The 72,089-nt window shown below is 37.2% G+C and overlaps 1 long non-coding RNA gene across 1 annotated transcript; it reads left to right on the top strand.

The window, feature by feature from the left end:
• The first annotated feature begins 27,940 nt into the window (after positions 1 to 27,940).
• LOC116440088 lies at positions 27,941 to 45,097 on the top strand. Its single transcript, XR_004238394.1, has 4 exons — positions 27,941 to 28,029; positions 28,619 to 28,702; positions 32,569 to 32,695; positions 43,943 to 45,097. It is a non-coding gene; the product is annotated as an uncharacterized LOC116440088 (long non-coding RNA).
• The last annotated feature ends 26,992 nt before the right edge of the window (positions 45,098 to 72,089 follow it).

The raw sequence follows: 72,089 nt of genomic DNA, 5'->3' as shown, positions 1-72,089 counted from the left end.
AACAGTGCTTCTATTTTTGCTTGATACTGATATTACTATTTACATTGCTATGAAGCACTTTCTATATGATTAGTCAAAATCTTCTATTCTTCAGTAATGCATTCTGCCACAGAAGTTCTAGTTTGTCATTTTATAATGCCATACAACTCTACAAAATCTACATCTTAAAAATAGATATGTTTTATATCTAAACATGCAACTATATCTAAACGTGCTACTGTGTGAAAATAGTGCTGTTCTTTCTTAATGTGTCTAGTCACATCTTTTACTGTCATATTTTTCTTAAGCACCTAAGCTTGTTTCCTCTTTAGATACAAGTTTGTCAGTAATTCAAATGTCCTTTCTGACATACTTTTTTCAATCCTACAACTCCTTAACCTTTCTCAATTCATGGGATGGAATTCTACTTGCCCTGACTTAAGAAAAGGGATTTAGTTCCAGAGTCAGACACCTAAATGCAGATGTTTCCGGGTAGTGGGGTTTCCTAGTTCAGTCCCCGGAAAGCTGTACCTCAATTTGATTTATCATGGAGATCTTTCTAAAGCCTTTTAAATACTCTGTGGTAACCAAAGTATTTACATGGTAGACATGATTAGAAACCCAGGTATGTAATACAGTGATATGAAAACTGATGCTCTTCTGCTGCTCCCTTCTGGGCCCTTACTACAAGAAAAACTCTCTGAAGCAAGTCCAGAGAAGGGCAACAGAGTTGGTGAAGGGTCTGGAGCACAAGTGTTATGAGCAGTAGCTGAGGGATCTGGGTTTGTTTGGCCTGGAGAAAAGGAGGCTCAGGGCAGCCTTTACTTCTCTCTATAATTGCCTAAAAGGAGGCTGTAGCCAGGTGGGGGTTGCCCTTTTGTCCCAGGCAACCACCGACAGGACAAGAGGACGCAGCCTCAAGCTGTGCCAGGAGAGCTTCAGGTGGGACATGAGGAGAAATTTCTTCACAGAAAGAGTTGTCAAGCACTGGAACTGGCTGCCTAGTGAAGTGGTCAAATAAACATCCCTCAAGGTATTTTAAACACATGTGGATGTGGCTCTCTATGTCGCCTATGCGGGGACATAGTTAAGTGGTGAACTTGGCAGTTCTGGGTTAATAGTACGACTCAATGATCTTTTCCAGCCTTAAAAAAAATCTATGATTCTATGCCAGAAAGGATTTGCAAGAGCATATCAAATAGTACTCACGTTTAGGTGACTGAGATTGGCTCCTGTTTGACTTAAGCATTGGAGTCATAAAGCAGTTCAGCTGAATGAAACAAGATATCTGGTACAAGGAACTAAAAGCTCTTTAAGTCCTGCTGATGGTATTGACCAGCTCTCCACTGACTGCAGTGGATGCTTAAGATTCCTAGGGCACATAATGATGACTGTGAATAGACACAGGCAAATTGAATCTCACCTGTGCTGTTTGTTTCTTTTTTCTTCTGATATTTTTTTTATAACCTTTTCCACCCTTGGCAAATAATCTTTTAATTCTATTTCCCCTCACATTAATTTATCATAAACCTAAATACTGATCTTCTTTTCTCTTAATCTGCTTTTGTTTCCTCCTATTTTTCTGTTGTTCATATCTTTCCCAAAAAAATGACTATAGCTGTGATCCTTTTGCTTGAAGTTCAAAATTTTCAGTGTAGATACGAAGTGGCATCTTTGCCTCACTTTATAGTCAGTGGAGGAAGGCAGGGATTTTTAAAAAGGGGTTCATGGATTTGCTTTAGGTAGTAACTCTAAGATGATAACAATTAGGCAACCAAGTGCCTATTTTATTCCACTGAAAATTTATATTTAGGAAAACTATTTGAACATGAAAGTGCAAGTTGACTAAGTTCTGGAAAGTTAAGGATTTTCCCTGTTTTATCAATATTATTTACTGCTTAAACCACAGATGAGCTATCTATTTCTAATTTAATGCTAATTATCTAATAACACATTCACTCATATTTGACTTTTATACGTACAGCCACAATGCTTAACTTACTAACCTCATGTGTATTTTAAAACATTTAATAATAAAAATTAATAAAAAAAGGACCCCTTGCATGCAGTTTATGTGTATTTGTCTGTTTGTTTTGGCATACTGAAAAATAGAAGAGCCCAGGGAAAGCTCACTCATCCTTTGCAAACTTGCCACTTAGCTGCCAATATTTGATCTCCAATCTTACATCTTGTTTATTTTGTTTGTAGTGAATTATCATTATGGCATTGTGCCTTTTGAACAGATTTCATTGATATAAAAATGTGCTCTGATCTGGCCAAGTGAAAAATATGTAATGTCTTCCAGCAATGTTTCCTGTGAGAGTCCTGTTAGGACCCCTTTTAAAAATAATTAGATGGACTTAACTCCAAACCAAAGAATATTCAGCAGTGTAGCCATCATCAGTCCAAAATAGCTTGCAAGTTAATAAGAATGAAAACCAATTCTTGAACAGCTTTTGATTGTGATACAAGCAACTCATGTACAAGACCAGACTTGTGATTTGCTTACTGGACTACAGATGGGCACATATCTTGTGGCAAGTCCCAGCTAATGGGACAGTGTAGAAACATAGTTAACAGTGTAGAAAACATAGAAAGTCATTAAAATTGTGTGCAGAAGAAAGAAATTATAAGAATACATTAAACTGACATTTTTCTAAACAATTAGAAAGGTGTATCAATAATTCCTCTTCACCTCTATGTAACATATAATTGAGAATTCAACAGGCAATTTGGAAAAAAAATACCCCAAATCCACTTTAGTTTATTTGAATGTAGATTGCAATTTGTAATGATGTGTTACTCTGTTTCCATAATACACAGTAAGTATATGTCAAGGAACATATTAATTTAGTTTTCAAAAGAACATACTAATTTAGTTTTAAGTTCAATGTAGTAATTCACTATTCTTTCAGGTTCTAATACTTTAAAAAGACTTTTTCAGAGACTTGAGTTTGACCCAAACTGAGCACAATTCAGGCTGATGGCACATGAAAATACAACCAGTGAACTCTAGTGTTGCATAATCTGGAAGCATCCCTCAAAATAAGGGAAGGAAATGTCTCTTTCTCGCTTTTCCTCTTAGTTACCTCATGTTCCAGACTTTTTCATCTCCTTGGTGATGCATAATGGTGTGGGGAAGTTATGGCATGGGGTGAAAAGACCGTTGCTCCAATCCCAAAAGAGGATGATGATACTGTCCATACCATAAGGAAGGTGTCAGTTCAGTCCAATCCTAAGCACTTTGGAGAGAGCATGCATCTAATTGCCACAGCGTGGTTACAGACAGCTGTAATTATTATAGAGATAAATTAAAAAAAAAAAAGGAAAGACAAAAAACCCCAGAAAATAAAAACAAAAGATCCCCATTCTTAAGAAAAAACCCCACATTTATTTAGAATTTGTCTTCACCTATATGTAATTTGTGATTAGACATCACTGATTTACAGATAAATTATGTATTTATAGGATAGCAGGAAGGTCTGATTCTAGTAGCTTAATGTAAAATAAATTGCATTAATTTAAATTCCTTCTCTAGGGTTTTGGACAATATCAGACTGTCAGCAATTAGATATTGTATGGGGATCAAATAATTTCATATTTACTACCTGTGAGTTGGGCGTGTGTGTATGTGTATTTTTTTGAACCATCTGGCACCAGCTGAGCACAGGATGACCATTTCAGCCAGGCAGTAAAGGGGCTGAGCCAGGTACATGAACCCCTAGGGCACTAACGTCTTAATTAATGACCAGGGTGATGGGCAACAGTGCACCCTCAGCAAATTTGCTGATGATATGAAACTGAGAGGAGTGCTTCATATACCAGATGGCTGTGCTGCCATTCAGAAGGACCTCAAAAGGCTGGAGAAATGGGCTGACAGGAATCTGCTGAAGTTCAGCAAAAGGAAAATAACCAGTCTCACTTCTGGGGAGGAGTAACCCCAGGCATCGGTACATGCTGGGGGCTCACTCTCTGGAAAGCAGCTCTACGGAAACACAAAACCCAGCAGTGTGTGCCCTTGTGGCAAAGAAGGCCAGCTGCCTCATGGGCTGGAAAAGTATCATCTGAAGGCTGGAAGAAGAGACTCCCTCTTCTCAGCCCTGGTGAGGCACATCTGGAGTGCTGGGTCTGGGTCTGGGCTTTGAACTACAAGAGAGGCATGGACATGCCATAGCCTCTCCAGCAAAGTGCCATGAAGATAATTAAGGAACTGGAGAATCTCTCCCTGATAGCTGGGACTGTTCAGCTTGGAGCAGAGATGGTTTAGAGGGATTTTATACACGTATTTAAATACCTGAAGGAGGAGTAAAGACGATGGAGCCAGGATTTTCTCAGTGGTGCTCAGTAACAGGATGAGGGCTGACGTGGACAAACTGTAATTTAGGAAATTCCATCGAAACATAAGGGAAAGCTTTTTTTTACTTTGAGAGTGATCAAAGACTAAAACAGAATTCTCAGCAAAGCTGTAGTCTTCATCCTTGGAAATATTCTAAACCAAACTGAGCATAGCCCTGAGCAACATGCCTGAGCAGGGATCTTGGACTAGATGATCTCCAGAGGTGCCTTCCAAACTCAGCTATTTTTTGATTCTGTGATCATACTGATGTTAAATTTTAATTATAAAACTTATATATCTCATTATTATTGTCCTAAACAAAAGAGAAAGAAATACAGAAAGCAACATGCATTGCATTTCTTTATCTGAAATACAAGGGTTTTATTCTGAAATTTTGATGTGAAAATTTCCAGTTAGTGCAAAGGAAACTTCATTTGGGAGATTTCTTAGATAATTACCGTAACAAAAATCATTGTAACGAATCTAGTTGGGATAGATTATTTTTTCTTCAGGGTGACCTATATGGTGCTGTGTTTGGGGGTGCTTTTTTGTGATAAAACAATGGTGGTATCACTTCAGTGTTATAGTTTTGCTAATTAAGCTGTCTTTATCTCAATCCACAAGTTTTTCTTGGCTTTGCCTTCCAATTCCCACCCCCACCCTGCTGGGGGAAAGTGAAAGAGCAACTGTATGGGGACTTCTCTGCTGGCTGGGTCAACTCACCACTGCAGTCATTTAGACCATTTAGATCAAATACAGATATGAGCTCACATAGTAATCAAACAACAACTGAGGCTAAAAACAACTACTGTAAACATGTTAGTATTTGAAATTCTGTTATGTTAAGCAAAGACAGAAATACCATAGAGAATTCATGACACATGGAGTTGTATTTTGTATCTGCTAAAGCGAGATTAGTGATATAAATGACTCTCAATCATCAAGATTATTTAGATATCATTCACAAAATTGCAGCAGTTCCAGACTTGTGCTGTTTGAATATCTTATGATAGTATTCTATTTAATTGACTGTACACAGCCTAAAAGTGGAAGTTTTGCAAAATTCCTTTTTATTTCACTTTACTTTGGCATCTGAGGGACCACAGAGACATGAGCAAAAGGGCAGTGAACAAGACTTGAGGAAAATTGCAGGAGGCAATCTTACTTCTGCTGTCATCTGAGTTTCACTGGTAATGCCTGACATTCATGGGGGAAACGAATTCATTAAATAGGTGCGGAACTTACAGCAGCATTTAGCACAAGCAGTCTACTTGTTACATAGGACTGATTTAGGTTTTTTGATTCTTCTATGTGCTCACTCCTTGCATCCCCCTAAATCACTTTTTCCCTAAATGGATGTGCAGCTCCAGTATCTGATCATTTGCTGTTCTTCACCTGGTGCCCGAAGTCAAAGGAGTGACTTGTACTTTCAGTTGTGGACAACTACAAGTGAGAAGCAATGCCTCCATCAGTTTAGGACAAAGGTGGCTTTGCAAAATGTGTTTCAGATCAAGCATCCCAGTGCAACATTTTCTCAGTTAGAAATTAATATCAGCTTAATAAAGCAGAGTATCTATTTGGTTTTAAAAGTCACGATATGAATATCTGAATATAAGAGTATTCATTAATGTGAAGTACATTGCTACTGTATACAGGCCAGATACCAGTACAAAATATCCTGATTTATTGAAAGGCTGGACCTGATTGCCTCTTTCTAGGCAGTTCTAGGAATGAAGACAAAGGTCTCATTTTTAGAAATGACAGAACTTTTCTAACCAGATGCAGCTGGAGCAGCACTGATTTCCCAGAGGCTACTTAGCATCCCATAGTTGATATTCAAGGCACACTTTTGAAAATTTTGACTGGAGGATACTAACCCCATTTGTCCCTGTTTTTATATTTGGAAATATCAGTGAGCAACATGTACCTAGCCTGGTGGGCAGGTATAGAGATGCTTCTTTATTCATACTGGTACTGTTTGCTAATCCAAAAGCAAAAGATATGTGTACATCAGCTCCTGCACACCACTCTGAAAATACTAAGTATCTACTACCCTGAACACTAGTTTTTGTTCAGCTCAGGATTTATCAAGCATTAGGTACATTGCTTAGAATGAGCTTTTGGAGATTAATTTTCCCATTAAAATTAATTTAATATAAACACTTAGCAGCATTTGGGCAAATTCATTGCTTTTTCTAAATCTTCTCCCTAACTGGCTTGAATACATGAGACAATTTAAGAAAAGCTATTGCATGGGAGAGCAAATCCACCCATAGGAATTCAATTCTTTTTAGTCACCTGTATGTTCACAAGAAATTTTTAGTTACTTATGCAGCTCTTACTGGTAAATTTGAAAAACTCAGGACTAAAGAGATTTTTCTTGGCAAATGGTTAAGTTTTATATTTCACCCTTATAGTTACTCCTACTGTGCTTCCCTCAGTGGTAATGCTAAAATAGTTCTGAACTAGTAAAATAAACCTTTAAAAAGTTTCAAGCAGATTTTCTTGATTTAAAAATGATGATTTATGATTATGCGAACTAGGTTTAATATGCATTAGGAATTCAAATGCTGTTGCAATAATTTTTTAGTAAAAGCTGCTTTTTAGAACTACCTTTGCACATTTTCTTCACAAGCAATAATTCTTCATCTATAGAGTAATTTATTTCTTCTGGTTTTAATATGTTACAGATGAATGGTTGTATGTCTTTCCTGTTAGAGCATTACAAGACAGGCCACTTTTGCATTAGGCTGGTACTACAACAGATACCTGTGGTGCTCTTCATGGTTCATGTGGTACTAATTTAAATGGGAAGTTGCACATATTTCATTGAAACACTTGGTAAAGCCAGCTTTCACAGAAGGGTGCAAATGATGGACTGTTCTCTGTGTGCAGCTGAACTGCTCTAAATGTGTCAGTGAGGGTTATGGATCATTTCATTCACCCATCAGCTCTGGTCCGCTGTGTGTACAAATCACAGTATAGTGTCATCCAACAGAACATTCCTGACAATACTAGAACATTTATAGTACTGCCATTTTTAATAGGAGTTCTGCAACCCTGTTTAAATAGTATTACTTCTTTAACTCTTTAAACTCTGAATTTAAAGTAATTTTTGGTTTCCTTCTCTGTTAGCTGCTGTGACCCTAGTTTGGATTTTTTTGCTCATTTTTCTTGACTTCATGGCTAGTGGGAAAGGAAATAAGAGACACTCAAGGTTAAAGGTAAGTTACATCTAGGAGCTACATACACGAAGCTTTCCGTCTCCATAAAAGGTATGTTATTTTCTGGGCTTTTTTCTGTTTTTTTCCTTAGAAGTGATCTTTGGATAATTCAATATCCCCTGAGCATACAGTGCCTTTAAATATCAAACAGTCCACCTTCATTCTCTGTCAGGAATTGATTGAATTGATGATAAATGTTACGTGATTAATGAACCTTTTGTCTTTCCATTGTCAGGATGAAAAACATTTTTGGTAGTTGCACTACAGTATTTTCCCATTACCTAAACTTTGCATCTGAGAAAAGAAAAAAATTCTTGAATTTGTCAGTGTCAGTGGCTTCTTCTCATGGATATAAGAAACTGCACCAAGAAACCTAGTACAATTACAATCCTTATAAAAGCAAAGGCATGTATGTTTAGGGAGTAGTCAACTATTTAAGTGCTTCATTTTTTTCTCTTACTTCTCCTGTGTTAGAACTGATCCCTTCTGTTCCTAACCAAGGGTTGTGAGTATTCATCTTCTCCTGATGAACTTACCTAGGTGCAAGGGAGATTTTTCACAGTGGTGCATTTAAGGTGGCTTATTCAACGTACTGAAGTTTTAAACTCTTGCTAAACCAAAGCCAACCATTACTGGACATTGCCACGCTCCTAACTCAGACTGTCAGGTTTCTCCATGGACTATAGGAAGACTCATTGTCTATGCTGGGGACTAAAATTAGGTGTTTGAACCTACACAATATGAAAATTGCCTGTCTGGCCAATTATGGATTTAGAAACCTATATTTAAGATATAGGGTTTGAGAAGCTTTAGTTCAAATTTTGGCAGTTGGTATCATGCCAAATCAGTTTACTATACTGTAGCCCTCCAGAGTGGCTAGTGTTTGGTCAATTACACTTTATATACCTAATTTCTGAGTTTATACAACACACTGTTATTCTCCATATCTCCTAGATACACAGGGATTGCTCTGAGAGCAGCATTCTTCAGTCAAACAAGGCAGAAAACAGCATTATTTTTTTAACTGTACAACATAGAATTCTTTCTGAATGTGACTAAGCCTGCAAATCTGTTCTGGCTGATGTTAACAATACCAGAAAAATTTCTACCACTAACCATTTTCTTTACTTGAAAGTAAGATCCTGGCTCATCACTGGCGAACACTGTACATGTAAGGATATTAACCACTGAATATGGGTTACTTATTCCCTTCTAGCTGTGGTAGAAAGTACTCCCCCATGGACAACACAGCACATGTCAACAATGTTTTATTTTACTGTTTCAAACAAAATCCCATGCTCATGCTCTCTACACACATTACCAATGCACCCACAAATAGGATCATGATGTCTCATGTATTTTTTTGTTATTAATTTAAATGTATCATTGTTAAAATGGCTCTTAGCCTTTTCACAGAAACTGGATCTTTTCAGTGCTTTTAGGTACCAGATTAGAGGTAGTCTGGGGAGGCCACTCTCCAAAGCCACATAGTGACATCTTCCTTCTACCTTTTCTTCCCTTCCTATTGACAAGATGCAATGGCAGCTCAAGAGGTTAAAGAAATAGGAAGACGAATATCTACCAGTGTAATTTTTCCTGTTGCAAGAACTACTTACTTTAATTCTCATATTTCATGTCAGGGTAAGGGCCAAGTTCTGCAAGGTTGGAACAAAATTCCATTTTAAAATTAGAGATAATTATCATGCAGTTTATTTGACTTGGGAGTATGATATAATTACTCTTTGCACGCTCTTACTCCAGCAATAGCTTTTGCTTCTAAGCTTTTGATTTTTCTGCAAATTTAAACACATATTTGCTGAACATATTTGAAAAAAAATCACACTGTAAAAAAAAGAAAGTTATTAAGTTCACTGTGACATAGTTTTGAATTTAGTTTTCCTCTTAGGTATATGATAGAAAGTTCTCTCTTTTACCATTGACTTCATTGAGAGGAATGTGAATTACTATTTCTGCTTATGTAAATTAATGAAACTCCATACTGGTATCTGTAAGCCTGTCAGTATAAAATAAGTCAAGGATTTGATCATATTTGTGTCTTTTGCCCTGTGAGATTATTACTGCTTTTTTTTTTGTCTTTGTTGGCAACATCTCTCCTCTCAGAGCTAGAGGGCAAGGGCCCATTCTTGTCTTTTGCAGATATGCATGCTGTGTTACAGAGACACTCCAGCTTCTCCTTAAATAAACCCTAACAACACAATTTATCCCCCCTGTAAATGAAAAGAAAAGCCATTATACTTTCCAATTTCTGAAATTAAAGTTGACAGACAATGGTGATATGCTCTGAATATATGATTGAAATTATTTGCAAGATTAAAACACATAAATTACTCCATTTCACACCATGTGTAAATAATGTTTCTTTCTGCCCCTTCATACAAGACTGTATGTTTAGGAACAGTCACTTTTTCTTTAAAAAAAATCTATTTTTTAAAAATGAGACATGATTTCCTGCCAGGGAAGCTGACAGAGGAAAAAAAATGGTGATGGAGAAGATTCTTTTCATCTGCTTCTGAATGATCACTGTGTGATGCTGCTTCCTAAATTCCCTAGCTAAAAGCCAGCCTCACTACAGAAAAATTACTCATATCCATTTCCCAAATTGAGTAATGGCAAGCAGAGATTCTTGGAATATGTCTGCGCTTCACAATGAAAGGCTGTGTTGGACGTACTCTGGCGTGCTCGGAGCAAGCTGCCGTGTCTGTATAGTGAGGATACAAGCATGTGACGCAGAAGCCATAAAACCACATTAAAGTAGCATAGCCGTGACAGACAGGACTAATAAGCCCATATGCAGTACCTCCTGCTCCAAAGATAACCCACTCCCAAATTGCTTGGGTACTGCAGTGTGGGACTTCACACACAGACAGTCTTGTCAAATGCCACACAGGAATTCTATTCTCTTCCCTGGTTTCTGCAAGGGGAGGCTTATGGCTTCATCTTTAGTCTTTAGATCAGTATAGCTGGGTATTTGAAAGGCTGTACAGAGATGGGGCAAATCAAGAAAAGCATGAAAGAAAATTTTTCTGAAGGGGGAAGTTCAGCACGGCTCGCTGTTGCTACTGCTTCTAAATTGCAATCTTTCCCATGGAGAGTTCTTATTTAGGAGGCTTGAAAACTGATGATAACTCCGATTTTTTTCAAAAGGTTTTGTTTGTTTTTATGTTTTTCTACCGAGTGTCTACCCATGTACTGTGCACCAAGCAATTGACCTACACAAACCTGTAGAGAAACATGCTTGCCAGTGACACATGGTTGTAAGGAGTTCGACATTACCTTGAATATGTTGTGATGATTGTTTGACAAAGCATTAGTAATTCAGGTTGTGTTTGACAAAAACAATAATGATGAAAAATGTGATTCAAACTTTAAGAACTGGGCCACATTTCACAAATACTGATTGCTTAATCACCACTTACCTATTGACCAATATGACTCTAACAATGAACATTTGTTTTCAAGGAAACATGGCAAGTTCCAAACTGATTAACAAAACATTAAATGAGTTCTCACTTTCCCATTCCTGTGTTCATTTTTGAGCCCCAGTACATCGTATTCCTACATCTCACACAGTTATGCAATGTGCAGGTTAGAATTAGTGGAATTCCTAACCCATGAGAGAATTGCAAACTCTTTTCCCATTGATATTCCACAAAGGAAGTGAACTTGGAAACTAATGTGGTTTTGGGGGAAAACCTGAATAGAGGTCTTAGTGGTGTTCAGTTTTCAGGACTTGGCATGTTGTTCAGTTTTGTCCAATTATCAATAAATAAGAGGGATTAGCTGCTGGTAATGGTGCAAGGGACAAAAGATGCAGGTCACATGCAGTGAATTCAGAAAAGTGAGAGTGTACTTAGGAAAAAAAGCTTTTCTAAATTAGCAATAAAAAGAGATGATTAGGTTAACTGTTTAGTTTCTAAAGTAGATATATCCTGATGATATGAATTCACTGCTGAATTATACCCTGAGTGATATGTCAAGGTGCATCTAACTTTCATCTTCTTACTACAAAATAATCATTTAGCTCTTCATCTAACTTGCTGCACAAAAAGCCAAGCCTTTGGAAACCGATGAATATGACCTTGAGAACTGAAACTAAAAAAGAAGACAAACAGAAGAGAAGTGGAACTTCAACTGGTTAAAATGTAGATCAATGATTTTAGAAGTTTAAATGTCACTCTATCTATTTTCATGAAATTTGTCCTGAAAGAAGACTAAAAATGCTTAAGTCTCTAAGTACAGAATGTGAGCTTTAACAGAAGGTGTTCAGTACAGAAAGTATGTTGATTTATGTTATGAACAGTTCCCTAGCTTTTATATTCCCTCTTTCAGTATCAATTTAAGCAGTGAGGTAATGAAAGTTAATTAAGAAAAGTTTGGTATTTAGAGTTTAGAGATGCAGATGCTTTGAGACTGATATTTTACACTGTCCAGAAATCTGAGAAACAGTAGATCAGGAGTGATTCACACTCGCAAATTAGTTTGGAGGCTTGGAGCAGGGGATAGAAAAGCATCTCCTACTGAGCACACAGAATCTAGGTATTCAGTAAATCTTTGCCACACTAGTTCTTCAAGTGAACAGTGGAGAAGGACACAGTAAGGCATGTAAGTGCTCAGCATCAGAAATTTTAGCCAGTGGTACATTATCTAAGATATGACATTACACACTATGCCATCAGCTGATAAATCCTACTGGACAATATATTCCCTATAGAACATCATACATGAGTAGTTTCCATCCAATTCATTATATGTCTGAGTGAGTAATTTGTGGAAGAAGTGAAAAGAGAGCTTATAGTATTTGCAATGTATTTTAATTTTAAAACCCCATTTTTTTTCTGCAAGCTGGCATAATGGACACTCTCAGTTTCTCTTCAGTACATGGAAATTGATATTTCAAGTTAGTTTAAAGCCCTAGGTAACATGACAGGCACAGAAATGTCCACTTGTAGTTCTGTTGTTTAAAATAACTGTCTTAGATGCCTCTTAAACACCCTTTCATCATGCTTGTGCTGAGAGTGCCAGAAATAGAGGTACCTCTGTCTGCTTTGTGTATTAGTTTTTGTCAACAAGCATCAAAAGAAAAAAGACATGGCTGGGCAACTTGTTCCATGAGGAAAATAAGCCACTAGCATCTTATAGATAATCTTTTCATGCCTTCTATGTTCCCAGCACAAACATTCAAAGTTTGAGGGTATCGAGTAGATGAAATGCTGGGAGTACTACAGCAGAGCTCCCCTGTTTCATCCCATGGAGCTGACCAGAGCTGCTTAGGGGTTGTGCTGATGAACTTCCAGAAGTTCACCACTTTCCCAATCAGCTACCATATGGTATTAAACCCAATACACATAGCAAGGGATGTTGTTCGGTTTTGATTAGAGGAGGCTGGAGACACATATTCCATTTTATGAACTACAATACCTGCTGCACTTGGCTTGTGGATTGTACTTTTCTCAGGTATATGGCCTGGAAAATGGCTGATCTGTGCCAAGTAAGTGATGTTTATCAACTTGCAGCTTTTTATGAACGCAGGGGAGAAAAACATGTATAACAGGATTATAAAGACTTGAATCAAATCCAGACAAACTGTTCTTGTTTTCTAATCTGCAAACGTAAATACTGTTATAGCTCTGAAAGTAGAAAAAAGTGTAACTTTCCAAATAAAATTCTATTAAACTCTGCAAAGTTAATTAATGTAATAAATATGCCTGTGCTATATTAGGCAACAAACATAACAGTATTATCTCTTCCTATTTTCTTCCTGGGTAACTCAGTACCATCAGTATTCTAAGGCCTTGAACTATATACAGTGCAGTCACATAACTATTACCACCCAAAGCCAAGTATTTCAGGAACACACAGCAGCAAGTTATAAACAAAAAGTAGTTATGATTATATCGAGTAAAGTTTGGAGCCAGGATTTTCTATTGCAGTTTTATAGTAGAATGTTATAGGAATTCCTTATTAAGAGGCTATAATTGCTGGAACTGGGATAGAATGTTTGTTTTATGAGACTATGATTCCATAATAAAGGTGGCAGTAGAAGAGATGACTGACAAAAGTTAATGACACATATCGTTAAGAACTACATTCTCTACAGTTTGCAGATAATGTCTTGTGATGTCAACTAATCTTGTCACTTTTTATTCAGGCTCCACTGATAAGTAGCTGATTCACTAACTTGGAATACTTTAGAATAGTGGATATTTCATGAATTAAGTTGCCCTTATATTTGAGAGAGGAAAAACTGTACTACATAGTATACTGGTTCTGGATGTATAAATTGGTTTTTATCTGAATTTCAAAAATTCAAAGATCAGTCTCTTTTCTCACCATCTCGCATATTAAGGATATTCATTTTTTATGAAGTATCTTGCTTGAGACTGCAGAAAGTCATAAATATGAGCAGTCCTTTTTCTTCCCCTTTTGAGGAACAAAAATACACTCATCATATTTGCTACAAGTTTCTGGTGATTTTGACAACTGGGCAATGCCAGCAAATGCTCCATTCTAATGAGTTGTCATTGTGCAACATTTTCTCCCACCAAGACTGTAGGACCTTCTTGAGAATAATGTAGTGCTGGTTAAAAGTATAAACATCCAGATCCAGGCTCACTACCAAAATCTTTTGCTCACTGGCTGATGGTGTCACTGGAAAGCTGTCTCTGTGATCAGAGAAATGAGGGAAAGGAAAGCAGTGTCAGTTGCAAACTCCCATCTGTTAGGAGGGTTCAGGGCCTAGTTTAGTGACTTGCAGGTACAAAACAGAAAATAAATCAGCGAGCTGAAGTATTCAAAGAAAGGTGTTTACAATTCAGTTCATGTTTGTGTTCTGATTGATTGAAGATTTCTTCATATCCAAGTATATCGCAAATCTAAGTTTTGTGTCCTTTGGCTCCTAAAGTCTCAATAAATAAGTTCTAAACTCAGTGCTTCCACAAAGTTTCCCAAACATTATCCCCACTAATGGGATTCACTTCATACAGTAGTTTATTTACTTTCTGATATTCCCTGTTCCTAGATGTGTTAAATCTGACCCATATTTTCACTAGGCTTGCTGTTTCAAATTTTACATTGATTTTGTGAATTTCATTTGGACTGACACCATGGAATAGCACAAAAATGTGGTTCTATATTAATTAAATATCTAGTACACTGATAATATTTTAGCTATATTGGGATATAGTGACACCAATAATATATTACTAGATATTTACCTTGTTCTTGACAGGGAATGCAGGATTATATGTCCAAATGGAAGACAGTCCTTTGCTCAGCCTGAGCTACTGCCAGCTATCTCTGCTGTGGAGAAAAGAAATAGAAATGTAATTTCTTCCTTTTTATTGTTGCTATTGTTGTATTTGAGAAGTTATTAAAGGGTTGTTGCTGCTCTACTCCTTTTTTTTTTTTTTATTTACTACAGTGGTTGACACTCCAGTATCAATGGCTAGGTATTGCCATATTAAGAAATCATACATATGCAAGTAGTGGAATACATTTACACACTTAATTCTTCACAACAATTTTGGCAAGCAGTACTTACGTTTTATCTTTCCTATAACTAGACTTTGTTTTTAATACACTATATTTCCATTTACTTCTGAAATCTCCTCTAAAAGCTGAGTTGAATGAAAGGCAAAAACAGAGTCGCTGTTTCAAAAAGTGTGTGAAAGAGGAATGAGCAGAGAAAATACATATTAAAGAAAAGAGAGAGGTAACAGATACACTTGTGTTTGTTTCCATGTGCAACACTGTGATATGGATATGCTTTTTTTGTTCATTTGTTTAAACAAAAAAATAGTCTTTCAGGCCAGACTTTTTCTTTTACGCTGATGATAATGACACCCAAGTATATGCGGGGTCTAATGGAACAGTTAATCTATCTCTGAGGTAATACATTAATTATTGTAAGTAAAAGTGCAGAATTTAGTGCTCTGGGCTTTCATTTATTGTTCATTATTCTTTTTCCCTTTTAACAGTTCTGTCTCTGCTTATGGATATACACATGCATTTTCTGATATTTCGCCATACATTAACTAACCACTATCTTACTGCCATATAAGGGGTAAAGACCCAGGCTTAGAGAGGGTAGCAGAGCCAATTCAAGCTAAGTTCGTTCTCCAAGGGCTAAACATAAAAGTGATTGGTTTGAAATGATAATTTTCCAAGGAGATTTAAATATTTTTAAAAGAATAAAAAATTGTTTTCAAAAATTAAATTCAAAATTCAATTTTTTGAGTTTTCATTAAAGCTGTTCCAATAAAAGCAATTAGGCATTTTAGGTACCTGAGCAGCAGCCTATGTCCACACTGCATTTCATGCATCACCTCACAAACCCTCTGATCCCCAAAAACTTGCATCACCCTTAAAAAACACATTTCAGCATGTGCATTTCATTTGCTCCAGAAAAACATCCCTTAAGCCCAACACACTGCATCTGTGTGAAAGATTTGCAAGCTGTGGATAAGCATGCTGTGATTGCTGACACTTGTGAGGCTGGAGGGGTATAAAGAAGAGCAGAAATGTTCAGAAGCCTTTAGGTAGTACAACTTCCTTCACCAGTTAATCAAACAGAAGAACACAGAGGACTGGTTTTGGGTGACTCAGAGACAGCTGTAAGTCCTTTCTGCAGCAATAGGGACTGCACAGAACCACAGCTGAGGTGTGGCTGCACAAGACAAAAGGTCTAAATGGGGTGAAAATGTCAACAAAGATGAGAAAACGTTCAGTTCTGAAAGCGCCCAGTCACTGTTGCACATGTACACAGGACGTTCCTCGGCAACTTGATTAAAACCTGTAGGTGTAAATATCCAAAAAGGTAAACCTTTCTGCACAGAAGAGGCTTTATCCCAAAATTTCAGAGCAACTGGTGGTGCAAATAGCTCTGCCACAAAAAGAAGCTTAGGTGTCAGATAGCTTCCTACATATTGGGCACAATTCCCAGGCAAAGTGCACATCTTCCCAAGCTCAAGATGTGGAAGAGAATGATGGAAGTCCATGAAGACTTGGTGCTCTGCACTGAGAGAAAACCTTCAGCTCTGCAACCACATCAGGTTATCACCATCATATCCTCAAGGACATGAGAAGAGCATTCTTTTTTATATTTGTCATGTCCTTCTTTCATCCATAGGGTCATGTTTCAGCTCACTGTCATGAACTGGCTCCCTTGCGCATGTCTCCTGGAATAGTCTCCTCCCCCTCCTACAAAGATGGTTCCCAGCCTCCTTGTTGAGAAACTCTTCCAGTTTGTAGCAAGGGTTCCTGTAGATGAGGGATGGAGCACATGGAGAACATGAGTGGTGGAACATGGATCAGGCCACACTGCCTGGTGAGGCATTTGCTTTTGGAGACAGGAACTTCAGACAGGGATCTTCACAGCTCTGAGATCTTTCCAGACTCCATGTGTATATACCCTCCAGCACAGTCACAAGCTACAGGTTTTTCCTTATTGTCCCAAGTGGGACAGGTTACCTGCAGCCCAGAAGCTGTTTTCCACTGTGTGAGCACTCAGGGAAAGCCTAAAAGTACATTCATGCTGTTAGTCCATGAGATATGGGGTTTATGGGGTAACACATGTACTTAGATGCCTAAAGATTCTTTGATACAAGGGATGCAGATGTGTACGTGTCCGAGAGATAATGGAAGTTTAAATGTGCACTTTCATACCTCTTCCTTACCAATCATTTTCTGAGTACCCCCCTTCTGATCCACTGATATGTGAACAAGTATGTGTATTCTGACATATATGTGTATAATCATATATAAATATTTTTATATATGTGTATGTATATGAACTTGAGCTTCTTCTTCTCTGATCCTCACATGAACAATTTATGGATAAGTTACACCCCTTAAAATTGCTGAACTTGTCCCAGATAGACATGGATAAAAGGATCACTAGCTATATCAATTGATCAGAGAATCCTGTTCTTGCTAAATAGATATTAAAACAATATCAAGATTCAGTACTCCAATCTGAATGGTTTCTACTGAAAAAATATCCTGATGCTGGAAGTCTAAGTAATACAGAAACCCTTCAGAAAGGCCCGTTGTGGTAAATGGATCTGCACCTGTGGGAAACATCAAAGTCAGCATGTCTTTTCCTTTGAACTGAATTCTCTTTTATCATCCATTTTTCTTCTATGTGTTTATATGTAAAAATACAATATTATTAGCTCTGTCATCTTTCCACCAATATCATGAGTTAATCCAAGTCAGAGCAATAGATAAATTACATTTTCTTTGGAGATATTTGTGCAAGCAGACAGTATTTATTTACCTGTTCTTATCCAAGAGCATCAGGGCAGAATTTTCAAATGTTTCCTGCAGAGGTCTGTTTCCACTAAAATCACTATTGCTTCAGAAATTCATACAAACTCTCCTGCTTCCAAAAATTGCACATAAATTTTCCATTAGGGGAACTGCCTTCTATGTTGTCTTAAGACTGAGCAAGATATAAATACTGTAAATAGACACAATAAAAACTGAATTCAGAAGTTTTTCTTGTTCTCTGACTAACTAGGGGTGGGGAAAGGCTGGGTCACGTGTATGGTACAAATATATTCAGTGATACCAATTTCCTGTAGTGTTTGCCCAATAGATTGCTCATAAATATTAATGTTTTTTCAGCTGGGTTTTTTTTCCCATGTTAGTGGTACCATTTTAGGGAACAGTCATAGATTAAAGGCCACATTTTGACAATCTAGTAAGAAAATTATTCTAAAGTCTTTCAAATATTAACAACCTTAAAATGAAGCTAAATATGAATTCCTTATCCATAACCCCATTATTAATTAAACAGTATTGTTGGAGTGTTCCTTTTCAGAGCCTAGGAAAGTAAATTGCATCAACTTTAGGCTAAATTCTTCACAAAAGGTAACAATGTATCATGAAGGGTGACTATTCATCTCAAGAAATCCGTCAAAACCCCTTGTACTCTTTCTTTCCTCTAGGCACATGTGTACTGTTAAAAATAAGAACAAAATATTCAACAGAAGATAAAATTGAAGCAAGAATTGCCCATAATGAATAAAGAGAATAGAACTTATGAAATCAGTAGTACTGAAAGCATCTAGGAATAGCATTAACAATATCAAATATATGAATTTTGAAGACACTGTCAGAGCTCACCTGCCATCTCACATACCTTAGTCTTATCAGGAAGCTTACAGTTGAAAAAAACCAAAACCATAAAATTCTCTGCATAGCAGTATTAATGATGGGAGTTAGAAAAAAAGGTTGTATGGCTTTCCCCTTGTCCTTTGCTCTGGAAATCTCTTTTCCCTTGAAAGGGAGTGCTTTGGACATGACAATTTAGAATAACTATTTTAAGCCATTCTGTTGGGAAGTCACATTTTCATTCCATGTTTTGTAGTGAGCAATCTATCTGTCCAGATCTTGCAGGAAGTAATTAATGGAAACATACAGAGCATGCAGAGCAATCTATCACCACAAGGGGAGATTTTGAGTCTAGGAGCCTGGAGAAAATGGTATAGTTTTTTCACAGTATACAATATACTGTATCCTATAGTCATTGTATCTCTCTCTGCTAGAGAATGAGAAGGAGCTCACACACCCTGCACACTCCTTTTAGGAGGTTTAATGCACATCTTTAGGAGCTCTGTGTGACAACATTATGACAGTGGTGTCTTTGTTGTTACCACAAGCCTGATAATGGTCACAAGAGAACATGTCCTTCATCATTGCCTGTAAAACAGCAATGTTTTATCCATGCTCATAAGTTAAGAGAATAGCGAGTACTCCCTGTGCCTGCAGCTAGGTTGGAAGTATTAGAAGATCCTTCTTACCCGTATTTGTTTCTTGTCTCCTTCCCTTCTGTAGTATTATAGACAAAATTATCCATGAAGACACAACCCACAAGGGTAATATTTGTAATAAACCCTTACTGAGACTTCCTCTGCACTCTCTTCAAAAAAACCCAAAAAATTACAAATACAGAAATTCCTTGCATACTGAGCTACCTGCTCTGTCTTTATTTTTGTTCATCTAAGCTTTAAACAGCCTCAGTTTATGATTCTGAGATCTCTAATTACAGATACATCTCATTACTTCTTGACTGGCAACATTTTCTTCAGCTAAATCCAAAAACATTGACCAGAAAAGCCTCACTCCTCTAGCAGACTGAATACTGCTCACTTATTTGGAAGCTTTTGCCTGGGGCTCCTGAGGGTGTGAGCATTGTACCCAGTTGAGCTATTAAATGACCTGCATTTCCCAAAAGAACGTGAAAGGTATTTATGATATTTGACTTATGCACTCGCACGTGTACAACTGCATGTTTTTGTTAACTAGAGCCATGAGTTTCTCCTTTGTTGCTATCCTTCTGTCATACCTACTGCACTGCTGCCACTCTGTGCTGAGCTCTTTGATACAAAGCATCTTTCTACTTTTAGCTTTATTGATGTGTATTTATTTATTTTAGATAGAGTTTGTGCTAGAACACATACACACATATGAAATAAATAGGTGCACTTTAAAGAAGCTTAAAGAATAAAATCCAAATGTCATGAATTAATCTGCATATTGTGAAAACAGGCAGTACGTCAAACTGAAAAGATGACCGTAGAAATCTTTGTAAAATGCTTTTTTCTTTCCTAGGAAGATATGAAAAAGAAGATATACATTTATGGGAATATTTCTTAGTAAGGGTAATAATATAACAAGGGGGGAAAAAGAAGGATCAGTGATTCATTAGAAACTATTTTTCATTCTTCTGAAATATGAAAAGAGAAAATGAAAGAAAACACAGTAAAATCTCATTTACTCCGGAGAAGCATAGACTTGTCAAGGATATTATCATCAGGATTTGAATTTTCTTCCACAGTTAACAGGATTTCTTTTTGGCTAAAAAAGAATTTCAAAGCATCATTAAAATAAAACACCATCCTGTTGAAAAAAAATACCAAAAAAAAAAAAAAAAAACCAAAAAAACCCCAACCAACAACAAAATAACAAAACTTAATTCTTCTAGAATGATTTTGACAATTAGAAAACATTTCTAGAAGGCAAGGTCAGCAGCTTCCTTGTTTATTTTGCTTAGTCTAAAGGAAGAAAGAGTAAAATAAGTATACATCGTGATGCTTTAGTAGTAATGAATTGTTATTATTTAATTTTCTCATGTTTAAAGAGTTCTCACTGTAAGAATATCTTTAACTAGGAGTAAACACTCTGGAAGATTATGAGGCAGATATCTATTTTGCACACTTTAAGCAGATGGCAAAGATTCAAAAAGTTTTGCTTAGTATTCATTTTTGATGTTTCACTTAATTCTGAAATAAGATCACCCTTTCTCAGATCTCAGAAACTACAACTAAAAATGTTGAGAAGGACAGAAGAAAAAGATGATTTTGTGAGTAACCTTCCAAAACAAAAATATGAGGGCTTTCCTAATGAAATCTTTTCTCCTGGAAACCATCATGGTAGGGATAGCTGAGTAACACAGTATTAACCCAACAGTACGAATTTCCAATGGCTGGTTTCTCTCAGGATTGAGCAACTTATGCAAAGTGATGAACTGTGGGGAAAAATGTGGTTGGGTAAAATAACAAGTATAATGCCAGTAATTTCACAGCATTTTTTTAGGGTTTAGTTGGTTATAAACAGTTCTTATTCAGCACAGTGTCTAATGGAAGATTATTTTGAACAGGAGCCAAATTTGGAACTTTTTATTAAAAATGTCTAAATGGGATATTTGACCACTTAAAAAGTCTTTGTGTCTAAGACTTTTGAATCAGAAAGTTGTTCAAAACAACTTTTTTCCTACACGCAGTTCCACTTCAAACAAATTGACATTTTCTAATGAAAAAATTATTGTTAAAGATGGTTTCTGAATGCAGAATTTCTTTAAGTCAAGAAATACAAGTTACTTCAGACACTGCCATAGGGTTTCAACCTTGTTTCTTGACGAGATCTTGATGAGACAGCCACTTCCAGTGTTTACAAGGCTGCAGTATGACTTATTTATCTTTCATTCCTATTTAAGGGTCATGTTGTGACCTGCAAGCAAGACTCTTAATGGACATCGATAGAGGATTTGTTCTAGCACTTGTGTTGCCTTCAGTGCTGATGGCAGTGGTTACTACTGTTATCTGCACAAACCTATGATGGGCCACTTGCACTGACTGATAGCAAGCAGTTTCCCACCTTGATCTTGGATCCAGCACCTGGTTAGATGTTAGGGCAGCATTGTAGAATGAAAGCTTTCCTCAAATGGACAAACTTTTTGAGGATGCTGAACACTGTCACAGGTGTTAGGTCACTTGAGTAAATATTCTGGGGTCTCCAACAGTGATGTCAGAGCATGTAGCAGTCTCAGCATCTTCAGTCTTTCCTCTCTATAATGTTATTGTTGTGGGTATTGCATCTGTTAGACCTTTGGAGTATAGTTAGATCAAGAATAAGACATGGCTGGAGCAGATGCTGAACAACTGGGGAGAAAAAAAAAAGGGTTTCTATGCCGTGAAATGTTGGAATTGGGTTTTCTTAATCCCTCTGAGAAGTACCTTTCTTTGAGTAACAGCTCTGACTAGAAAATATGTAAAGTACTACATGATCAAGATGTGGGCAATGTTAGAAGCACATATGAATGTGTATATATTATTTATACATGTAGAATTAGGTGTTCTAAAGAAATATTTTGTATTTCAAAGACACCATCATTGGTTAATATCCTGAAAAATTAAATTGTGCAATTATTAAGGCAGAATATACTTCTCATCCTACCCACCAAAACAGTCAGCCAGTGGGACTTTATTTATCACTGTTGCAGAGTCTATTCAATCAGTTCCCATATCCCCCTTTCCCCACTGCCTCACCTGTCACTTCCACCTAGCAGGCACACAGCTCTGCACACACACACACAGAGAAACTCAGCATTTTCTGCAATCAACCAAATAGCCTGAAGTGAAAGACAAACATGATGCCCGAAGCAATATTGCTTGATTAACAATGAATAGTTCTTTAAAGTGATCACATGAACTTTAATCTGAAAGATTGCTTTGAATTGTTAAGGATGGAATCTGTTGCTATGAGAGTTGTCAAACAACTGTGGTGAATTTAATGTGTAATAGATGATAACCTTTGTCGGTTTTAATATTGAATTCCATGTTACTGATCCTAGTAAATAATCCTTACCTTCCCCTAGTGAATACCTGCTACATCCCAAAGCTCTACGCAGTACGCAAAGACTTTTTAGTAGAGTGTTTTTCATGTAAAGCACACATACTGTATAGATCTGACCTCATCACTGGTTGCCTCGGGCTATCTCCTGTATACCGTCTGTTTTCTTGATTTTCTCCTGAGGTTGTCATTATCTAAGGTTTGTAAATATTTCAGAAATTTGAGACTTGTACAGCAATTGAAAATGCCATATTGCTGTTATACTGAACCTTCAGTAGCATTCAGACATTCATTTTTCTCTATTTTATCTATTTTAGTTCTGGATGATACAAATTGTACAATGCATGATTTAGCTGTAATTGAATTTGGAATCTATTTACAGTCATTTTAACCAAAAGTATACAGATAAGCATAATTTTGATCTCAGTTAACAAAGAAACAATATAGGTTTTTACCTTATATTGTGCTATTTTCTATTTGTCAAGGTGCTATATAGATTTTATGGATATTTTATGCAAGTTTATGCATGAAACTAAGCTGTTTGTAGAAACTGCTGACCTCTCCATTGAAGGGAAAAAAACCACAAAACAAAACCTGAAAACCCTTTTGTCGTTTAAAAACCCGTAGGAATGTAGTATGTATCATAAAGGACGCATGTACTTGAAACAGATTAAAAGAAGTACAGAACTGGTTCCTTCCCAGAATCTTAGTATAGATGAATTTCTTTGTATTAAAGCAGCCTTCATTTACTGAATGTTTTTGCTTTCATGTAATTATGTACATATACTTAGCAAAGTATCTTGTATAAAGCAGAAAGCTACAGAAGCCCTTTAAAATCAGCTTTGAAAATCATGTGTGGCATGAATTTTGGCAGCATTATCATCACATTCATTTTTGGAAGTATACTCCAATTTTTATATCAGCTCCTGTATTGTAGCAATAATTTACTCTGATATTAATGTTAGTATCCAATTTTCACATCAGATTCTTTATCCCAGTATAATCTACTGCAATATCACATTGCCAGCCATACCTACCTACATTGTTCTACTTTTGTAGTTGCCTTCAATACACTTCTTTTTAACATTCATTATGTTAAGACTGTGATGATACACCACCAAATGGGATAGAGAGAAGAATGTGCATAGCGTAAAAAAGATCTATTGTGATGATAGGGAGGCTTAAGAGTGTTGATGGAATCTTAAGATTCTGCTAATTTTTTTTATAATTTTTTAATTAACTCATTTATACTAGAATCAGAAAGTTCTTTTGCTCTGCACTAATACAAGCTTTACAGATAACGGGGAATTCCTTGAAATTTTGCTTAGCATGTTCTTACATTGAGTCATGTGGATTTCTATACTTTATATGAAACATTCGAAGTGGAGGCAATAATTTGTAAATGACATGAGAAAAAGAAATCACGGTATATTTTCTTTTCAAAATATTTAGTGTCTACAATTCATCTGTGAACCAAGTAAATCACGGCTTCTTCAAGTGCAAGGATCGAAACCAATTACCATTAGTGACCATCGGGTGCAGCCGATCCTTTCTGTCCTGTTGCCTGAATCTCAATGATCTCCCAAGTGTGCCCATGCAATTTAACAGGAAGATCAATACACCACGGCAGTTAGCAGCAGCTCTCTTGAAGTGCTTCACAAAACATGCTACATTTCTCTACCGAATAAATGTCAAAACATTCCAACAGCTACAATTCTTGGGAGAAATTGTTCTTGTGAAACATTATTGACATACTTTAACCCACATTTCCCGCTGCTCTCCAGCTTCCTACAGGCCAGTCAATTCTGATTTGGCAAGGGCCACATCGACACATGTCCCCTGTTGACTTTGTCTGTAGGCATGAAAGATATCACGATGCAATGCAGAAGTCCTGAGTGTCTGGGGTCAGTGGTCCAGCTCCGACCCAAGGTCAAGGTGACAACAACCTGTCTCCTGGGACTTGTCTTCATCTCTAATATGGCCTTGGAAGCAATCAATATCATTACAGAGCTTACTTTTCTAACAGAGAGTGCCACCTGATCTAAGCATTTCAAGACGATGACTTGCAAGCCTTGCTGCTTGAAAATGTCTTCATTTTCCCACTATACTGCAAAACATCTGTGTTAGGTCTGGCATTGGTTTTTTTTTTTCATTTATTTAATTTGATAAATGAAATTGATTCTTTTCACTTTTTAATGGATTTCTGCATCATGGACTTTCTTGATATTTTCTTCTATTTCCTGGAGGTATTATAGGTAGCTCAGTACTTTCTCCCAGCATCCAATCCCTATATCTTTTTTTTCTTTTTTTTTTTGCTATTATTTTGCCCTCCTATTTTTGTCCCTATTGTCTATTAGCAACCATTTTCTTCTTTATTTCTTTCTAGCTTTCAGGAAAGGAAATCTCAGTGCTGCATCTATATGGTAGATTTACACACACACACACACACACACACACACATAAAACCCATCTTCAAATATATTCTTGAAAATATAAATTAAATGCAACATCCTTACCAATTTTGTCAGGCCATAGAGGGTTAGTGCATTGTAAGAAGTAATTATGCACATGAACAACCTGATAACCACCGAGACAGACACTTTTATCACCTGTTTACAAGAGCTATGGTAATTTCCAATACCGCAAAATGTTGCTTTCTTCAGAAATCTCAACCATGATGACTCGGTACAAAATTCTGTATAGTTAAGGAGGTTTTTACCTCTTTTAATGTGTTTTTTTCTTTCCCCTAGGGAATGAAAAAGTCCCCAACAAACACAGGTGTTAAACTAAAGCAAAATATGGCAAACTTAAGTATTTTTAAAGAACTGTTTCTATTAATTGAGCAGTGGTAGAAAACACTATCAAAATTGACAATAACTTACAACCAAAGCATTAGAGGAGGAATAGAACCTACCTATATTGTATCATTAAAATTACTCAGTTTTCTCATCACACACAAAATTGGGCTTCAGATGCCCTGCACAATGGACAACTGAAAGTGAAACCTGAAAGCAAATATTTAATTCAAGAAGATCAAGGTATCCTTACATCATGCTGCTATGGAGACCTTTTGTGTCCTACATAGACTGGTAGATAAAATCAAAACCAAACAAAGTAAAACAAAATCCAAAGCCATAAATATTGCTTTAGATGTGACTCACAGCAGTCTAATATGTCTGTAATGTACCTAGCATACTTTCGAGGTCCTTCAAAACAACAGCATTTTCAAAGAGAGAGAAAGAGGTTTTTTTTACTCTAAAGGTTACATGCATAAACTTCACTCTAGGTTTTATGTATACTAAATGAACTCTGGTATCCAACTCGGTGGATAATTCCCTTTTAGAAAATGCAGATCAACTGCTCATCAACTGTTCCTAGCCGCAGAAAGGAGTTAAGGCAGGAACTGGAAGGATGGGCTTCCCCATCTTCCCTCGTCTCTTTCCTTCTGTTTATCCTTTTGCACCCAATTCTCTCCTTGGATTTATGAGGCTGATGAGGCAGTTTCATTCAAGATGCAGTTGAAAGACTACATTCCCAATTTACACCCTTTAAAGAAGAAGGGAATCAGGCTCTCTCTCTCTACTCACAGCAGTTCACAAGGATGTTACAGTCTCCAAGTCCCCCTGTTGCTGTTTGAGGACGTTCAAGAGAAACAAAAGGGCTGGCGGGATCTTAGGTGACTGTGCATGAAAGCTGGCACAAGACACCCCTGAAGCTGAGCATATACCTGTAGAGAAAAAGTAGAAAATCTCTCACTCCTGTTCAAGAGTTCCTGAAAATCTACCTCAAGCCTGTGCTTACAATTTAGCATACAAGCACTAGCTAGATATTAGGGGCTCCAGCTAATAATTACCCCAGCTATCAGTGTCTCCTCTTTCCACACAGGCCTTCAGTGCCTCCTATACACGGATTGGTGGCCAGCACATTCTCGCAGCTCATTCTCAACATTGTAAAATGGCAAAATGACCCTCTTTTTACCTGTCAGGCAGTGATCTTCTACACATGAGGCAGTATAGAAAGGAGAAGAGAAGTAACTATCCTCAGAGAAGTAACAGGAATCACTAAACTAGTGTGTTCTATTTAAACAGTGGTGTTGCATGGAAGAGGCTGCAAAGGCAGTTTTTCCTTAGATCAGAGCACTTGTGGGCTCCCTTTACCTAGCTCAGTCGTTCTTCAGTGCTTCTTTGGAGCAGTGGAAGGGCTGTATCAAACTTCTGCAGCATTGCTGCACATTGCTGGACATTGCTTCAACCTCAGCCTCTTGGAGCTCTGACTAGTCTCCATCAAACCAGACAGCGCAACTGCAACGGCACTTCCTCTGCACAAAGTGATAGCTACTAGTGGAGGAACATGATAAGGCCTTAACCTTACTTTAGGCTTCTTTACCAAGATGCAACTGCCTAAAAAAAGTCCAGTAGTATGAAAATCTGACTCTTTTCCCTGCTTACACTCTGAATTTTCAAAAGCTGTCTAGAATAATTTTTTTTGCATTTTCATTCCTGCACAAATGCTATAACATATAATTGGTAAGGTATGTTACAGACTTCTTTCTCTTCTCTGAAGTCAGGGCAGCTGCTCTCCTTATCCTTCATATCTATTCTTCTTCATATCTATATCTATTGACCAAGGAGACTACACAGATCTGTCAGGACAGATATTGCCAACCCAGGTGAAAAAAAAAAAACACCAAAACCCAATCAATTTTGTGAAAGAGAATTACAAGTTTTCTTCGTTCCTTCCCAATTTCAGATGAAATAAATTTTTCTTTCTATTAAAAGAAAATGCAGGATATTTCTGTTTGGGAACAACAATATACCTTTAATAGGGAATTTTTAGTGGATTCAAGTACAATTGTAGGACATATATAAGGAGACTCCAGTGTTCAGTAAAATCAGGAGGAAGAAGAAGATTTATGTTACTAAAGAAATCTGGACGGTCAAGTAGATTTGTCTGTAATATCAGTTCTATGTCATGAGGAGAAACTTTTTGAGAGGTAGAAAAAGGTAACAGTGGAAAGTCTGAAAAAATGAAACTGCTTAATAGAAACCTCTTACTTTTTTCAATGTCACATTTGTGGCTGACATAGAAGTAAGGTATTTTATGTTGCATCTTGGAGTACAATGTGGTGAGGGGATCCTTGCATTCTCTCCACATGCTGCCGCATAACAAAAAGAGCAAAATATATGCAGATATGAGAGCTCAGTATTTTTTAAAATATATATATGTATTTCAATTGCAGGGGCTAAACAAAATGTTACAAACATTCTCAGTGCAAACATCCTCTCCTTCTCCTCTGCCTTGGAGAACTGCAGGAAGATAGTGAATTCATCTGTGGTAAGGAACCGACATCTTTTTCAGCATTAGTTGGTAGAAAGATATCATCTGTTTTAGCATTCTTGTCATATATTTCACTCTCAAGTCTAGTTGGGAATGTGTCTTCTTATTAGGACTATCATCATTTGTATTTTAAGTCTAAAGTAGTTTAGTTTTAGAATCTAAGAAGTTACTGAGACATCCCGAGCTAAGCTCCATTAAACTCTTTGACCTAAACCCTATGAAGAGCCATTAGTTCAGCAGGAAGAACATTATTGTGCCAGCACACAGTGTGAGTACAAATCCTCTTCCGCCTCTGTCTGCCAGCTTCCCTCCCCTTAAAGTATTATGCTTTATATGAAAAAGCAGAGAACTATGTGAGGCCCTAATGGATTATCAAATGAAATATGATCACCAATGGTTATGTATTATAGTTAATGTTTCATTAGTTGTAGTAAGAGCAGACAAAAAGGTTGGCTTTACTCTGTAAAAGGTTGGCTTTTTTCTGACTTCAGCTCAGTTCTGCAGAAATTCATTGTTAAATTATTTACCTCCTTAATTTTCAGTGTCAAGTTGTTTTTCTCTTTCTATGTTCTCTTGTCTTTTACAGCCCCCTCTATCTTCATCATAGAAACAGAATTTTTATGGGAGCCGTTGGATGGAAGATGGAATGAATGAAATGGTTCATGAGAAGGTAATTGCTGTCCGATAGTGGGTGACATAGAACAGAATGACCCTGATGTCATGAATCTTGCTTAGGAAAGGAAATGGTGTTTACCTGTGATTTTACTGTGATGTCAGTCAAGGGTTCTATCACCCTTTCTGAGGACCAAGTGTGAAAGCTTATTTTAGGTGCTCTCTTTCTTATTATAAATCCTTATTGTAGAATAGAGGATTTTGGTTTATTCCATAGCTGAAGTGAACACCACAGCGTTTTGTGTTGGCTGCTTACCCAAACACCTACCTTTCGTATCCACCTTTTGCAATTCACATTATTTCTCCTGACAGCACTAGCCAGTTCCATACTTTTGGGGAAAAAAATGCAGACTTCACCATTCAGATCAAACGTACATCCATTCTAAGGGACAGGTATGACACTTCTTAGTTTGGTGATTCCCTGCAGGAAAGACCAACATCTGCAACTTAATGATTCCTAAGGTTAATGTGTTTGCATTCACAGTTTACAGCCTGAAAATGGGACAATTCTGTCCTAATGACACCGAGAGGTGTTTGCACTCACATAATCTACTCAAGCAGAATATTCCTCAGGAAATCATCAAACTTCATAGAATCACAGATTCATACAATGGTTTGGGTTGGAAGGGACCTTAAAGATGGCCTAGTTCCAAGCTTCATGCCATGGGCAGGGACACCTTCCACTGGACCAGATTACTCAGAGTGCCATGCAACCTGGCCTTGAACGCTGCCAGGAATGGGGGACACACAGTTTCTCTGGGCAACCTGTTCCAGTGTCTCACCATCCTCACTGCAAAGAATTTCTTCCTTGTACCTAAACCTCCTCTCTTTTAGTTTACAGCCATTGTTTTTTGTCCTATCACTATGTAACCTTCAAAAAGAACCTCCCCAGCTCTCTTCTAGTCCCCTTTAGGTACTGGAAGATGCTGTAAGCTCTCCCTGAAGCCTGGTCTTCTCCAGGCTGAACAGGAGAGGTTCTCCAGCCCTCTGATCATCTTACTGGCCTCCTCGTGTCTCAGTCCAGCAGCTCCTTCTTATGTTGGGTGCCCCAGAGATGGAATCCAGGTGGAGTTTCTCATATTTCTTCTCTACCCTGTTTTACAATGGCATTATACAATTATTTCAGCTGCGCTGCTGAGGCTTTATTACTGGTGCAAAATAGATTTCAGTTACAGGAATTTTATTCTGTGACCTCAAGTAAGGCTGAGGCCTGATTTTAGTGTAATCTTCTCTAACACCACTACCAGCAGGTGTTTCGCATTCTGTAAAGTGAAGAAGCCACAGAGAAGCTCAAGAAAAGTAATTTGCACTCTGCCCTGGAACCCTCTGGCTCTAATCAGGTCCAGAGCATTGGGAACGTTGTTTATTTGTGCTTGGCAATTTCTTATAAACTTATTTTTGAAGTCAGCAGTTGTGCTTCTCTATAAAATGCAGAATTTCAGAATTTGAGACTTATCACCTGCAAGCTCAATAGTGGTCTGGCCTTTGAAATATCACCTTGTTCTGGATACTAAAATTTAATACTTTACTTCAATCACAAGGGACATTGGCCCATGATGTTGTCAAGACCCATGATATAACAGATGCAGAAAGGCTGACAACAGAACAGCATGTTGCTTATAAAATCAAGCAAAGCACTTTTCTGTTTGAAAAGAACTAAGACAGCAGGTTTTTCTCCTCTTCTCTTTTAACAGTTTTCAAAGCATACTTGAATACTGTTTGAGTAATTGCATAACTTTGTAAATACATAGCTTTCTTTGCAGTGAAATACCCTCTAGAAATGCTTTCCCTGTCATTTTTCCTCAAATAAATCTTAATTTCAAGTGTTTGAAGATTTTTTTAGAGCATCCAACAGTTCAACACTGAGCAGTAGGTAGAATAACAGGTGGGTAAATTGATATTTAACAAATGATTATTTGAAGCAATTGTCCAGTGTAATGCTCTTTTCAGTATCTCCTTTTATATAGTAATGATCTTGGTTACCAAAGACTGAGTGCATTTCAGCATTTTTATGAGCACTTTTCTTAATCCATTCAGTTAGTAATGTTCCACTCCAGTGCTGGTGACAATACAGTTGCTTCAGCAAACAATGAGGTCAGAGACACTTGCTACTGACCTCAGCAAAAAAATCAGATAATCAATTGAAAGGAGAAAAACTCAGTTCTATACTCATCACCATAGTATTTAACCGTCATATATAAAATGAGAGTCACACCAATTAGCTTTGTCTATTATCTCTCTCCCCTCATCCTAAAGACCAAATTTCCCTGATCTCCTTCAGGTGCACTATTCCCTGTGGGCTAAATCCTTCATGTTCAGTCTGAGAGAGTCACTCCATATTGTCCTGAGCATGAGGCAAACTTTATTTAACAATTGTGTTTACCAAATAGAGATATCCAAGAATAATCCACAATCTGTGCATAGTTTTGGGTTCTTAACCACATACTCACAGGGAAATGATGCCAGTCCCTTAGTCAAGCTGTGAGCTGCACTGAGAATGGAGAAAGGAGACCTAATTTTTCGAGATCCTAGGTTTCTAAGTAGGAACCCCTGTGCAGCTCCAAATATGCAGTTCATGGGTTTCTGCTCCAACTCTTAATTATAGAATTAACAAATTATAGACTCACTTAGGTTTGAAAACACCTCTAAGATCATGGAGTCTAACCACTAATGAAGAAGCACAGCTCAAAAAAATGTCATGGGGAATGGGCAGAATTAAAACCTCCTGGTCTGAGACAAGTTGTCCTTTCCCAGTAAATTTTTCCTGACCCTGACAAAATTGTCAATGAACTAACCAGCAGACTAGCCAACTTCTTCTGCTCAGCACACACACAGCTTCTAGATTTTAGTGAACTCCCATTTGTGCTGGATTATAAACCCAGATAAGAGGACTAAAAAGAAGGTCAAGCAACTTGCCTGCAGTCACACAGCAAGTAAGTGGCTTAACTTCTATCTGATGACAACTAAATGGGCACTGAAAATACAAGAAATTCAGACAGCTGAAAAATAACATAAATGCTTGAAAGTACAAAAAAGGACTGCTAAGGAACCTAAACAGTTTTTGCTTTGCCCCTGAGATACTAACCATTTCCAGTTTCAGTTCCTTGTTCTTTTATACCTAAGTCACAAATGGTATTATTTTCAGATCAGGGTCTTTTTCTCAGGCCTTTCATAAGTCTGCAGTCTCTGGCTATAGAAACCGGAAATCTGAAGGGACAGGTACACATGTACAATCCACATGTGGAGTGCTGAAAATGTGCATGGGATATTGTATTTTTGATCTCTTTAATGCTTATGTATGTGTATTGATGTGTGTGATGCTTCATCAACATGCTCACCTTTGCTGTTTTCTAGTAAGTGCTATAATTTAATGATGTGGTTTTAGGGGTTAGGAAACTTGTGTATCTAAGTACACTAACTCTGTGTTTAATGACACTTGTATAAATGGTAGCACCTGGAGTCTTCGCCTCAGTTTCAGCAAGGTACTTAAGCACATGCCTGGCTTAAAGCAAGCAAGCAGTCCCATTGAAGTTAATTAGACTTCCCTTGTACTTAAAGTTAGGCATGTGCTTAAGTACCTTGCTGCATTAAGACCTTAATGAAGATTGGGGTATAACTGCCTTTGTTGCAGTGTGTGTAATGTGAGTCATTTAGTGCATTCAGTGTGGAGCTGGGAGTACAGTAAAGCAAAGCTGAGTGAGTACAAACACAGGTTAGGATAAAGTTTTGTAGCTGTTGTGGTCACTGCTCAGACTCAGCTGCTTATTTCAGGTAATGGTGTCTCCCAAGGGCTTGTTTTCTAATTATTTTTTTTTCCCCCTGCAGCTGGCAGGACTCACATGAAGTGTCTCTGTTGTGTTTTAGGGGTTTTAGGTACCAATATTGATAGAGAGATATTGATTTCAAGAAGTTCTCCTGGCTGGTTTAAGGACGCACAAGTGTTAACATCTTTTCCCTGGGGGACTGGATCTGAGGCCTTCTGAAGTCAATGGTAAGGCTCTCATCAGCTTTAATGGGCTTCGGATAAGGTCTTTAGGAGGTGAGAGAATTTCTTTGAGATCTGTGTTTTGTATCTCAGCCAGAAGTCAGCATAGCACAGCTTCTGCTAGGGAAGCGAGCTGGATGAGCATGGGGGCGGGGAAGAGGGTGAAAGTACACCTTGTACTGAGCAGTGGCTTCAACTTCCACCACTCACTGCTGTAGCGCCTATCCATAAATTAATATGTGGACAATTCTCACTGAAGAAATGACTCAGTCCCAAACTAACTTACGAGAAGTGTGTGGATCACAGCACAAGGTAATACATCTCCAGGCCAAAGCTGGAAACTTTGCTCTTTGTTATTTACTGCAAAACATACAGAGATACTGACTGCTTTTGTTAAAAGGAATTTTACAGGATACAAGGATAGAAATAGTAAAAGTGAAAGTTAATGCAATAGCAGGTTTTTTATTTTTCTCATTCATATTTCCATACAGCAGTTTCCAAGGGCTTTATAAAGAAGAATCCTGGTGCTAATCCTGCAATTGCTATTGGTTAGAGAAATTAATATCATGCTTTCTATAATCATACTCTTTAACTACTGCTTATTATAGATGTGGTGTAAGGTGGTAGAGTTTATTTCCAAATGAACATAACAAACACGCCGTGATATCAATATAAAAGTAACCTGTAAGAAAATTGCACCTGTACAGCCAATTCTCATTGGAAGCATATGAGTGTGGCTTTTGGACACATGGTTTAAAAACTAATTTAAAACAGTCTGGAAGGGAAACAATGCCAATATTTGCTTGAGATATTTTTAAAAATTCTGTTAATTTTGAGGAGGGTGAGGCTTAAGTATGCCAGGAGATAACATTATGTACAGGTTATGAATGCTGTGACTTGAACAAAGGAAGAGAGGCAGTTTGAAAGCATTAAACATATATAGAGCGGCATACATTAGACCCCATCGGACAGAACCTTTAAGATCCTGAATTTATCAAATGACAACATTCATTTTGTACTATGTAGAAGACAACAAGAAAGTCAGCAACTTCATGTGCTGACATTGCAGTAAAACATGATTTTAATTAGCTCACACAGAGGACACATTGAGGAAAAAGTGACATTTCATTGAGGAATATACTATTAAACACAACCCTCCTTGACCTGCCATTTATCAGGGTGCAACACAAAAGTCACGTGACTCATCCTGTCTTTCTCGTTGTCCTTTGAACCCTGGAAATTCATGGTTCATTTGCAGTGACATGGGATCCTCCTGGTTTCTTGACACACACAAGTATCTGCTGCTTCTCTGTACAGTGATGGAGAGCGAGAGGCACAACTCTTTATAGCAGTGGCCAGTTTGAACACCAAAATAGCTGCATGACAGGCAGTTTAATTCTTGAAATCATCGACTGAGAGGAGTTTGGGAAAAAATGGAATGAAAAAAGAATCTTACTTGAGAGCAGCACCAGATTGTCCTCAAATTAGAAAAATTAACCACAAACAGAATCAAAAAATAAAAATAAACATAGAGCAACTAATTTAGGATTACTGTCATGCCAAAAACGTGTTAGACTTTGGCTGCATGTAAGTCTAAAGTATATCAGTTGCTTTTATTAGAAACACTAATGAAAAAGGTGTGCTGTATTGATAACCCCATTTAGATCTCAGCAATGAAGAAAAGTGAAAATAGAATTTTACCTTTTTTTCTATGTACTTAACAGCTGCTAGACCCAACACCGAAAAAAAAAAAATCAGGAGTCAAATATATCCATGAGAGTCTGCTTTCTGTATTTTTTCAATCTCATTAATGCCCCTGGAGGGAAATTTGTGTGGTTAAAGTTCAGGAATGGAACTCAGGGGCTTGTCCAGTCCCAAATTCTGCCAGATTCGCCTTCTGAATCTGAGCAAGTTAGTGACCTATTAGTTCAGTATCTATAAAATGGGGATAATAACTTTTGTATCACAAAGAGGGGTTGTGAGGGTAAGTCTGCTAATACCTCTAAGATGCTTAGATATGAGGGTGACGAGTGCCATAGAAAATCCTATAAATAAATAAAATAAACTGTGAGAGCCTGAGGCACTGGAAGCTGCTGCCAAGGCTGTGCATTTCCACACTCCCCTTACTGCGGGAGATGTGGCTCAGAGCCAATATGCAGTCTGAGAGCAGCTCCTGCATTACTGGAGTGTGTGTTGTTTGTTTATTTGGTTTTCACAAAGGGTACCCACTACATAACCAAGGTAACCACAGTCTGTTTAAAATGGGCTGGTGCTGTGATGTGGTGAATCTGCTATGCCTAGTTTTTGTTGCTGTCTGCTTTTTTCTTTCTTTTTTTGAGTGACAAATATATTTCCTAAAACCCTTCAGGCCTCTTTTATTGGTGTGGGTGGGTTCAAATGCTCTTATTTATTTTGGGATTTCTGTTTGTTTGTTTGCCTGTCAGGCTGTGCTGGCAGCTGGCAGGTCTGAGGGGCTAGCCCTGCCACCCTGCAGGGCTGCTCCAGCCTGTCTGCAGCACAGGGCCCGAGGACAGGGCCAGCAGTGGGAAACGTTTTGCCAGTTTCTTTGGCAGGTTTTTGGGACTAAGGTCCTGGCACCAACGTGGCAGTACAAGCACAGAGAGGGGAGCTCCCACGATGGAGATGATATTTTCTATAGCAGCTAGTAAGGGACCTACTGAACCTTCACTGTTGTTTGGCAGCTTTACCCCCTGAATGCTCCTTGCTAATTGGTGAGTGGACACCATACCACACATACTCTGAGCAGCAAAGAGACTACATACATGCTTGGTCTTTGATTTTCTTGGTGTCAGGATTCCCAGCTTGCAACATCCAAGTGACTGTGCAGAGAGGACACGCTGCAGTAAGGAGAACACCATGTTGTTAACACACTTCCAGAGTGGATTAATCTTTCAGGACCAGTTAAACCAGTTCCTGGCACCAACTGGCAAGCAAAAGCCCTTGTGAGAAGGGATAGGGGAGCAGCAGTGCGGTCAGGGCGTTCTCACAGAGTCTCAGTGGAGAGATGAGAGGAAGGGCTACGACATCCAATCCTGTATGCCTGCTGAGGAAATGCTGGCTGTTTGGAGCCAAGTACATGCTCAAACAGATCTGGGAGTTTTTGTATAAACTACTGTAAAACCAGTATCAATTATGAAACAGGAAAAGAAGAATCAAATATGCTAAGATAGGGCTTTCCTGTAGTCTGATCAGCAGGACCCGTGCTTTGTCCCAGGGGAAGAGACCATCTCAGGAGCTTGCAAAAACACACTGTAGACTAAATCAAGACTAGGAGGAATTAATAAACTAGAGAAGAGAAGAAAAATCTTCCCCCTCAACCTGCCAAAAAAGAAAGGTTTTCCCCAAAAACGCCTTAAAAGACAAATGTTGTTCCCTTGCAGTACTCCTGAGAGGCTGAAGGTTGAAACCAAGTTCTTTGCCCTGAGGTAGTAAAGGGGATGAAATCCAGCAGGAGTGAAAATAAGTGTTGTCTAGATTCTCCAATAAAAAATAATCCATGGTTAAGCTACCACCCCCATGCTGGGGCAGAAAGAGGCTGTCCACAGCAACATCTAGGGCTCAGTGGGCTCCTCTTTGCGTTTCCCTCCACAGCAGATCCTGCTGCTCTGTGACTGATGCCACTTGTCCACCTTGCAACCCGAGAACTGGGAAGACCAGCAGGTCTGACCCCTTGCATTCCATCTCTGAAATCCCAGAAGAGGAATAACTGACTTTGGGAGTCTCTAGCTCGAGGCTTTTCCTCCCTCTTGAAAGACAGCAGAGGACAAGGCAGGAGAGAGTTAAAGGGAGAGGAGACAGAAAGGAGCTAAGAGAGAAGGGAAAGAGATGTGCTGTGACTGAAGAAACACAGAAAGACTGGATGTCTTAGAGTGGGGCAAATAAATGGACAGAGAAGAAAAGCAAGAGAGCAAGATAGAATCAGTGTCATGGAAAAAGGAAGGGACGCACCCCCTGTTTAAAAAAAAAGGAATAAGGAGAGCGACATGTAGTGGATATTTGAAGTAAAGGCAGTGAAATAAGACATTGGAGCAGACTCTGTTCTGTGCAAATGTCATGAAAGTGGGGCTGGAGGGTGTTCAAGTCTTCTTGTTGACCGTGTCCTTCCATGAGTACCTGTATCCACAAAACTGTCTCTCCATGAACCAAAACAACTTGCCTACAAAAAATTCTGATCCTTAACCAGAATCTTTCTTGTTGGATTTTGAGTCCAGACCTTCTTTTCAGACTGAGCAGGAATATGAGTAACAGGCTTTTCCCTTGTTCTCGGAAAAACAAATCGTAATTCCCTTCTTTAGCATCTTTAGATGAACTAAAAGGTCTTTGCAGGCGTCTGATTATTCTTGTCAAAAAAGATACATGTCAGTTCTGAAGTGTGATATTCAGGAACTTTTATTAATGCCTTCACAAACACGAAGAAAATAGAAAGAATTGTTTTGTTTTAAATATTATGTATATTTTCTCTTGCATTTGCATCACAGAATAAATTTTATTTTTTCTTCAGGAATTTGATGCTCATAACACATCAAGCCTGCAGTAGGGATGACCCATACAGCTACCAATTTCTAATAAAAATTTCTGTCTGATCAGCTACACTCTATCCTGTATTTATTGAACATTTATCTTTTACGTAGTGACTTGCACTTGTCCTTCTTGAATTTCATACTCCCACCCTGTATTCTTTTCCAGACCATTTTGCAAATCTGTCAAGGTCATTTTGAATTCTCAGCCTTTCTTGCAGTGTGCTGTGGTTCTTCCTACCTTCCTGCCATTAGCATGGTCACTAAGGATATTTCTCCATTCCATCACTCTTTGTGTGTGTTGGTATCCATGTACCTGTATGAAAGAAGAAAATGGGAGGAGCATAACCTTTGTATATCTGATGTTGGTTTATGTGTTAGAAGCAGAATGAGATGACAGATGTCGTCTAGGTGACAATGTTGCTCTGCACCATTTTTTCACTCACTGAAATGGATCATACTTGAGGAAACCAGTGCATTGATTATTGATTGTGGGAACCTAGAATGCAGAGAATATTTCTCTGCCTGTTTTGAAAGGTTTTACCCCCCTGGACAGTACTGATTTTGACCTTCGTCCATGGGAAAATTTTTGATTAGTGTTGGTAATCTTAATACCTACCACCCTGCTTCATGTTACCTTGGTAAAATGAAACTAGGGTAAAGAGCAATACATACATATTTACATACATTCTAATATATAAATATACCTAAGTGTGCATGCATGTGTATGTATATACGTATGTATTTGTTGCTTAAACTGTTCCTAATACAAACAAATAATAAATAAGGGAGCCAAATAAACTAATAAAATAAAATTAACTCTTTGGAGGGGCTCCTATATTTCAATGGAAAATTCCCATAATTTCTGACACAGCAATAGGACATAATCTTTCAAAATCACACTGTGTCTTTTTGTTCTGCACAGAGCTGAGACCTGAAAATGAATGTACTGAGGCCTATTTCCGTTGCTTTCGAGCACAGGCTTTTTCATTTACTTCTCAGCATAACAGTTGGACTGCACAGAAGCACTGGAGCTTAACAAAAAAGACTCTCATCTCAGACAAAAACTGTAATTATCACAGGGGAACAAATTAAACAGAAAACCCCGCTGGAATGAGATTTTCACATATTTAGAGTGTGTTAATACCAATAATATGGTACATACTAACAATAGAATCTTTCTGCAGCTTTTGTAGTATCAGATATGAATAAAAATATGTATGATTACACTGCCTCAAGAGAAACAAGATGCTCAAACTCTTTTGTGGATTATTTTTTAAATGTTTAGGGGGTGGGGAAATTAATTTGAGAAACTTTAGTGTATTTTGTTTATAAATGTTTCCATTTTAATCAGTACTAATCACAATGGTATTGGTCTAGACAATAAAAGGGAATTAATTTCAAATACATTTGCTGAATTACAGCATGCTATGTACAAATATAGTTTTTACATTTATTTATTTTAGCATTATTTATTTTATTTCTATTATTTACAATTATTTTTCCACCAGTTCTGTCATCTGCCAATCACATATCTTATACTAGGTGTCCATTGAATTGGGCATCTATGAAAGAAGCAGACTCAGTGTACCCATCTTACAGTTAAGTGTATTTTCTATGGGAAAAAAACCCAACACAACGATTGCAGATAAATATATATATTTGTGCATACATGTACGTGTGTGTGTGTGTGTAAGAGATCAAGGTGTTAATGATGGAAAATACAGAAGGGAGTGTGTCAGAAGATTTACTCATGCCGGAGGCCTTACAGACAATAATTATTGTTTCATAGCACTGTCAGAGTCTTATGTAGCAATATGTATATAAACAGTGACAAGATTGAGTTTTGCTTCAAAGTTCAATGATCCTTCCCCTAACAATAAATGTCATGTGCATCTCTCTAGAATTTGAAACTATGGCATGTATTAAGCCTGCCTACAAGTGTGCACATATATTTGTGTATATAAATCTCTTTTGTGTGAACACAGATTAATGTTACAGTGTCTTCATCTGTTTTCAGATGCACTCAGACCCTGAAAGATTGACTTTTAATCATAGTGTTAGATAATACCATTCAATTCTAAAATAATTGTGATAAACTTATCATTTTCTCTCTTTTCCTACCTTTTAAAATTATTCTACTGGAAATAGAAAGAATCTCACATTTTCATTGAAATAAATAAATTTTAAAGCTCTGTAAACAGCAAACATTTTTTGCAATGAAAATATCCTGTTTGAATCTGTACAGAGCATATTTATGTTATTTTCTTTTTTCAGGAGTTATCTCTGTAACATTATTGACACATTTGGATCAATACTTTTAAAGGTTTCTCTTTTTTTTAATATCAAATATTGGGATGATTTGTATGTTTACCTTTATAATATACACTTGTCTCTTTAAGGTGACAGCAGATGGTCCAATAAGAAGTGGCAGAACTAAGTGCTGAAAATATAGCAGCCCATCTCAAGCTCCCTTAACCGTAAAATCTATGAATTTATGCTCAACTGAGCGATAAGACATAGTCATGAAATGTCCAAGGGTGAATCAGGGTGGCTGGAAGTGTACCTATTTCCCCTGCACAATGAGAAACCCTTCAATGCACTGTCTAAATGCACAGGCACTATTTAGTAGCTTTATTTATCAATTAACTATTTCCAGCACACTCAGACTGTGTACATCATAGTGTGTTGCTGAGAATTGCTGTACTACTTTGCCCTCCAGGTTTCTGTGGGCTGTTTTGTTAATGCAGGTTTTGTAGCTGTCCAAGGTTAGTTTAATACTGGCATTCCAGCGTGAACAGTTTGATAGTCTGGGGATTAAATCTTCAGAGGATGTAAGTTAGTAAAAATCCACATGGCATCACAGTTTGCATCACAACACCATCAGGTCCACTACTTAACACACAATTTCAGGTTATGTGTGATTTCCCAGACAGAACTTTATCCTTTTTTGTGTCTGTATCTGCCTCTCTGTCATTCCCTACACCTCCCATTGTAGGTTATAATTTCTGCTCCACCTGATCTGCAACACACAGCCAAACAGAGTAGCAATGGTCTGCTGTGTTAATCAGAGGAAGAAACTACACCAGAAAAAATATTCTAAACCATGGATTTTCTTCTGAACCATGCTATGTCAGCTCCATGTCCTCATCCTCAAATGACGTCTGGCATCGAACAAGCTGATTGCAGAGCAGCAAAACAGCATTTCCTGATTATCCATTACCTCTACTGTATCTGTTTTCACCATCCTTGAGCTTAGTGGAATGCAAAACCATTGCCAACATCATCCAGATCATCCTTGGACACACAAACCAATAAATTGTGTATTTTGAAAAGAGTAAGTCAGTATATTTTCTGAGGAAGCTCAGTGAAAGTGAATCTACCATTTGGTGTGAATAAAGCAGGCAGGCAGACACAGAAGATCAGCATCCAGAGATAGGGAAAGATGCCATCAGAGAAAAGGGACTACTTATCATCCTTTTCTGTCAAGACATTATGGGCCTGGCTGTGATGTAGCATGGCCATTTTCTGCATAAAGTTAATTTAAGCAGTCCAGGACAGATTATTCCCCTGCAAGAAATAATTCCTGCTTAGTCTCCAAGCTGCCAGTGTAACAGAGGAAAAGAGCAGAAGCAAAGGGAGGAGGTGGGGGCTGTTGTACCTAATGCACTGTGTCAGTCCTCAGTCCAGGCATCTGAAGTAGCTGCATGTTTGAGATTGTTACAGTTATTTTACAGGTGGATAGTTTGGGAAACAAAGAAGTTCAAAGGCTTGAACAAACCAAAAACAATCACAGACACTAGGGAACACTGGATCTCCATTCTCTGCTGTATGAAGGTAGGAGTTGGAGACAGGGAGAGAGAATATGCATAATGTATTTTATATGCAAAACACAGTACAGTATAAAAACAAAGATCACTCACAGTTTTGCCATACATATATATAGCGTAACATTAAAGAAATTGCTCATCAAAAAAAGCACAGTGATTACACAATAAAACATTTCAAGCAACAGAGATATAGCCTGGGCCATTCTCCAATGAAGAATTTTAAATTAACTAATGCAATTATTTTGACAACTGTAATTTCAGTAAAATTAAAATTCTTGATGTTGTATTTCATCATTAACACATGGTTACAAGAGCCATATATGCCTCCTTTTATATTTGTCTTTGAATTGTTCCAGAATGATACAAAAATATCCTTACTTCCTGTAGTTGCAATTTACTCTGTATTTACTCATTTGCCAGCGTGTGAAAGAACCAGTTTTGAGTTTGCCTTTGTGATTTAGAGTCGAATGTAGTATGGTACAGGGTCAGAGAGTTATCAGCTCTGCACTTTGGTAGTTGCGGTAGACAAAAATACATCAGGAAAATCTGTATGTCTGCTTGAGCTGTTCAAAAAGAGTATTGGATATTACACCATCCAGCCCCTCTGTAAGTGACCAGCCCTGGGTGCCACATCAGTTGTGTGCACTCCTCACATGCCCCATGTGACGCAGCGTCACCAGTACCGAAACAGAGGCTCCAGCCCTCCCAGTGCCCCACTGCCCCAAGAAGTCATTCTGACAGACCAAGTGCTGCAGAAGCAGGTTGTGCAGCTCCTTTTTCCCTCTTTGCACATCCATTCCCCTACCCTTTTCCAGGTCTGTGACTATTTCTAGTGCAAGTCCTAAATGAAGTTTTTTCAAATGCTCTAAAATCTGTGTAAAGCCATATTCTTCTAGATAAGGAGGAATGGAAATTTATTTAGCTGGTAATCTTTCACTTTTAATGAACTTTTAAATGAGCCAAATATCATTAGCCTGGTGACCACCCACTTGTGGAGGGAGTAAAGGTTAGTTTTATTCCACTTCAAGGTCTACTTTGCAAGTTTCAGAATTGCAGCACCAAATTTTAAAGGAGGTACTCAGGATGGAAATCTTGGGAAAAAACTGCCAGAGGCTAGAGGAAGAGCCTGTGAGTAAAGAGGGGGATGAGGGTCAGTCTTTCCCACGTCAGAAGTTTCCTTTCAGAATGCCTGAGGTACCAACAGATAATGCATCCTACGCATCCTTTTCTTGTGCGGCTTGGGGCAGAGACTGAGAACGTTTGTAGGATGTTTCCTCTGGTGGGCCACAATTTAAAAATACTATTCCAAGAAAAACAGCTGTGATCCCAACAGAAGCAATCTTCCTACTCAGTGTCCTTGTGACATTACAGTACATATATTTAAATCACTGAAGCTGTGATTCTATCCTCCCAGCTTAGGTGAATATCTGTTCTCCTGAAGTCAGGCTCATTATTAATTGCATCTTCATTCTATGCAACAACAGACAGCAGAGACTGCTAGGATAGTTAGCTGCTGCTGCCTGGTTTGTAACAACAGCTTTTTTCAGACCTGATTAATAAATTGAAACTGATTAAATTAAATTCAGTACTTTCACAGAGTTGCTGAAAATAATTTTGAAAGTTGCAATAGGTATTTCTAAAATAATATATCTCTCTGTTGGGAAGAGTATAAGAGAAATCATGTAACTATTACAAAAAATGCTGCTTTAAAAATCTGGAAGGCAATCTGTGCAACTTCTTTTGATGGAACAAAGTGAATGGTCTTTGGAGGAACAACAGGAGGATGGAAGTGATCTACTCACATCAATTCTTATATTAAATAAGCTTTAGAATAGAAGTCTGAAAAATTACATATCTTTAATACTCTAATCATAAATTAAAAGCAGATGCAGAACAAGCAAAATGAAAACTCAGTTTTTGTCTTCATTTTGCTGTCTTCTTTCAACATTTTTAGAGGCATTTAAAGCTTAGTATGCCAGTGATAAAAAAAGTTTTCAAGGAGCTTTCGATTCCTAACACAACCTTAGCTTTTACTATGTCAGAGATACAGAGGAGAAATTCATGTGAACTGAGTTGAACTGGGATTCTCTTTCCAGGATCTATTTACTAAAAAAATAAATTGTACAATGTAATACATTTGGAATTACACTTTACATAAACCTTATTTCTTTGCATATGCAGGCTTTGGGGTCCACTGATCCCAGCAACTTGTTTTCATCTCTTGCTGATATCTTTTTTCCTCAACATTTCAACTGTTTGCAGGGATTGGTCCCTTTTGCCACCCAGTCATTGCCACAGTATATTAAGTTGGTGCTTCAATTTTTTCCTAGGTGCCTTTTTTGCATGAAAGCACTGACTTCCTGACTCTCAGCATCTGCACATTTGGGTACTCCTAAGGTCTCTGATTCCCAGCCATGGCGAGTGCCAGTGGTGTGGGTATCCCTCAAGAGTTCCACTTTGGGAGCATGAAACTGTGTCATTCTGGACATACAGCATCTTTGGAGAAAACTGCTGGCTTCTTTGTGATATGTATCAGAAAGAGCAAATCCCAGCTGATTTTACACTTGTGGATTTCCTAAGTGTTATTTTTCTTCACTGTCCCTTTCTTCCCACCAGGTTCCCTTCCAGCTCTGAAGGATAAGAACAGCACCCAATTCTCCCACAACCTAACACAATGCAGGCTGAGCTCCTGGCAATGCAAACCAGCTCCTAGCATCTTTTCAAGTTTGGAGATCCAAGCCTTCTTTGCAAGTTCAACCTTGTAAACAATGAATAGGATAATGTTGATGATTTTTCTAATAGCTGGTCTTGCCTTTTTCTCAAACATAACTCATGTGAGCTGAATACTGCCATCCTTTCTGACTCTGATTTTTTTTCTTTTTCAGGGCACTCTACCTTGAGGGCACTCTACCACTCTACCACAGCTCATTTTCTCTCCTTCACCACATCACCTGTATCTTCTGCAGTTGATTACACATTCATTTGTCAGACAAGCTTAACCACACTGGCTGAACCTTGCCTTTCCTAAGATAGCCATGTAATTCCATGAAATTATTTTCTGAACAGTGTTTCACTTTCAAAAGTCACAACCTTTAGCAGTTTACAGCCCTATACTGCTGTGCCAAAGGACACAACAGTCCCCTTCATGCAGTCAGCAGGTTCCGAATGCAAAGATATTCTTTCTCTCTGGTTTCACATAAACTCTGATAATACAGATGCTTTAGTTCTTCCTTCATCATCTGAGACTTCTTGACTCCAGTACTGAAGCATGCCCCAGGTCTCACTCACTGTCTGCTGCAGTGAAACACACATATACAGAGGCCAGAGCAACTTTGTTCTGGAGGCAGAGGTCATCCCAGACAGTGTTTGGCTTACGGACAGCTGTGCTTTGTGGAGAACCTGACAATGTAAGGCATCTTTATGGTCAGGATGCTGCTGGAGTGAAACCCAAGCTTAGGTTCTATTGAAGTCACAAGTTCAAGTGTGCTTGTTAATATAGGTAAATTTTTGTATATGCTTAAGGAGCATAAGGAGCTGAGCCAAAGAACATCATTCCCCTTTTGCTTCCTCTAATAAATAAGTTTATTTTCTCCTGTCCATCTGTCTCTGTATTTGATCTTTGTTGCTTGTGTTCATCTCAAGTATTCTTCACGCTGATTTTTATTTTTATTTTTTTCTATCACTTTATTGCATGTTAGAGGGTGATACATGTGGATGCTGAACTCACCTGGTATTGGTTTTAAGAACAAATCATAAAATAATGTAATGTTCTGTAGAGATTCAGATCATGCCTTCAATTGAAGAGAAAGTGGTTTTTACCTCTTATCACTCCAAGAAAATTAATGTAGCCTCTACTTGCCTGTCTCCACCTTGGTATCCCTTATTAAACTTAGGGCAATTATGATCTGAACGTTTTTAGTATGACAAACATCAGGGATCACCCGAGGTTAACGTCAATTAATAGGTTGTGGCAGTTATGGAGTAACTGGCAATTGGATGAGAAAATGAAAGAAACAAAGAAGCAGAAAAAGGTAGAAGGCAGTAATATTGTATGGCTTAGAAATCAAATATAAAAGTTCAGTAAATACTGATACTGATAAAGGAATCATTAGAAGTTAAATTCCATAGCATCTGTCAGTCCATGTTGTTATGTCACACTGATAACTGCAGCATATGAACTACAGTCTCTACAGCCCATATTTCGTCAAGGAGTTTCACTGAGCACATGGGGGCTGTCAAGGCCTGGAAAGGTGATCTGTCAGAAAGATTTCTGCAGCATTAAGTGTTTAATGCCATTTTAATAAGACCTGGAGCAACTGCTTTGCAATTCCTGTATGTATCTGTGAATGTCTGTGTAATATTTTAAACCACTTCTTCCTTTTTATCTTCAGGTGCAATTGAACCAGATCTTTTACAGACATAATTTGCTATAGTTTTTTTGATTTCATCAGGATTGTGCCATCTGAAGATGAGACCCAAGAGATTCTATATCCTCTGAGATTTTATATCCATATATCTTGGAGAAACAGATTTATGTAGAAGATGGTTTTCACTTGGCATAACATACTGTGAAGGAAAAATGAGAGACAAGGAAACAAACTGCTTTCCTAAGTTAGAACTTTCTCCATTCCAGTTAAAGAAGTAAATAATAAGACATTATCTATTATTGCATTTCTCTATTATTGAGTCAACTTTAAATAAAAGTTTTGATTAAAACACATGCATGTATTTATGCATTTTTATGCATATGAGATATAAAAAAATGCACATTGGATCTGATTTTTCAATTAGACACACATTAGAATCTAAAAAAAAAGGTCACACTGTCAAATTTATATAAATTTGCCATGATTTCATATCTCATGGAAGATCATGACCTGTTTCCAAATCTTACTAAGTAATAGAAACAAAATATGATTTCAGGAAAAAGGTGTTATCACCAGTGTCACAGTAACTGCACCCACAAATCAGGCACAGAACTGAGCATAAAATATATGTTACTAACACATTTGGATTTCAAACAATTACATCTTGCACCTAACTATCTTGTAATTTCCATATTATTTTTTATCTGATATTAAAGGCCATAGATTTCATGATGTTTCGAAGATGTTCAGTGCCATTTTTAGCTTCCTGATCACCCATATTTGGATATATAAAATGCAAGGTAGGTTATGAAGAAAGGGTAAGAAGACAATCCAAAGTAATACATAATTATGTGCATACAAGAAATACCAAACTGTCTCGGATTGCACCAGTTGTATTCCAAAGACTTTTTCTTTCTTTTTTTTTTTATTCTTCCATTCATCTCAGACAATATTAAGGTGCTGCCTAGTAGCCATTATTCAGTGCCATTGCAATGTTCAGTGGTGAGGTTTTTTCATTGTACTATTACTACTTTCTTTTTTATTTGACTTCATGAATTTAAGGCTTGCAATTTATCCTAAAAGCATGTAATGAGAATCATAGAACCATGGAATATCCTGAGATGAAAGGGACCCACAAGGATTATCAAGTTTAACTTCTGGCCCTGCACAGGGCAGTCCTAAGAGTCACACCATGTGCCTGAGAGCGTTGTCCAAATGTTTCTTGAACTCAGGCTTGGTTCCGTGACCACTTCCCTGGGGATCCTGTTCCAGTCCCAGCCACCCTCTGGGTGAAGATCTTTTCCTAATGCTTAACCTAAGCCTCCCCTGACACTGTTTCAGGCCATTCCCTTGGGTCCTGTCACTGGTCACCCGAGAGAAGTCATCAGTGCCTGCCCCTGCGCTGCCCCCCATGAGGAGCTGTAGACTGCGATTAGGTCTCCCCTCAGTCTCCTCCAGGTTAACAGACCAAGTGAACTCAGCTGCTCCTAGTCTAGAGGGATTCCCCTGTGTCTAAGAATGAGTTTGTTCATCTTCCATGTGCAGATTTCTAGGGAAAATCAACTAACTTGGTACCCTATATCAATAGGATTTAAGAAAAATGAGATCCTCTACCTCTGATAGGCTGGAAGCCAGAGCAAGAGTGCAAATAGAAACAGGGAATCATGTTACACTTTAATGTCTGCTTAATAAATTAATCTGCAGCTACCTCTGGGACATATTTTAATTTTAAAGCTGGGGAATATGGTGAATGCCGTAAAAAGAATGCCCTGAACACAGCTCCAACATATTCATGTGCATTCAAACCTCAATAGTATGTGTCTGTTCTTTGTGTTTTAAACTGCTATTCTAAAAGAAAACAAACAAACAAAAGTTAAACTGGGAGAGAGCAAAGAAATTCCATTTTATCTTACCAAGATGTAGCATTTTTTAATATCCACTTGGTAGTGAAAAGTAGGGAGATAATACATGGATTATTTAAAATTATTGCATATCTTCTTACTTAGAACAATAAGTAATTACATTAGTACAGTTGACTACAAAAACAAGCAATAAATTCACATTAGTTTGTTGACTCTGTGTTAGTGGACATCCTCTGTGTATAATTCAGATTAATATTTATAGCTCTGCACGAATTTCTCATACTTGGCTCTGTAAATTTAGCTTGGAGGACACCAACAACTATGCTTAGTTTTGTAATGCAATGAAAAAAGTCCATGCTGATTGAAGTCCAAAACTATTTTCAAATATAAATGTGTGCTTGTGCTTCTGTCTTTCCAAAGTTGCTGAGCTTAAAAAAGCATTCCAAGTTGATCCTTTTTTTTTTTTTAAAGCCTCTCAGGTTCAAGATACAGTGTTCCTACATTATAATGTGAAAGATGAAATTCTGCATGAATGTACGTCATTTTTTCAAAGCAAATAAAACCTCTTTGAACTTTCATCTTAAAATCTAAGTCATGGTTGAGTCTCTTGGAAAGATTTCTCATTTGTTAATTAGAATTCTGTCTCTGAATTCATAGTTTCCCACATTTTTAAATGCTCTTCTAAATATTTTGCTTTCTCCCAATTTTAATATTTTGAATTAGCAAGAGAAGTCTACTTTTTCCACTTTTTCCATACTTTTCTGTATTCAGAAGTTCTAAGATTCCAAAACTAATCAAATTGAGAGTGTATTGGGGGCTGTTTGCTGAAGCAAAAGGCAGCAGTACTGGTTACAAAGACAACCACTTTAGTACCTGCAATACCCATACAAATGTTGTATCAAAAAAAATTACCTCATATGAGGGAAGGTGGGCTCTTGAGGCAACTAGCAAATTATCCTCCACCAGATGGGATTTTGTGCTAAAATTTTCTTTGCAGATAGCTAGAATTTATGAAGGAAAACATGTCCTTTTAAATAAGAAATAGCTATTAGGGTATAAGGAAACATTTTAAACTAATAAATGCTCAGATTGATGCATGAATTGCAATGCTAATGTATTACCCATTATTAACATAAAAAAGATATGGCCCAGATTAAACAAAGTCAATGTTTGTACCTAATTTAAGTAGACCCCCAAAAATATTTGAAACATTATGCCCCTGTCAATAGATAACCCATTTTAAAGCCAATGTCTATATTCCCAGTTGAATCCATGGAAAGATGTTGGTCTGTCTAGGAAATGACAGTGAAAAAGTCCTCCGTAGTCCAATTTAGAAAACTACCTCTACATTGTCCCAAAAGAAGATCAAGCAGAGGAAGTACAGATAATACATTTGCAGATTAGTAATGTAGCAAATAGAAAAACAGAGAGAAACAGGCATGACAGTAGACTGGATGGTAAATGACATCGTTTAGAGCACTCTGTGGTTTGTACTAAGAACAATTTATAAATAGTACTACGGAGTCTATCTCCCAGAAGCAAAAGTTGGAAGAAATTCCAGTTTCCAGGGTGTATAAGGATGGACTTATCCTTTAAAAATGGGGGCAATTTTATATTTGATAACTGAAAGTAATTAAATGACACTCTCTTAATGTTAATATTCCTTAAAACCTCTCTCTTACTAATGTTCCTCCAATTGGTGGTAAAATATTTTCCAATCCACTCTTTTACCAATAGTGATCAATGCAAATTGCAATACATATTACAAATGTATATTACAAATATTATATAAAAATGAGACAGTAGCAGAAAAAAATCACAAAGGATGCTAGTAGTTGATTTTTGTCTTTCAATTACTTGAATTATCCATTTACAAGGTTTCTAAATTCAAAAAGAAAGTTAAATATCCAGCTCCATCCCAACCTTGTTTACATCATTAGCAACTCAGTAGATGTTGATTTGTCATCACAGTGTATTTTTCATCTATTACCTTAGAGAAAGTAAAATATCACATCATTCCTTTTTCTGTTTGTTTAATCATATTATAGCATAGCTTTTTGCTGCAAAAATTGTAAAACCCACAGGAAAGAAAAAAGAAGGAGGGTGCATTTTAAATTTTGTACTGAGCTCTGTGCATGTAGGATACAGAACTTTTCTGAACTGGAAAAAATGGTAATTAACGTCACAATACATAAAAATTTTACTTAGTTTGTCAGAGAGGTTTATTAGTTTGGTTTTGGTTTTTGTTTGGTTTTTTGCTTTCTTTTGTGAGTAGCAATATCCAGAGTAGAGGCAAATTAAAGATTTTAGCAGTGTTTTAGAAATAATTCCTGAGTTTATCTTTCTAAACTGCACATAGATGGTTTCTGACTTTACTGGTGTTATATGCTGGTTTTCTGACATTAATTTGAGATTACGTGGATAAGAGAAGCAGTTCCATTCATGAAATCAAATTCTGCTTGTAAGTAAGCCTTTCAAGAAAAAGGAAGATCTGTATTTCTTCTAAGTGTTTGCAGGTCGTGCATCTGTGTTAACTCAAATAATGAAAGCCAGGATTGATGATTGGCTGATTCAGTGAAGCTCTTGCCAACAATTTTCAGAGATTAGGAGGTTGTTGGAAAGATATCAATGAAGGTTTAGGGATCACTGTCTGAAGTATTCTAAATTAACAGCTAATGGATGTTTTTAATAGCTCTTTTATAGATGAGTGCAGCTGAATGAAAACCGACAAGAAAGCTCAGCTTTGCTTGGTATGAGCTTTAACTTTTTTTCACACATGATGACCTGTCTCTGCACTAGCTTTCTCACTTTGTTTCTGCATAGGGTAAAAATTCATTTATTTTATAGTTAATAAACATATCCACATGCACTTTAATCTTTTCAATTTTTTTTTTTTTTTTTAAGTAATAGAGATTATTTTTTTTCCTCAAATGCTGCAAATACCCAGTGCTGCACTACTCTTTTCCAAAGATTTGTTCATCCATCCTGCTGTTTCTGGCAAAGTTCAGTTCTCACAGAAATGGTGAGCCGATATGAAAAAAATGAATACACTTTGATTATAGCTGGTGTAATCAAGTTGTCTGACCTTCCTGGTGCACAAAGAGACCTGACTTGGGTATTCAGTATTCAATTTCAGTGGCCCAAAGAGATGAATAAATATAAGGGAGACAGAGTTCATATGAAAGTACACCATTGGGACAGAAAATAAATGTCTTGACGCTGTTTTTTACACTAGAGCCCATATGATTCTGATCATCTCCGCTGATGCCAACAGGCTGTCAAAAGACAGTATTTTTGTCATAGAATAGGGAGAGATGTGACATCATAGCTTCTGCCTAGTTCGCAGGTGTTTAAAATTATCTAAGTGTTTTGACTCTCAAAATTTTGCCAAGAGGGATTCACTGACTACCTCTTCCCATAAAGAACTCTATTTGTGCTTTACATGTGCCTTTTTAACTTCCGCACTATGAGCATATCAGATGAATAAGAAATGTAATTCAAAATTTTGCATTTACCTTAAGGTAGACAAAATATTCAGCAAAGAAACATCTTTCCTCATACTGAGGCTCTTCTGCTAATATAGAAGCAAAACTTGTAAAACATCCAAGTGAAAAACAGTACATATCCTTAAAATGGACCTGACGTCAAAGAGATTCCAGTTAAACATAATTTTAGAACTATTTGTCAAATTGGAAAAAGTCTATTTCTACTCACAGACAGGCTGTACAAGGAAAACATGATGTTGCCGGATGTATATGTGTGGATTGCTAAGTCAAACTACATATTTCCAGTGACTGTAATTGTAGCTTAGATATGTAGGATCAATGTGAAAAATACATTTAGACAATATATTTCGGTGTCTGAAACTGGAGTGGAAACCCAGTATAAAAAACTTTAGATCATATATCAATAAAATAACAGTTATTTCATTGCATTTTGTCTTGTACTATTGTAGTGCATTCTGTAATGGTGTGTTCCAGGAATTAGCTCATACTGATTGATACCATCCCACAAGAACATAAATTCACTTCTTTCATTTTTAGTAATTGCTATGAGAAGCAAGAAATTTCAAACTTCTTACAAGCTTTCTAGATTACACATCTTTATGTGAATCTGAGTTACATCTTGAACAGGGGTATAGGTACAGTATATAAGGAAGCTTTACAAAAGATTTCAGTCTTATTATCAAGCCTAATTGGCCTATTATGATCCTTTATTTGTAAGAAAACATTAACTTCTTAATGCATTAAGGGCAGTAAGATTCTCATCAACATACTCTCCAGCATTTTTAAATCTTTCTTTGATTTAATCCATGAAAATAAAAAAAAAAAGGAAAATAAGGTTTGGCTGATATTGAAAAGAAATCACATATTGTGGGTTTTCCCCTGACACTAGCACAACAATAAAGAATTGAAAATACAATCTTATTGAGGGAATATTTTAAATTCTTTTAATTTTCAAAAATACCTCAGTAATTTCATACACTATCAGTAAGGATATGTCAGTAGAATGTGCAAGTGATTCCTACCCCAAGAAACCATCACATAAACTTAGAGAAAGAAACAGCATTAGTACAGTTTGCATCTTCAGATCTCTCTTCATTTTTCTTTCATTTTTCTTTTTGCTTTTAATATTTATACCCATTATTGTCAAAGTTTAATATCATGATGGTGCCTTCTAAGGCAAAGAGGCTGACTTCAGTGATAGAGTTCTATGACCAAAGTGCCAGTCTGTCTTCAAAGAAATGTATATAAAGTATGATTGAAAAGAAAATACTAACTAAGCGCAGATACAGCTTCCTGCCAGCTAAGGAAAGCTAACTCCTCACATCTGTATTCTTAAGCTAGCACCAGATATTTTAAAGGAAAAAATCTCAGGGAGAAAAGCAGCATCAACATTTTTAACAGATTCAAGATTCCCATCAAAACAAGCATTCAGGAAATTTGTTCTTTCAGATCGGAGAAGAGTGCAGCAAAGTATAATTTTAACTCATAACTAGGGAAGATATGCATGAATTCCCATCTTAAGATCACAGCCCTTTAGGTAGGCTAGATAACCAGCACTGTGGAAAGGACCACTGCCCACTTGGTGGCAACTTTTTATGCCTTTAACTGAAGCATCTGAAGCTCCTAATTTCTCAACTATCCTTCCTTGAACTCGGGCTGCTGTAGATGATATTGTCTAAGTTTGGAACTTTTTGGATGCCACCAGGCTGTGCCAACCTGGGTCACTCACATAAGGATCTGTGAAGACAGGGGTGACTCTCCTGCAGACAAATCCTGTGCAGGATGGGTATTGGAAAGGTTTAGGCTGTGTGGCAATGCATCCCCTCCAGCAGGAAACACAGCTTGACTGAAGGAGTCCAGAGACCCTGAAAGGCTGCAAAAGTGCCTCCAAATGAAGCAGGCTGGCTGGAGCAGCAATCAAGAACAATATAACAGAGCATTGTGGGCATTGTCATCACTATCACTGGGAGACGTAAGAATGGTTCGAGGACATTTGTATTATCCCATTTGTACCATCATAATAAAATACTGCAGTGCATAGAACTGGAAAATGGTATCTGGGAGTCATTAATAAATACCTGGGCCAGAATAAGGCAAGGTTATCACCTTTTTGTCAAAGTGATAAAGATACTTCTCTAAATGAATGGCCCCAATCACTGTTGGACAATAAATATAAATGCACACAGATGGAAAGGCTTTTCAGACTACAGAACAATAGCAAGATATAACCAGTTGGTTTCACAGACCCAGGTAAAGTTAATTACTAATAAAGATTGTTTTTGTCATAAGAATTGCAATAAGAATGAATAGGATATATCTACAAGAGCATTTTAATTTCTTAGACTCTCCTTCCAGATATGTGAGAAATATGTGGAAGTGAGTCTGTATTTCCTGACCTTGGCAGATCAAAACTCAAAAGGTTTTGCCCGCAAATGTCACCAGTGGTTTAGAGTGAAGAACCTTTTATTAACATTTTCAGAGTTTCTGGGTATATTCCCTTTAAGAATTTCCTTTCTAAAATCTTCATGATAAATTATTCTGCTGCCCTGTCAGATCACCTATGTTCCATTGAAGCAGGACACATTTTTGCTTAAGTTATGCAGAGGAATAAATCCTCAGTTTTTAGCCTTCAGTTGGATTCTAAAAAATTAGGGTGGAAGAAAGAAACTTTCTGTAATGTTCAACTTTAAAAAAATAAAAGCAAACAAAACCCTTTTCATATTAAATATAACAATCTAGGCAGAAAAAATATATCAAAATAAGTACTACACAGTGGCAGGAAAAACATCTGTATTTTACAATTTATTGAAAGATTGTGGTAAATTGAAGAAAGTTTAAAATTTCTTGGCCTATATTGTAAAGAAACAGACACAATCCTAGTTTAAATATTATCAACAAACTAGTGTTCTTGGTTTAAGAAATACTGAGTTTTCATCTAAAGTGTTTAAAAAATTAACCTCCCAAAGTTCTTGAAAAGAGCCATGATATCTATTAAGGCAGAACACGAACATACAATTAGTGGGTTTTATGTTTTATCTTGCTATTTTGTTTTGACTAAGAAGGCAAAGAAATGTTCCTTAAAATGATTATGTAGCAGTCTGAGTAATTTCTTTAATCTTAAAGTAAAAATCTGAAATGGGTTAACGCATTTTACACAAATACCTCTATCTTATTCCAATAAGAACTGGACGAGCAGATACCATTATGGCAGAAGGTTAAACTTCATCAGTGCTGAGGAAAGGTAGAAATACCTTGGTTATAAGAATGAAAGAGTTTAACCTGATTTGGAAATGCCAGCCAAACTTGTGTGTTTGTCTGTATCTCATCATCTCCTATCTTGATTTTTTAATAGAAATTGTTTACTTCAGCTATCGAATAATTGGTTTGACTGACTTTTCCTGCTAGGCTGGATCAACCTAAGCTAACACGTATGAATATTTAGTGGTGGTCTATATATATAATATGGAAATAGTCAATTGAAGAAAAAAAAGCTACATGCTACTGACAGAAAACAAATAGAACTGCTAAAATACAAAATTAAATATATTACAGGTGTTAAATGCAGTCCTGTTTTAAACAGACTGTTTGTAGGTGATGCTTTACATGCTGATAGCTTACAGTGGTCCTTTAAGCTTGCAGGTGCACATGTTTTTATTAGGAATCTGTTTAAAAATAATCTGTTTTTAGGAAATGTCATTTGTATAGGAACTAATGTAATTTTTATTCATGTTAAGTGATTATTATTGTATGCATAAAACGTGGGTAAAAAGTCATACACCTGGCGGTTGATCTGTACTTACCTCTGATTTTTAGCCTTGTGGATGAAAAACCAAAAGCTTAAAAAATAAAGGAGCATTTTATTACCTTCATATAGGTAACACAGAATTTGGGAGCATTTATATCTGTTTTTTATATACTTGCCAGGAAATCTATATATAATGACTAAGTTTGGTAGCATCATGATGTCATGCATATCTTTCAGAGTTTAACATAAATTTTTGGGGTGGAAAATATAATTTTATGAAGCGTCAGTTCTTGAATCCCAGTAACAAAAATTCCCACAATGAATGCAAACCCAATTACAGTATCAGTGTCAAAAAAAAAAAGGGTGGTTTGCACTGGTGGTCCCTTGCCTTTACTTCCCTTGCTTTGCTTTGCCTTGCCTTGCCTTGCATCCACTTCTCTCCTCTTTCCTCCCCTCCCCTTTCTTTTGTTTCTTAAGTATTTTAAGAAAAAAACTATTGACTTACCTGCAAAACCTATTAAGCCTTCAACTCAAAGATGTTATGACAGAGTTTGTAGGCAGTTTGTCCCTTGGGAAAAGCAGAGATCAAAATTCCTCTAAGGAAATTATAGGTTTGCTGGTTAAGAAAATCTCAAAAGACTCCATCTCATCTGCTGTTATATTTGAGGGATTCACTTTAGCTTCAGCTTTTATCTCTAATGCATTCCATTCCTACATCCAGAAAAGAACCCCAGACGTTTGGATGGGGGTCTTGAGTAGTAAAATAAGGATCGAAGTTATTTGTGGTTTCATCCAACTTACCAAAGTAAATGGGAGGAAACCAAAGCCAGCAATATGGCCTTCTTAGACATATAGGACATCTGAAATCGGTCTACTAAGAATGCTGATCTTAATGCAGATTTCAGTCTGTGCAGAGCCAAACTGGAACAAAAGCAGTCCAGCAGCAAGAAGTTGTAAAGCTGCTCAAGAAATGCATTTTAAGATGCCATTGTGAAAGATAGAAGCTGTGAAGGTGTATTGGGTCCGGCTGATCTGGAGTTCATTTTCCCCTTAGCAGCCCTCACAGTGCTGTGCGTTACACTGGTAGCTGGAAAGGTGTTGATAACACATCAGTGTTTTGGTTATTTCTGAGGAGAACTGTCACAGTATCAGCACTGTCTCTCTGATATTCCCCCCATGAACCTGCTGGGGGTGGGCAAGGTCCTGGGAGGGGACACAACATGGCCAGCTGACCCAAATTAAACAAAGGGATATTCTGTACCTTACGACATCTGATATAAAAGCTAAGGAAAGGAGAAGGAAGAGGGGGTCATTGTTATTGACAATGTTTGCTTTCCAGAGCAACCACTACACCTGCTGAAACTCTGCTTCCCAGGAAGTGGCTGAACATTGCTTGCCATGGGAAGTAAACAATAAACCTAATTTTTTCTCTTTGCTTGTACACATGCAAACTTTCACTTTTCCTTTAGTAAACTGCCTTATCTCAACCTACAAGTCCTTTCCATCTTATTTTCTCTTCCCTGTTCAGCTGCAAAGGAGAGTGATGGAGCAGCTTGGTGGACACCTGGCATCCAGCCAAGGTCAACCCACCTCATATGGGAACAAGGTTAATTAACCAAATAAGTCCAAACTCAGGAGATACAGAAATAAAGAAGTTTCCCATGATGGAAGAGGTATTTTCTCTGATATACCATTTGGGAGGCATCACCACGGAGGCAATGTTCTGCTGTACTCAGATGGGGACTATCTGACAACAACACTTTTTCTTATGAACTCAGAAATTATGTGTATTTGAAAGTACCTAAATGACATTTTTAAACAAAAAAAAAAATAAAAAAATAAAAGAAGTGCAGTGCAAACAAACAAACAAAGATGTTTAACTGGTAAGTTTTATGTTATGTGAAGGGAAATCTGTGCTCTGCTGTTTGTTAGGCTGGAGCCTGTTACCACACTAGTGCATGCAGACCAGGGAAAGACTCCCAGCTCTAAACATTGCCTGTGTTGACTGCCTACAGCCTCAAAACAAACCAAACTATCCACTAAGAAAACATTCTTGGCTTTTCCTACATGGCAGCACAATGTACATGTTGATCTGAGAGTTTCCTTGCTTTATTTGTATTTTTTAAAAGCACCACAAACATCTCTACTAGAAAAATTTTCTCTAGAGAGTGTAATGTTTGTGGGTCCATTTGTGCATACGTGCAGACTTAGGGCATGTCTAGTATACAGTCACCTCTAGTTTTGCTCACACCTTCTTCTTTCCCCTTCTGTTACCAAAAATAAAACATTCTTTAAGTTTACCAAGTCCTCCTCTCCTTTAAGTCCACTCCAGCATTGTTTTGCTGGCCTTGTGATGTGCCCACTCACGACAGGTTCATGACCACAGATCAAATATTCGTAAAAATCAACTCATAGCAGAGATTTTCTATGGGAAGATGAGGGATCCCAGGAAACAGAATTCCCTCACATAAGAATTGGCATTACAAGACTGTCAACACTTATTAGATATGATCTTAAGACTGAAATAAATTAGTATTAATTATTAATTTATAAACATATTTTAAAAAACTGATACCTTTAAAGGTACCATAACAATGTGATTTTTAATCAGAAGCTTGATTTGGTAGAAGGCATTTATCATGAACACACTGCCTCAGTCACTCATGAGACTTACTCACCTACCCACTTCTTCATCAGTATCCATGACTCTGAGGGACATCCCATGACAGCTATATTGTGCCAGATGGAAAAACCTCAAAGCACCTAAATTCACCCTGGATCTGGCCCCAAATATAGTGGCAGGCTTAAAAATGAATACTTTTAGTAAGATTATGTTCAATTACAATGGAATTCCTATGGAATCTTGCATTATATATGCCTGAATACCAAAAGGATTCATCATGATTAAAATTATTGCAAGAAATACCAAAGGAAGTAAGAATGATTTGCCACTTATTATAAAGTGTTGCCCATTTTGCAATAAGGGGCCAATCATTATTAATTCATTTGATATTCTTTATAGCATTAATCATGACTAATTCATTTGGTAATATTAATGTAGATGTAACATGAAATTCCATTGCAATTTAGGTATTTATTTAAATGTATCATTAATTTAAAGAGTTATCAATCTAAAACGTCAGCAGTTTTACTCAAAGGCTATATGTAAGGAACCTTCCTTTATTTTTACTTAGGAATTCTCCCATTTTTATTTTTTTCTTAATGGTAACAAATGATATGGCATGAATTTAGAATTTATTTCTATTACCTGAAAAAGGCAGAAGCAGAGTTATCTACAGTCTAGAACTCCAGTCTTTCACTACAGTTACATATGACACATCCTGCTTCAAATTACCTACTCACATGTTTAAGCTGAGCACATATTTAAGGATTTTTCAGATAAAAGGTTTATTTCATCTCCATCTGGGAAAAAAATTTAATCTTTAGTCTGCCCAAGTAGCTTTCATATTCGGGAAAATTGTTGAAAAGAGACCATTTTGACAGCCTGAAGAGTTTATAAGTCCTATGGAACTTCTTACAAGTTTGGAATTTTTAGACAGTACCAATGCCTAAAAAGAATCCCTTAAAAACTATACTTTGTCTACTGGAAGAATTCACTGTCATGTTTCCATTAGATAAAATATTCACCTCTTCATTTGTTGAGCAGCACTGCTTTGCTCTGTCAAGCAGTGAAACAGCTTCTATGTTTATATACTGAAGGCATTATTTTCTTTTCCATGTAAGTGTAAAAGGATGAAATCAAGAGCTAACAAGAGGTAAAGGAATGTTTATAGGACAACCCAAATTCATTTTACAAACTTCACTGAGGTGTAAGAGCTGAGGTTCAAGCTGTTCATGGAGCAGCAAAAACCCTCAGTACTGCAGAGCAGTGAGCTGAGGAGCAGGTTATTCACCACTGCACAGAAATGGTCTCCAAAAAAGACCACAGATCCACAGACCAAAGTTCTCATGAGAGAAACAAGAAGAGAAAAGTACAGATAAGCAGAAGAGAGACAGAAAGACCAAATAACAATGTAAAAAAAACGAGTGAAAATTAATCTGCAGCTCTTCAGATTACTGTAGGCAAAATTGTGAAGATTTTTGTGTTTTAGGCAGCATTAGTCTACCAGACGTGTATTTTTCCTTTTAGGAGATTTTTTTTTATTATTATTTCTGATGTGCTTGTAGGAACACTACAGAGCTCATAAGGCTGAAAAAGCCTTATATAAATTCAAACAATCTTCTCTGGCTCTCTAAACAGTCTTAATATCAGCACCAAAAGTCAGATATTCATAGATATCTGGGCCCTTCTGAAGACTATAAATGTTACTGGCTGAAGTACATTTGAGCTAAACCTCATACCTGTATTAAAATTCCTAATTTACTGCAGTTTTTAGTTGCTTTTCTTATTTTCAGCCACTGAAACAGTTAGACAGAGCTTGGAACTGCAACCATGTAAGTAATTTGTGATGCACTTCTTACTCTCACAATGTGCTTTCACAGGTTTTGCTTTAAATATTTGATAACTGCAAAGGGAAACTGCTGTCCCCAAATCATCAGCAGGAATTTTGTCCAGAATCATGAATCCCTGTAAAGAGGAAAGGTACTATAGGTGGACTACAATCTCTCTTCTTTAAACCCACTGCAATGAGTCTTCTGGTAACCCCTGCCAACAGGCAGCAGTAGAAGATGTAGTTTTACATCAGCCTTGAGGCTTTCCTTAGGGATGAAGTGTCCCACTTCAACAGTGTTAGTAGGGGTTACTTCTGCAATTATAACAGTATTTATCACCATCTTAATTTCAAAATCTAAAGCTGATATTATTTAATAAATCTGGACAAGACTGAAAAAAAATTTTGGATAATTTTCAAGTTGTGGTTCACTGCACTTCTGCAAGGGAAAAATCCTTCTGTGGGGGCCTGCTTATCACAATGTGATATGAAAAAGAAATATATATAAAACTGACATCCGCTTCAACTTTGCTATAGAATATTCAACACCTTCCACTTTCATTTGTATATTCAATGATAACATTTAAAATTACTGTGGTCACCCTAAAGGATGTTAATTACAATGCGACTCAGCAGCCTTTATACAACATAATTGCAGGTTACTAATGTTCATAGTATCCATTGAGGTTGTAATGGGGAGCAGAATTTAGCTCATGGATTTTGTGATGAAGGTCTTACAGCCATTTCTTGTTATTAATCCTCTTTAACACTCCCCATGCATCATCTTTTGTTTGTTCCCTTAATTCAGAGTGAGTTTTATTTTTTACACATAAAAGATATCTTTCTTATAGGCCTGTCAGGTTCAGATTTACATATTGTAGATTTAATTGCTTCACATTTCACTTTTTGATAAGGTTCTCAGATGTTAGGCTATATTAAGAAGGGGATGGAGACTAATACAGGAATTATTATAATGTCATTCTATAAATGGAGGTTTCATACTCATGTTGAATACTCTACCGGGTTTCAGTCACATTTCAGAATGATACAGTAGAAGAAGAAAGGTCTGAAAAAGGGCAGAAAATACATATTAGTTGGAGAGGGAGTATTCATATGAAAAGAAATTGAAAAGATTATTTAGTGTGAAGCAAAAAGAATAGGAGATGACATATATAATAATGAGTGGTACAGAGAAAACAGTGGGTAGTCCTCACTACTCTGTTCTACAGTAAGACACAGAGGGCATTGAGTGAAAGGAAAAGGCAACAAATGTAGAAGTGATAAAATGAAAAACTTTTTATGGCATTGCATCTTATAATTAGCCTGTTGAACTGACCACTGTATGTTATTATTGAATAATAATTGAGGGCTGCTTGGAAAATTTCAAGAAAGATAAAGCAATTATGTTAATAAAATAGCATCTGCAGTGGAACTAGGTAGAACAAGTTGGTAAGGGATACAAGCTCTTGCAAACCAAAGGAGAGTGAAATCACTGCCAGAGGCTGTTCATGCTACTTACTATCATTGCACTAGGAGCTGTACAACTATACAAGGCCTTCCCTTCATATTTTGCACCTAAATCCCTGATCTGAAAGAACAACAATCCTAAAAGGCAGTGGATCCCATCTGGGTCCCACAAAACTCTACAGATAATTACCTTGTTGGAATTAATGATGGACAGGAAACAACATGAATGAGTGGACATGTTGCCTGGGTTGGTCAGAACAATGAACAGGCAGTGTGTCATGCAACTTGTGTTACAGGTATTAACATCATAGGGATACAAATGGAATTTAATTTAATGGTGGAAAAGGCTGTGAGGAGCCATTAAATACAGGCTGAAAATGCAATCTCTGTCAGGAGATGCCCGAAACACAAGTTGCTGCATGTATGGAGATTTAGGAGCAGAAGTCTCATTTGTGAAATTTTCCTGTTGGATCTGCTATTGGCCACCAGCCAAGGTGAGACTGCACAGAATTTTCGTGTAACCTACAACCCCAAATCTCTTCTTTTGCATGGTTTTTGCATTGGTGTATGCTGATTGTCTTCAGCAGTAGTAGAAAAAATACAATTCCTTTATGTTCCTGAAGCTCATCTCATTACATGCCAGTGGCAGGACCATGGCTGGCAACCACATCTGTTTTGTACAACAGACAGCCTTGCTATCTTTCAGTGTTGACAGAGGATAAAATCTGTGAAATTTGTGGATGATTTTCAGTTTCAGGGAGTTCATCTTTAGAACAGGCACCTCTGATGAAGCTAAACAGAATATCCTATTGATAGATTATGGAGGATTTGAAGTTTTCATTAAATAAAAGAAAGACTGACTATAATTACATTAGTTTCTTTTGCAAATGTTATCAGTCATATGACAGCTTTGGGTTAATTTGACAGGGCATTCAGTATCCATCAATATTGATAAAAACTTTGCAATGGATGTAATGCCTTCATTGTCTGGTAATTTGTCTTAGAAATTTTCTATTTCATATTCAATATAGTATTAAATACAGTCCTTGATCTAAGCTAGTTTGTTTTCTCCAATACAATCATATAATTCTGAACAGATAACATGGTATTAATACTGAGTTCTGAATTTTTATTTGTTAAAAATACGTCTTTCACTGTTCTTTGCTATGAAACCCTGAGTAGCATAAAGCTGTGTTATTGTGTTAATTTTATTTTGGTTGTTGTCTTTAAAATATTTCCCTTATTGTTAGTGACATATGAGAAGTTCGAAAACAAAATGTTTTCTTCTTTAAATAACGAAAAGCAACCTGCAGTTCCAACAACAGGCAATTTTCCATGGCAAGGCAGCTGATGCTTTGTCATTAAGGATTTGGACTTGTTGAACTCATATGACATACAGACTCATATAAGTTTCAATGTACATTTCCTGTTGTGTGGGATGAACCCTACTCCTCTACTTCAGAACTAAAGAAAAACAAAACATGTAGGAACACAAAGAAAGACACAAGGTTAAGTGCCTTTCAACACACTTCTATTTTTTCTCCTAATTTTTCTCCTGAAAAAAAGAGGACTTGTTAAAGCTTACTTTTTTGGTTTTATTTTAGTAAGCTAAAAGAAAAAAGAAAGGAGGAATGAATGAATATGAAAATGTCCTGAGTGCTGAGATAAAAGCACGAAGTTTTATGGCAAAATATTTCTCTGAATCTTCATGATATTCATCCTGTACCTCAAAAAGTTTTTCTGGTGTGAGCAACACTTCTTGTCTCCTTCATGACTAGTCCCAATACACATTTCTACCAGCCCACATCCAACAATCTTGCCAATCTGTACCACCTGCCCTCCACCCCTTCAACAGGCTCTCTGTACATTCCTAGCTACAGTCTTCATCCACACACCCCTGCTTCAGCTATTCAATCTGTTTTTCAGTTAGGGAAATGCTCTTTCTTGCATTTGAAATTCTGTTTTCTTCATAAAAAGAAGTGTCCTTCAGAAAATGCCCCAGTGTCATTCCCAACAGAATTTTCTTTGTGGAGATTTTGTTTAAGATGCCCTATTTTGCTACATGATACTTCAGGTACATATTGTAAAAAGCAAAGCAGAAGGACACATTTCCTGAACATTAAAAAGGAAAACAAAATAACAGACCACCTTTTATTTTGGATTATGACTGTGTTTTACATTTTTCAGTTGGAGTGATTTTGAGGGAATCCTTACATTAGTTTTCATTTATATTTCATTTATCATATTTGTTGTTTGCTGGCATTAGAAAACACATGCATTTCTGCCTTGGTCTGAACTACTGAGTAGTCTGGGAGAACCTCTATACCCTCTGGGGGAACATCTATATCCTCTGGGAGACACAGATGGGTGCAGGGCCTGCTTGGAGAATGGGGAAGAAAAGCATTCCGCATCCTCCAGCAAACCCTAGAGAAAGCAGGTCACCATGGACCAAGGAACTACTAAAACATCCTGTCATGTTTACAATATTATTGCTTCAAAAGTGTTCTGTGTTCTTCACTGCCATCCAAGCTTAATGGGCCCATTTATTACTTGCTTTTTAATGTAAAAAATTAATGTAAAAATAAGTGCAGCCACGGACCCAGTGACAATCTGCAAAAGAGAGGAGCCATGTTTCTCCTCTTTTCATATCCCGTAACTTGTCAAGGGGCGCACAGTTATTCCAGCTGTGGGGGATGTTCAGGCAGAAGGCGCTTGCTTCTCATCCCTGCCTAGCACCCATGCTTTTCCTAGGCAAGTGATACTAACAATGTGAAGATTACTGCAGGCACTGCACTCACAGTCAGATACTATGAGCGCTGCAGTTGCAAAGCTGGGGTAGCAGAAGCACAGAGACACCCCCAACCCTGTTACAGTGTCTGTGCCTAGTCATACAGGCAAACCCTAGTAAAGGTAAAGGACTTTAAAACCTAACAGTCTGGTACTTACAGGGGCAAAAGGCACCTATCTCTGTCACCAGTCCTAGCCTCAAGTCAATGAATAATCAGAGTAGAAATAATAAAGTAGAAATTGTATTGGATAGTATTTTAAACTATGAATAGTTGTATGCTAAATCCTTAAATTATACAAATTATACCAAAAATATGAATATTCTAGAAATATGCATTGCAGGGGAGTGAAAGAAAATTATTCTCTCTTTTAACAGTAGCCTCTTTGCAGGTGAAAGTGAGACTGATTCCAGCTTGAGTAACACCTGACTCCCTAACTGCTTTCCAGTAGCTCACTGGAAATGTTCAATGAACAAGGTCTTTTCCAGGGTGAATTTTAAAGAAAAATTAGATTATTGTTAAAGAGTCTATGTAACTTTTAGAGACCTCTTCACAAAGTCCTGATGATTTTTGATTGATGTCACTGTTTGTGTGTCACAGAGGAAAGGTGCATCTATAGCAGTCTGGGTAGAAAAAGTCTTCACAGTATTCCTTTGTGTTATACCAGTGCAGAGAAAAAGAAATCGCTCGATGCCCTTGAAATGAGGTCATTTTCACGTTCACTAATCAACAATAAAAGAATGCCCAAATTGTCTCATTGATCTAGGAGACTGTGCATCTCTTCCATCTAAGTTATTAACTGAGGAATTAAAATGAGCTTCTCTGCATATTTATTCCTCCTGATATGTTTTATGGATGCAATATTATGTGGGTTATATTTTTTAAAAAAAATATATCAGCTTCATTGCAATAATAGTTGTTTTAATTTTTTTGTTGTTGTTGTTTATTTGGTACCTGCTGCTGGGGAAATTTTCTGGGTTTCTTTAAAGTCTAAATGTATTGCATTAAATGGCTTTGAAAAAAAAAAAAAGGATGGTTTCTAGCCTGCTGAGTAAACATAAATTTCACAGTTAAATACATAAAATAATGATTACATCCAATGGTCATGAGGGACATGTTTTTAGGAGTATACTAATTAAACTACATCCTTCAGACAACATGTTTCTACACTTACTAGCAATGAACCATATCTGATTTGTCATTAAGTAATTATGAATGCTAATGCAAATAAAGCACCTTTCAAACAAGGCTTCAGAATAGAAATTAATCATATATTATTCTTTCTTATCCTACCACACAAGGGTCATTTAAACAAAAAAAGCCAAGGATATGAGACACACACAACAAGAGAAGTTGCTAGTTTTGCTCAGGCTTTAGTTCACACCTTTGTCTTTGTGGAGTTGTTTATGTATGCATGCATATACTTCTAAATTGAGAGAGAGTGAAAAAAAACCTTTAAAGTATACTCAGTAATTCAAGTCTTGATCCAAAAATTGCTAAAGCCTATTGCAATCTTCCATAGTAACAATAATAATTAGCAATTCTTGCTCCTTTCCTTTTGCAGATCTCAAAGAGCTCTACTAAAGCCCAGGATGAAAAAGCCCATAAACACAAGGGAGTAAGTGGGATGAAATTAATAAGCACACTGAGTGTTAACTCCAGAACATATCAATGTGCACTGCAATTTCTCATGCCTTTTTTTAGCTGGGAGATATCAAAAATGTTCTGATGGCAAAACCAACACTATTTTTGACTGGACAAGGATGATTCCCCAAATGTAGTCTATTGCTTCACACCTCCTTTGCCATCCTGGATATGCCCATAGAATGTTGGTACTGTTTCCACTCTCTTCCATTAGGAAAATAGGATGCAAAACAATGATATGCATAACTCCAGGTACGTTAGCAGATGGTCTGCACAGTTTTCAACCTCCAAACAAAGCTTCTAGTGGTGGAGCCCTCCACAGCTCTAGGAGGAATTCTCATGAAGTCCATTCCCCACCCTGGTGTTTTTTTCAACTTCTAACAGTTGTCCAAAGATAAGGAAAGATGTATGCAAAGTCTGCGCTCTCCAACCTAAGCAAAAAGACCACATAAAGTACTGTATTATAATTTAAAAAGGACCAGTAGAAGCACTTCATCTTCACAGCTGGAAAGGAACATTACTGGTATTTTCCATCAACCTATTTGCAGCAAATGTAAGTTGATTTACCTTCTCATTGTGTTGTAAATGTTTTCCTTCCTCTTGTCTTTGTCCTCCCCTTTATACAGCTAGTGAAGTCATAAGTCCTTTGAAACAACTACCTGCACATTATAATGCTTCATTGCATAAGCAAGAGGATGAGTTATGAAGAACAAAGTTCTCATTGCACAAGCTTCTATAATCCTTAATTCTGAGAAAGAAAATGGCCAATAACTTGTGAAAGGTGCTGTGAATAGATGTGTTTAAGGCAGAAAAATATGGTTTTAAATTGTGACTGGCTGTTTAGGACCCTTTTTAAGGCAAAGGGCCATGAATAACTGATAATCTATGGGAGGTCAATTATTGAGTAAGGTACACTGACAAATCATGCAGCACATCTTATTCATATAACTTATATTAAGAGGTGCTATTCAAACCCACAGGTATCAGCTTGCAAATGACTGTTGCATGGAAGGGAGAAAATGCAAACAAGACAATGACAAAATAAAATGGAAAAATAGTAAAAATGAGGAAATCATAAAAACTGAGAATTATGAAAAAATGCAATGACTAATAGATCCTTCTGAGACTTGAGGTGATTAGGTTAAGCTAACTTTTTTGACCACTACTTACATGTGTTACACAGGTTAATAATAACCTTGATCAGGGTTATATTTTAATGAAAATTATCAGGTTTGTGCACAGTAGGGTAAAAAAATTTTTTTGGCACATGGTGCTTCATTTTAAATGAGAAAATAGCTCCAGGGGGCAATATTATTTTCTGTGGGAATCCTTTGTCTTCCTAAGAGTTTTGAGAGGTCATCAGCATTTCTGGGGTGGGATTCTACTCTCTGACACCGGCCTCTGATTTGTGGCCAGCTGCAGGCACCAGCTGAAGTGAGTATCCAAGTCCTTTTTACTGTCAATGACACGAAAGCAATTTATCCCATATCAAGGTAGTTTTCTAGGATAACAAATCAAGCACTAAAAATCTCTTCATCTCTCTCCCTCCACTTATAGATGAAAGAGGGTAAAGCTGCTACACACTGAGTCTGCGTACACTCTAGGTGTCTACAGATGGGCATATGAATCCTACCTGAAATGCCTAAGACGTACTTGTCTAAATCAGGAAGATTTAATTCACTCTGGCTGAATACAGGTGTTTTTACATAGTTACCAGGTGCAGCTAGAGTAACTGGACACTCATTAAGCAGAAACTGATGCTTAAACACTTAAATCATCACTAGTCAGCCAGCAGTTTTCAGGAGTGTTGCCAACACTACTAGTTATTTCCTAGCCTGGGGGTGTGAGAAAGGGAATAAATGACACAGATCTGGTAACTTCAAACTTTCTAGTACTGATTGCTCCCAAGGTAACAGATTTCTCATACCTCATATGTGCTCCTTTGTCTTTTTTGGCTGCCTGTTGGGAGTTCCCTGCCATGTACAAGGTTCTCCTGGTACCTGTTGCTCTGAGGATGTTTGACCATAAATGATGATTAGACATTTGAAGTGCAAGTGCATAGAAATTGTAGGGTGATGAAGGGAGAAAAATGTACTGGTTATTACTTATAATGTAGGCTGATTTGTACTGTGGTGAGGAAAGCCCCCATGGACATGGGGGCTCTCCATAGCTGTATACACCAAACGCTCTCACCTGGTACTCCCTTGGGGCAGAAATCCCTGTTGAATTGATCTGGCTACCCAGATTAGAGATGGGTGTGGTGAGTCATCTGACCTGTTGTAGATGTCTGCCTTGGGATTAGATTAATTGCCTATCTTGGATTCCTAGTTCTTTTTAATGTGCTTAAAGATTAAAGACCCCACATTGAACTTTTATAGTGTTCAGTTAAATAAATTCCCCTATAAAAAAAAAAGCATGCCTGGGTTGATGGATGATCAAAATAATTATCTAGGAAAGGCTACCTATAAGGACAATACTTCTAAAAAATATATTTTTTTCGAAATTGGTTTTTTTTCTTTCCTTGCTTTTAAACCTTTTCTAATAATTAGCAACCCAGAGTTGTGTCACAGTTTTTTAGTCCTCCATACCTTGAGTATGCTGTGATAAATGGCTTGCATGTTTGCCAGAAAATTTTCTCCTTGTACCCTGGCAGTAATCATGAAATTTGTTCCTGTGCAAAGCCGTAAGACTGAATATGACACTTATAATGGAATCCAGTGTGAAACATTTATTATGGAGGTATTATTGAGCTACTACATTTCCGGATCATTTTCTAACTTCCTTTGACTGGAAAGCACTATATCACTTTCAGAATTAATATGCTGCAGCAAACAGCAAGACAGTTACCAAAGAGAGCAGACAAACCAGGGATCAGAACTGGGTTTCTGCAGCTTCTGAATCATAGCTCTCTGTCCACAGTAGCATTTGTATTTCAGGAAGGATTTAAAAACAAACCATCTGTTTCTGGTCACCTCAAGTAAAATCTAGATTATTCAATTATGAACACAATTGTACAGAATATTTTGCGGAAGTTAGTAACACACCTAAGGTACTGAAGTTAACCAAATTGTTTTTCATAGACTTATAGCAGCAGTTAAAAGAAAACAATGGAAACTGCGTTAAGGAAGGTGGAAGTGAAAGGGAGATGGTGAGTCATGAAGAAACTGTCCATATATGTAGCAGCCCTTGAGACAACACAGCTTTCTTATCAGAGGACTCAGAGATTTTTTTCCTGCTGCCTGCAGTGTCTGCAATGTCCAACCATGCTTCAATCTTCCAAAAACTCCAGGTTCCTCATGTAGATTTGCAGTGCTCAGCTTTAGGGTTGGACTTCATTGTAAGACCATTAACAAGAAGAGGTGCATTTGTTTATATTGGCTTTTACTCACTTGTATTTTTCAAAGGTGAGAACTGCATATCAGTCAACACATTGCATTTTTTAAATAGACTAAAACACAATTTCTTTGTTGATTGAAGCACTTTGTGGAAAACAATAGCAAGGAAATTGCTTAGACAAATTGTGAGTGGAAGACGAGACATTTGGAACATGTAGTTTATTTGTTCCTCTATCCCTCCTGGTGAAGTGAAAAGCATGTCATACATTACATTTTTGGATGTGGCATGCCTTTCACTTCACTGACAGGTATGTTATTTGTAACAAAACCCAACAACCCTTCCTCTTTTCTATTACTCATCCAAGTCAAAACAGTAATCATGGCTTGATAAGCGGTCCAGCATAGGAGAAGCTGTATATATTTGGGCCATAACTGTAATTTCTGACAGTTTCAGTACATGATATCTAGGAAGATCCAGCATGGAACATGTCAGATTAGCCAGAGGGATTCTTACTTTTCTGTAGAAACATACTTGTATTTCAGTTTATGTTGTTTCTGGCCACTGAGACGAACAAGATGGGTTCAGCAGCAGATGAGAAAGCAATTTAAGGTTGCTGTGTAGAGTGCAAAATCTTAAACTAAACAAGCTATATACCATACAAAAGAGATACTCTTGGGAACTGTACAAGCCAAAGGGATTGTTAATATTTGGGAAAAAGTTCTGAGATAAGGGTCAGCTCGAAAGCACACACACTATTAAGAGTCAAATGCTGTTACTAGGTGAAAAGGTAGCCATTTATACAGAACGTGCATGATGGTTTCACTCCAGTTAACATCTGCATAATGTTGCCAGATGTTCACATTAAATAGGGCTTTTAGAGCTGACATTAACTATGTTGGTGGTGTCAGCAAAGATAACAATATTTATCTAAGTTAGACCACCTTCAAATATTTTCAAAGATCCTTGTGCTCATTTTCTGTCTGTACATAGGCAACTAGAGGACCTGTGCACAAAGACTAAAGAGGAAATATTGAATAACCTCTGGTGAATGCAACTCCCATACACTGTTACGTTTACAGTTCAGCTCAAAGGTCTTATAAGCCTCTTCTACCCTGAACGATTCCATGACTCCAAAGGCCACATAGCTAAGGGTGGATGTTCCTCCTTTCTCCTCTCCGGGCTGAAAGCTCTGAGTGGCAAAAGCCATAAGGTAACAAACAGATAGGCTCTTTGCCCAGAAGGGTTCAGCTTGACCACTATGATTTGGCTAAGTAGGTGTGATAGTGCATTCTATACATATCTACAAGCTCTGGACTACCTCAAAAAAAATCTTTAGGGTCAGGGACCACTCAGCCTGGAAAGAGTCCTAATTTCTTCGGGGTCAGGTCTAAACAAGAGCAGTCACTTCAGATAGCCTTTCCTACACAGCCTGTCCTCTTGCAACCTGATTTCCTCTGTTCTCAGATGGTGAACAGTGACAGCACTCAGTGCTGCCTTTTTCTTGCAAGAGCAACTCCCCCTAAGCCTGCTCCCAGACTCAGACAGTTAGAACACTCCTTTTTTCTTTGCCAGCTTGCATGAGATTGTAAAACGCATGTGCAGAGACTAAATGCTTTTTTTTTTTTAGTTTCCCCTCTGACAGATTCTATTGTATTTTAGATCCAAAACTTGTTTCTGCCTATTTGTGAGAAATGGTCTATAACAGTAGCCTGTTTCCTCACAAGTCTTTCAGCTGGACTCCTGACTAGCTGCTCATACAGAGATGCTCTCAAAGGGCAGAGAAAGGTCTGGGGTCATACTATCCTGATATAAACAAGATTTTTTGTTCACTTTCTTTTTTTAGCACTGTCATCGGTTATAGCAGCTTGAACGTTAATGTTTGTAATTTCCCTGCTGTTTCAAATCATGAGAATCTGTCTTTTTATATGTTATAAATTTTGTGAAAGTGCTGGTCATTTTCATTTTGCCTTATGTGCTTATTTTTTAGGTTTAGTTTTTTCTTTCTTTACCCCCCAAATAACTTTTGACAGCATCTCTAATGAAGTAAATCAGTGTAGTACTGTTGGTTTCATGGACCTATGCCAATCTTCAACTGCTAGATAACTGGCCAAAGTTATTCCTAACCTGGGGGGCAATTTTAATATTTTCAATGTTTTTCAGCTTGGGATACTAAATTTATTTGGCTTAGTCTACAGTTTGTTGATACAAGTGCTAAAAGAAAATAATACTAAAAAATAAAATACAACAAAAAAAGTGCTGAGGATTGACCAAGCATTGGCTCAGGCTTAAGCACAATTTCTTAGGTAAAATAAACGAAATGAAGAAAAAGAATTATATGCATTGCAACACTTCAGCAGTTTTTCTGAAGCACTGTGATATGACACGACACATGATGTTCTAAAGTGGTTTTTAACTCTTTCAGTGTAACTTTGCCTCAGGACAAAACATCCTTTTAACAGCATGTGTGAGGAAAACGTGAATGGCCTGTAGACGTGCCTGTAGGCTATGTGCTCTCTGTCACCTGCTGTATTGCCCTGACTTTGAGAAACCTTTACTTCCTCACACTTTAAGGAATAGAACATTCTCTTTCACTTTGTCCACTAAGGAAAACTGACTAGCCTTATTCTGATGTCCCAGGTTTTAAAAGGGCCTTTATTTTTTTGTCAGTTTCTTTGTTCTCAGATTATTGTGAGTAGATAAAAACTAAAAGGCAGTATCAATAAAAAATCCCACTATGTTTTGCATTGGTTGGATTAAATTGTGCTACCTTTTAGCACTGCCTTAGGTTTGAAACCAATACCAATAAAACTACCCTCACAGGCCTGTTCAGATGGTGTTATGATGGATCCCCGCCCGGCTGTCTATGTGTCAACTAAAATAAATGTAAAATTAGTGAGGCTTATCATTTCCAGAAAAAGGGATTTTCAGATGTTAATCTCTCCTAAAAGTTGTTATACTTATAGCTTCTAACTGACCTGATTAATCAAAATTAGGATGTCTTATTTATTAGTAGGTTTCTAAAGACAGCACTGTTTTGTCATAATATTCTTTCATTTATTCACTACTTAAGAAGCTGTTCCCAAAACACTTACCACTGGCTTAATTGTGATCCCAGAGAAGTAAGGAGAGCCTTGCCAACTGTTTTCAAGAAAACCTCACTGTATTATTAAAGACCGAATATGTTTCCCATTTGATATTGGCAATAAGCTAGTAAATATAATCTGCACAAATATGTGTGTTTATATACAAATAAATGCATATATATGTGTATATGTTTATATAGAGAAGGTCATTTTATATACAAAATGGAGAGGGAGGGAAGGAAGGAGAAAATTACTCTCTGTCCTTTAAAACTATCACATGTTATGTGGCTTAGTTTACAACAAATCAAATACTAAAAAGAGAAATACAGGAATAAGCCCTACTCACTCTCACAAGGATTCCATACAAAAATCACCTTTCCCAGAGAATCAGGTTTGTAAAGTCTACTAATTAATTCCTTGTTTTTCTAGTGTCTAACATAACAAAGTATACGTTCCTACATTACCCTTTTAGTGCTGTTTTAGTACATAGACTATAATGTCTTTGTATACTAAGCTGCCGACTTTCCAGTTGTATACCCTTTTTCTTATTCACTTGTCCTCATGTATCTGTACAGAACCCTCCAGTTACATTATAAATTCTTTGGAATGTGAGATGCTTGCCTTTTACTGTCATCTCATGCTTGAAAAAGAATTGCTTCCAAAAAATTCTGTGAAATTTCTGGGTTTAGGCACAAAAACATTGCTAATTTCAGCTGGTAAAATTTCACTCAAACAAAACAGAAGTCACAGAAAGAAAAGTTTGTTTTCAAAACACACTTCTTCAC

Source organism: Corvus moneduloides, chromosome 2 (genome assembly GCF_009650955.1).
Source record: "Corvus moneduloides isolate bCorMon1 chromosome 2, bCorMon1.pri, whole genome shotgun sequence".
Lineage (NCBI taxonomy): Eukaryota > Metazoa > Chordata > Aves > Passeriformes > Corvidae > Corvus > Corvus moneduloides.
The sequence above is the reverse complement of the archived record's forward strand: the minus strand, read 5'-3'. Positions and strand labels throughout refer to the sequence as shown.